We start from the raw sequence: 72,089 nt of genomic DNA on the forward strand, positions 1-72,089 counted from the left end.
CATGCAATTTCTCATGCTAAGCAATGGCGGTTACTACCTTTTAAAAATATGAAATAAAACTTATCATCTGCCACCAGGAATCTTACAATCTAGGAGGAGATTGTGGTTATAGAGATCTGATGGCATCTCTATACGCAGGGGAAGCATGGAGGATTCACAGAAGAGGTGAGTGATATCCGAATAGTTATTGGAGAATGTGTAAAAGGTCAGTGTGGATGAAAAAAAAAAAAAGGCATTTTCATAGAAGGACCAACATGTGCAGAATCAAATAATTGAAAGAAGATGGCAGATGGCGTGTTCATCCAAATGTAGGTCATTATATCTAATGTTTGACCTCAAGTTCTGTTCCGTGTGTGTGTGTGTGTCTATGTCTGTGTGTTTATTAAAATTAACAATTTGAATCTTGAGTTCCTATTCCACACGTTATATAATATATACATATATCTCCACACATTATATTTATAAATATAAAATAATGCGTATTTCTGAGTAACTGATTGGCTAATAAAAAATAAATTAGGTGGCTAATATTTTTTGTCTCACTTGTCTGGATTTAAAATATGGAAAGTGTTTTAAAAGTACATGTTATCCCTTTCCAAATAATTATTGCAGAGTAGTAGAACCATGTAAATATATCTATTACCAAAAAAATGTTTTAAGCAGGCTTTATTTTACAACACTAATTGAGAATTTTTGCAGAATATCTTTACACCTTTCCTTTTTCCTTTGAGTATAGCTACCACATAGATAATCTCTGATTTATGATGGTTTCACTTAACAGGTTTTTTAAATTTTATGATTATGCAAAAGCAATATGTATTCAACACATTCCTTGACTTACAATGGGGTATGGCTAGATAAAACTATCATAGTTCAAAATGTAGTATGTTTAAAAAACACTCTCGATTTATGATATATTTAACTTGGATAGGTTTAATGGAATCTGACCTTATCATAATTTGAAGAGCATCTATATTTAGTTATTTTTTTATTCTCCAAAGGTGGTCATTTATTTAATAAATATAAAATTGTATTTTAAAAGATTAATAAGTTAAAAAGCCTATTACTATTTAAAAATTAGATAGAGCATACTACTTTACTTTTTTTGCCAAGTGTAAAGGAATAAACAAGTCCAAAGAACTTTGGAGTTTTAAACATTTTTGATAATAATTCGTACTTTGAATTATTTCTGTTTAAATCATGTGATCTTTTATTTTACTTCTATAATTTGTCACATTAAATAATTTTATTTTGAGCATACAGTTCTTAAATATGCATGCAATGCAAAATAAAAAGCTAAGGCTGTAATGCATTTATGTTGATATCAAGTAACAGAAAATATTAAGATAGTCTTGAAAAAAAGCTTGACACAGAAAAATCTTACCAATTCTATGTCTTCAAAAACTATTTAATGTTAATGACTTCTTAAACATGAAATTGTCTAGTATAAATTAAATTGGCTCTTTCTGAATTTTAATCTAAAAGTAAATTTCTAAAATTAGCTAACACAGATCTGTTCACTAAAGCATGTTAACCAAGTGTTAATTAAATTTTGTTTTTGTTTTGGTTTAAAGGATGGTTTTCATTTACAATCCCTAATATTTACATCTCATCGTATACCTAATTTTGCATGACTATTGATTCATGTATTAGACTCTGAAAAACCTAACCAGAATTTTAATTGGTCTGTTCTGGTAATGTAAGCAAAGAAAATTCACTAAAAGTTTATTGTTAGTGATTCAGAACTGAAACAACTGCATTTCATTAAAATTGTGAACTGTTCTATCTTTTGTTTAACACTCGTAAAACACTGTGCTTATACTATCCTACTCCATCACATGGAGTTTTAAATAGTATCAATATAATTTGTGTTGTTATCATTTAACATTCTTTATTTTGTAGCTGGTTTGACTCCAGTCACTTTGGAAATAGCTTTGGGGCATATAAAAAAGTTCAAGTACAAGAGTGATGCCAGCTAAAGTTGGAAAGCTCTCAATGCTTTAGAAAGTACATTAAAATATATTCCAACAGATAGTACTTCTGAAAGTCAAAGAGTATTCATTCTTTTTGCATAATATTTAGCCAAACACCCCTGTGACAATGTTTTCTAAAATTTTTCTATTTTTGCATTAATCTTTTTAGTTTGTTTTGATATTTTTTTGTTATCTTACTCTGCTGCTATAAGAGAATACCACATTTCCAGATATTTCTTAGGGCGACAGCCCAACTATCAGTACCCATTGCCTTGCCTACTTTGTTTTGTGCTTCCATGACAGAAAAAGTTAAACTAGGTAGTTAATAATGAACAGAAATGTAATTGGCAAGAGCATGGCACCTGCATCTGATAAGGGTCATTCCATGGCAGGAGGATAGAATGCAGAAGTGAGTACACAAGACAGAGAGAAAACCGGGGCCAAACTTTTCTTTTTCTCAGAAACCCACTTTGGGAGTAACTAGCCAACTCTCATGATAATGACATTAATTCAGCCACAAGGGAAGAACTCTCCTGACTTATTTAGTCACCTCATAAAGGATCCAGCTGTCAATACTGTTACACTGACAATTCAATTTCAACATGAGTTTAGGAGGGGACAAACATTCAAACCATAGGAAGTGTTCCCTTACATTTAAGACAAGGCTTTCTGCATATATTTGAAATGAAAATGAAAATTTATTTTAAGAATACACAAAGTGCCCCCTCCCTGTGTCCATGTGTTCTCATTGTTCAACACCCGCCTATGAGTGAGAACATGCCGTGTTTGATTTTCTGTTCTTGTGCCAGTTTGCTGAGAATGTTGGTTTCCAGTTTCATCCATGTCCCTACAAAGGACACGAACTCATCGTTTTTGATGGCTGCATAATATTCCATGGTGTATATGTGCCACATTTTCCCTGTCCAGTCTATCATCGATGGGCATTTAGGTTGGTTGCAGGTCTTTGCTATTGTAAACTGTGCTGCAATGAACATTCCTGTGCATGTGTCCTTATAGTGGAACGATTTATAATCCTTTGGATATATACCCAGTAATAGGATTGCTGGGTCAAATGGAATTTCTATTTCTAGGTACTTGAGGAATCGCCACACTTCCACAATGGTTGAACTAATTTACACTCCCACCAACAGTGTAAAAGTGTTCCTATTTCTCCACATCCTCTCAAGTATCCGTTGTCTCCAGATTTTTTAATGATCACTATTCTAACTGGCACGAGATGGTATCTCAATGTAGTTTTGATTTGCATTTCTCTAATGACCAGTGATGATGAGCATTTTTTCATATGTTTGTTGGCCTCATGTATGTCTTCTTTTGTAAAGTGTCTGTTCATATCCTTCGCCCACTTTTGAATGGGCTTGTTAGTTTTTTTCTTGTAAATCTGCTTTAGTTCGTGGTAAATTCTGGATATCAGCCCTTTGTCAGACGGGTAGGCTGCAAAAATTTTTTCCCATTCTGTTGGTTGCTGATTCACTCTAGTGACTGTTTCTTTTGCTGTGCAGAAGCTGTGGAGTTTGATCAGGTCCCATTTGTCTATTTTGGCTTTTGTTGTCAATGCTTTTGGTGTTTTGTTCATGAAGTCCTTGCCTACGTCTATGTCCTGAATGGTTTTACCTAGATTTTCTTCTAGGGTTTTTATGGTGTTAGGTCTTATGTTTAAGTCTTTAATCCATCTGGAGTTAATTTTAGTGTAAGGTATCAGGAAGGAATCCAGTTTCTGCTTTCTGCACATGGCTAGCCAGTTTTTCCAACACCATTTATTCAACAGGGAATCCTTTCCCCGTTGCTTGTTTTTGTCAGGTTTGTCAAAGATGGGGGAAATAGGGGAGGGGACGGGGGGATGGGGAGTGGGGGAGAGATAACATGGGGAGAAATGCCAGATATAGGTGAAGGGGAGGAAGGCAGCAAATCACACTACCACGTGTGTAACTATGCAACAATTTTGCATGTTCTTCACATGTACCCCAAAACCTAAAATACAATAAAAAAAAAGAAAATGAAAAAAAAAAAAAGAATACACAAAGTACTTTTAAAAACATCTAGAAATCAGTTACTGTCATTGAAAAGACATTCAAGGTGGCCATTAGGCAACCCTCTAAATAGAAAATTTGGGAGTACTTCAGTTTCTCTAGAAAAATTTATATCTCCTGCCTGAGGAATGACAGATTATTGTTTTTATTTTGTTTCCTTTTAGAGAGGGAAGGTGGTTTTCTTAACAGTCTCAGATTTAATTTTTCCAGAGAATTAGCTTTGATTCTTACTGAGCATTTTGAGCTAGTTTTCTTCTCCATTGCTTTATGCTTTTGGGAAAATCATCTTGTACATATATGATATATATATATGCATTTTTTTGCTATATGAATTTTAAGACTATTTTTTTCATTTTGTCCCTTGTATCTTATTCTGACCTTTTGTTCTTCCACAGATCCCTAATATTTACTAAAATATCACCTCTTAAAACTTGTATCATCTATGTCTTACTACTGATACTCTACTTGGTCTTTTTCTGCAGAGACTACTTTGTGGCAAAGGTTGTAACTCTACAATTAGCTTTGTACCTTCCAAATGTGTTGAAATCATTTATCTGCTAATTTCCTCTCTCTATTTCTGTTTTCCAGTGTTGGCTTTTATCTTTAGCTTTCTTTTAAATTCTTTTCAGTATTTTAGAAGACTGTAGGTGCTACAATACACAAATGTGTATATATAATTATTTATAATATGACATAATGGATTTTTTATAGTATCTTTTGAGTTTCATGTGTAACAAATGTCACATATAAATAAATATATTTAACTTAATTTAATTATACTGATTTTTATATTATTTTACTTTAATTTGTTATCACAATAGCTAAAGCCTCTAAACTAAATTAAAGAGAATTGAGGTAAAAAGCATTCTTTCTTCTTTAATTTAAACAGTTTATCCTCATTTAGTTTGATGTTTTCGGAGTTTTATGATGGTCTGTATTATGCTAAATTATCCCATATAATCATTTGGTTATCAATGTTTATACATTTTTTACATAGTTCTATTATTTTAAAATGATTATTTTTAAAATATGAGCTTAGGAAGGCTGTTTGTGCTTGAAATGAATCTTCTCTACAGATCACACTATCGTTTCTTGTTTAAAAAATTGTAAAATCAGTATTTTCAAGTGTCTCAAAGTGTATCCATTCTGTTTCAACAATGAAATATTCTTTTTATTTTTTACAGCTGTTGAGTGTCCTAAAACAGATTGTAATTTCTTTTGCTTATCTGCAATTGTGTTGCATGTTCCTGTAGCATCTATATTGTAGGACAGCAGCAGTCTCACTGTATAAACAATCTGCTGTGGTTGAAATAGACTAAACTTTTCCATTTAGTTAACCAATTAAGAAACAAAAACGGGATAAAATGACATAGTTCAGCTTATTTGCTGAAGCTCTTAGCTCTAGAGGCCTCTCAGGTCTCCAAACTCTTGGAGTATAAGTGAAAGATAAACTGTTCATCTTTTGTAAACAATGAAAAACTTATTATAGTCCACCAGTATAATCCCTATTATAGTGGAATAAGGGACCCTTTTTAAGTCTTTCAAAGATTTCAGACAACAAGTGAGCAGAAGACACTTACTGAGGTTACACACTTTAATTCACAGTCTTAGTCATCTCAGGGCCTTGAAATCCACCTTCAAATGCCCTAGTCCTCAAGAAATTGCAAAACTTTATTTTTACTGCTTGTCTGTCAGTGTTCACATATATAGTTCTTTCTTTTTTTCTTTTTTTTTTTTTTTTGTTTGAGACAGAGGCTCACTCTTGTCACTCAGGTTGGAGTGCAGTTGGAGTGCAATGGCTCAATCTTGGCTCACTGCATCTCAGTCTCCTGGGTTAAAGTGATTCTCATGCCTCAGCCTCCTGAGTAGCTGGGATTACAGTCATGTGTCACCACGCCAGGCTAATTTTTAATATTTTTAGTAAAGATAGCATTTCATCATGTTGGCCGGGTTGGTCTCGAGCTCCTGACCTCAGGTAATCCACCTGCCTCGGCCTCTCAAAGTGCTGGCAGTACATATGTGAGCCAGTGTGCCGGCCCCCCTTGGATGATTCTTTTTATTTTTTATTTTTATTTTTTTATTTTTTATTTTTTATTTTTTATTGCATTTTAGGTTTTGGGGTACATGTGAATAACATGCAAGGTTGTTGCACAGGTGCACACGTGGCAGTATGATTTGCTGCCTCCCTCCCCTTCACCTATATCTGGCATTACTCCCCATGCTATCCCTCCCCAACTCCCCACCTCCCCACTATCCTCCCTCCCCCCCAACAGACCCCCGTGTATAGTGCTCCCCTCCCTGTGTCCATGTGTTCTCCTTGTTCAACACCCGCCTATGAGTGAGAACATGTGGTGTTTGATTTTGTGTTCTTGTGTCAGTTTGCTGAGAATGATGTTTTCCAAGTTCATCCATGTCCCTACGAAGGATGTGAACTCCTCCTTTTTAATGGCTGCATAATATTCCATGGTGTATATGTGACACATTTTTCCTGTCCAGTCTATCATCGATGGGCATTTGGGCTGGTTCCAGGTCTTTGCTATTGTAAACTGTGCTGCAATGAACATTCATGTGCATGTGTCCTTATAGTAGAACGATTTATAATCCTTTGGATATATGCCCAGTAATGGGATTGCTGGGTCAAATGGAATTTCTATTTCTAGGTCCTTGAGGAATCGCCACACTGTTTTCCACAGTGGTTGAACTAATTTACACTCCCACCAACAGTGTAAAAGTGTTCCTATTTCTCCACATCCTCTCCAGCATCTGTTTTCTCCAGATTTTTTAATGATCGCCATTCTAACTGGCGTGAGATGGTATCTCAATGTAGTTTTGATTTGCATTTCTCTGATGACCAGTGATGATGAGCATTTTTTCATATGTTTGTTGGCCTCATGTATGTCTTCTTTTGTAAAGTATCTGATTCTTATAGATCTTTTGGCTTTCACCTTAGTGCTACATTGCTGGGGCACATTTTCTGTCCCTCAAATCTCAGTTAGGTGACTCTTTCAAGAGCTCTCATAGCTTAGGCTGCAGTGTATGACTTATCAGAGAATGGAATGGATCACCCTACACTTAAATTCTTGGTTATTTCTTGAACATGACACTGAACTGTAGGTTTCATAAAGTGAAGAAACATTTCTAAATGATTTATAGTTGCATCCTCATCCTTTTCTTTAATCTCTGTCATATAATAGGTACTGAAAAATTATTTGGTAAAAGAAGAAAACCGTGGTCAATTATTGGAATAATAAAGTCTAATGACAAAATTTTTCTAATTCACAGTAGTTTCTAGTAAGATTCTCTAGGAACCTTTTTGGTTTGCTATTTTTAACATTAAAACTATTACAAAGTATTATTCTATTTCATGAAACAATGTGGTAAAAATGTATAAAAGCCAAGCTAATCGTGGCTTTCCATCCTCCACGTCCTTACCTCACTGTGTATCTCCTTTGCCAATATTATTGAATTTCATGTGTATCTTTCCATGGAACAAAATTATTTTGTTTGGTCATTTTATTAAAATGACCAAATATTAGCATCAGTTGACAACTTGCTTTTGTCACATCACCATATATAATAGATCTGGCTACAAACCAGTGATTATACATCAAACCTCTCAATGGCCTTTCCTCAACTTTAAAGTTCTTTAGAAATATATTTTAGCAGAGACTGCTACTTGTCCACCGATATTCATGTCCTTGACCTTTCTCTATATAATAGCATCTTTAAGATTTAGCTAGTGGTATGGCCTTTCTTGAATCCTTTTTCACTTCCCTCACAGTTAGCTATGTCTATGTGACTAGGATTTGCACAATCAGATATGTATATAGGGGACATATACAAACTGTAAATTTTTGCTTTATGTTTAAAATATTGCTTGAGTTCCATTTTCTAATTTTGTACATTGTCATGTGATACGGGCAGGTGTAACAGTATAGATGACAGCTAAAGCCTAGAGAATGACAGAGTAACAAGATGGAAGCTACTGAGAAGGGAACCTAAACCCATTTGACTTTGCAGACTAGAGCAAGCTTTCTGCCTTTGACCTTGTACTATTACTGAACTGTTAAGTAAGAGACAAATAAGCTATGTTTTTATTTGAACCACTTGATTTAGGATCTCATTATTAAATAAGTGTAGTATATATCTTAACAAGTATATTAATCGATACCCAGAAGTAGAGTATTGTCATAAACAAAACTAAATAAAATGGGATGATTTTGCATTTAGGCTAAGCTAGCAAAAAACAAACATTCCAGGCTGGGAACCAGGTGCTCCCCTTTTATTCTACAGCAAATCATTTAGTAATACTCTATGACATCTTGAAAGACATATATATCTATTAAGTTTATAATTCCAAGGTAAATGGTAGAAAGATTCATATTATTGGTGTGCATATGTGTGTTCTGGTGTTTTCATTTTTAGCAAGTACCTACTGAAATAGATCGATTAGGGAAGAATAAACAATTGAAAAATAGAGTTCTCCCAACTGCAAACATTTTTGCTAGGTCCGAGATCTAAATTAAAAGAGTGAGGCAGTCAGTGGAGTCAATTTCCAAATTAAGATGAGAAAACATTTTTACTAAGTATCTTCTTTAATAACTTTCTGTTAAATAGTCTTGATTAGACAGTGGGGTCCAGTCAAATAGTAAAATTTTGATTTGAGATTCATGCTTTAACATCCAATCTTACAATTTTGATAGCCTTAAGGTTGCCACAATTTAAATGAAGGATAAATGGATGGGTCAGTCATAGCAGTAAATAAAGAAGAGTCAGCAGACAATTATACTCATGAAGGGGTCTGTGGGTATATTTAGTTCCACTTGGAATTGTATTAAGAAAATAGACTTGAAGCTTACAGTTTTATTGAGACAATGTTATTATCAAATAAAATACAAACCCTTTCTTTGAAAGCCTTTTGTCCAGTCCCTAAAGCAACACTTGTTGTCCACCATGGATCAGCAGAAAGTAGTCTGAGAAAGCTGTTTGGCCAATAAGGAAGCTTATACTCAAACAATTGCAGACTCGGGTGTTGAGGATAATGAGCAAACAAAGAGACCAAAGGCAGGAATCATGGAGAAGAAAATATAAAGGAGTTTCCAGTAGAGAATCAGAGGCGTCCTGATGAGATAAGCAAGGGACTATCTGCATATTTAAGATATATACTATATGATCTAAGTGTGAACTGAATTTATGTTTTAAGAATAGTGAATTACATTGTGAATGCTAAAGAGAATGATTACTGTAACTATTAAATATCACAAACAAGATATTATAATTTTAGTTTTATTTACTGAGCTCTAAATTACACATTAACATTACATCTATTTACTTTTCTTCAAACTCCCAAATCGCAATTATGAGAATGCTCCAATACTGGTGAAATTCATGAAGAAACTTTAATTTTTGTGGAATACAGTTTTAGTTAAATTTTCTAGAATAGGTTTTCTCAATCTTGATACTATTTACCATTACAACTGGAAAATTATTTGTTGTAGGAGGCTATTCTGTGCATTGCACATGCTAAACTCTAGGCTTCTAACGTACTAAAAAGTTTAAGAGCACCTACCTCAGTTGTGATAAACAAACATGCCTGTAGACATTGCCAAATGTCTTCTGGGGGACAAGTTTTTTGTAAAAAGCCACTCTTTTTTTTTTTTTTGAGACAGAGCCTGGCTCTGTCACCCAGGCTGTAGGGCAGTGGCATGATTTTGGCTCACTGCAAACTCCACCTCCTGGGTTCAAGCGATTCTCTTGCCTGAACTTCCTGAGTGCTGGGATTACAGGTGCACACCACTACACCCAGCTAATTTTTGTATTCTTAATACAGACGGGGTTTCACCATGTTGGCCAGGATGGTCTTGAACTCCTGACCTCCAGTAATTCACCCGCCTCTGCCTCCCAAAGTGCTGGGATTACAGGCGTGAGCCACCACACCTGGCCAAAGCCACTCTTTTTTAACATTTATACCTTTTCTCAGGAGTTCTTGCAGATAGCCTTCCAGAAGCAAGAATAGAGCTCATACTATTTTCACTAAAGGGTTTCCTAATGATAATCTAGGCACTTGTTTTTATCTGCATGATTTAAAAAATATTTATCTTTAATTTTATGACATTTTTCTTCTCTTTACATGATTTATATACAGGTCTCTAAAACAAAGTTACCAATTTCTAAACATTTATTTGTATCTGTATCAATTCTTACTTCAGTATCTATTCCAATTAACATGAAATGGTGAAATAAAGGAAGACAGAAGGTAAAAAGAGAGGAAAATAAAAATGCCAGACTTGTAATGTGAGGGCTGCCATTGTGGTTACCTTATTACCTATATAGCAGTGTTCTACATGTATCTCTGTGCTGGCTTTGGTTTTGTTTTCTGCATAAGTAATATAAAAACAGAAAATTGCATTTGGAAAACAAAGTAATTTACACAAAATGGTCCATATTTGCTCTATTAAAGTATTGAATTAAAACTTTCACATTTCACATTTTTTTTAACTTATTGCAAAAGAGCAAATTGCATGACTCATGAGTTGGGACTCATGAATTAAATAAACAGAAGCAATTTGATTTTTATCTCCAAATTCTGATTTTATAAATACATATGTAAAATAATCCTGCAAAGCTTACAGATTTTCAAATATATTGTGGAAGGAAATTTAATCCTAAAGAATGAGACTCAGACACATTTTTATTTAATTATAGTTCAAAAATAAATATTGAAATCAATGGTTATATTTACTTGTTATATGTTATGTAAGAGATGAGAAAATGCAGCTTTTTGTTGCTTCTGTACATGTTTAGACAATAAAAAATATCCCATTGCTTATGTTTACAGCATTAGTTACTAAGAAATTTATGAAGGCTGAAAGAAAACAAATAATGTTCTTCTAAAAATACTCATGCAACTGTGTTGATTAATTCCAATTAGCAATATACAAGTAACTTTATGGGCTGTAGAAAGACAACTTTGACTTAGTCTGGTTCTTTGGGCTGATGTGCGTGGTCTTCAGACATCAGTCAATGACACTTCTGACTTTTAACTCTGTTCTTAGATTGTATCTTACTCAATTTTTTATATCCTCTGTAAAGTCCAAAAGGCTATAAAACAAGTAGTAGCTCTTCCTCGTTTGATTACTTTTATTCTCTCTACTTCTTAACTGCAGTTAATCTTCCAGGCTTTGACAATAAAAATGAAGTCTATGTAAGGATTTATTATCCACAGTTATGTAGTCACTGGAGAATGCTATTCTCCCTGGTTTTAAAAATCCATCAGTGTCATATGCTACCCACAAAACTACTCAGGTGATAGTTTCAAAAGTATTTTGGAGGAAGAGATTTTACAAAAATCAATAGTCCTATTTCAAACGTGTCATAAAAGTCTGGAAGATACTGCTCTGTGTCTTTATTTTATTAAACATATTTACTTAGCATCTACTATGTGACAGGCACTATTCCATTCTGATAAGTTTTATGAACAGAATAGAGAGACATGAAAGAGAGTGACAATCTAGAAAACATAATTTATGAGTCAGACAATTCATAACAAATGAAATCATAGTAGACTGAAACTTGGTTTATTGATAGATATCGGGGATATACCAGTTGATAGTAAGCCATTAAAATGGAATGAAGTTAATGGAAAAAATATCCAAAAGAGGATTGAGATTGGATGTTTAGAAATAAAAGAAGAAACAGGCTTTTGGCATGTAACAGATAGTGAAAGAAACAATTACAAAAAACAAACAAAAAAAAACGAAAAATCACATAATATGTCCAATGCTACACAGAAAGTTACAATTATTACTCACTGACAAAAAACAACATGTAAATAAAAGACAAATCTAAATGTTGCCAAGACAACAGTTAAGTAATTTTTTATTTAGTGTAATTCTTAGTAATATTTAAGATGGCTTTTAAAATATCACAAGTTGGTTCTAGAGATTATGAAAAAGTATCAATAGTGAAAGTTTTAGAGATTCATAGCTATAAAGTTATTCTATATGATTCAGTATTTAAAACTTTTAAATTTATTTTCAATATTTTTGTTGTTTCTTTGTTTGCTGGATACATTTGCTTTCTTTAATCTTTCCCATATCCGATACCTCGTTATCTCTATAAGTGAGAAATGGAGCATAAATTTGAAGAAGTCATACAAACTTGGGAAACAGCTAGATCTTCCTGCATAAGAAAATTCTGAGTTTGAAAAGTCTGCAGAAAGGTCGGTCTGATTATAAATAGAAACTGACAAGAGGGAGCTCAGAGTGAGGTGTGTCAGTTAAAAGGGAACTATATGACAAAAGGGAAGGACAATGTTAAAGATAGGGAATTAATACAAATTCTCTCTATCTCTTATAAAACTTTAACAAAAGATATATTGATAGCTAAACTTTCGATATTTTAATGGAATAAATAAATTGAAATTCTTCTGTTACAAAACCCATTAAAATTATTGTTGAATATATTTAAATAATGAATAAACTCATAGCTAATTTTGCAAGAATTAAAGGAAACCATTAGAGAGCAAAAAAGCAGATTAAAATATATAGGGAGAATGTTGTTTCTAGTCTATATGAAAAGTTTTATCCAAATAACCACACAGGAATCTATAAACAAAGCTTTTGCCAAATGGTGAATTGGTTGAGATGACCATATTCCACATGACAGCCACAGATTGGATGTAATGCCAAGAGAGATTGAACAAGCTGCATAACAAAACTATAATAAAATACTGCCAACAGAGTGGAAAATAAGAATATCTGTTTGGATCATTTGATCTGAATAAAATGGAGAAAAAATATGTCCCTGTGACTTTGTAGCATGAGCTGTATTTCACTTGGATTTGGGATCTGAGTTCATGCTCTTCACATTCTCTGGAAACTCACACAAACACAAAACACACACACACACAAACACAAACAAAAACAAATGTAAATTTTATTACTCTATTTTATTTTTATTTTGTTAGCTTTTCTTTTAAGTTTAGCGGTACATGTGCCAGTTTGTTAAATGGGTAAATTGTATGTTTTAGGGTTTAGTGTACAGAATATTTCATCACCCACGTAATTAGCATAATATCTGATAGGTAGTTTTCATATTCTCATTTTTCTACACCCCTCCACCATTGACTAGGCCCTGGCATCTATTGTTCTTTTCTTTGCGTTCATGCTTACTCAATATTTAGCTTTGACTTATAAGTGAGAACATGCACTATTTGGTTTTCTGCTATGGTGTTAGTTTGCTTAGGATAATGTCCTCCAGCTTTATCCATGTTGCTGTGATGGACATGATCTTTCTTTTTATGACTGCTTAGTAGGCTGTGATGTATATGTACCTCAGTTTTTTATCCAGTCTACTGTTGTTGAGCATTTAGGTTGATTCCATGTGTTTGCTATTCTGAATAGTGCTGTGATTAACACACTCATGCATGTGTCTCTATAGTATAATGATTTATACTCCTTCAGGTATATACCGAATAGTGGGGTTGCTAGGTTGAACGGTAATATGCTTTAAGATTTTTTTTATTTTTTTAAATTGTACTTTAGTTTCTGGGGTACATGCCCAGATTATGCAGGATTGTTGCATAGGCACATACATGGCAATGTGGTTTGCTGCCTCCATCCCCTTGTCACCTATATCTGGCATTTCTCCCCATGTTATCCCTCCCCAGACTCCCCACCCCTTGTTGTCCCTCCCTGAACCCCCCACAACAGACCCCAGTGTGTGATGCTTCCCTCCCTGTGTCCATGTGTTCTCATTGTTCAACACCCACCTATGAGTGAGAACATGCGGTGTTTGATTTTCTGTTCTGGTGTCAGTTTGCTGAGAATGAGTCAGTTTCCAGATTCATCCAAGTCCCCACAAAGGACACAAACTCATCATTTTTATGGCTGCATAGTATTCCATGGGGTTTATGTGTCACATTTTTCTTGTCCAGTCTATCATCGATGGACATTTGGGTTGGTTCCAGGTGTTTGATATTGTAAACAGTGCCACAATGAACATACTTGTGCATGTGTCTTTAAAACAGAACGATTTACAATCCTTTGGGTATATAACCAGTAATGAGATTGTTGGGTCAAATGGAATTTCTATTTCTCGGTCCTTGAGGAATCACCACACTGTCTTCCACAATGGTTGAACTAATTTACATTCCCACCAACAGTATAAAAGCTTTCCTATATCTCCACATCCTCTCCAGCATCTGTTGTCTCCAGATTTTCTTAAAGATCTCCATTCTAACTGGCATGAGGTGGTATCTCAATGTAGTTTTGATTTGTATTTCTCTAATGACCAGTGATGATGAGCATTTTTTCATATGTGTTTTGGCCTCATATATGTCTTTTTTGAAAAGCATCTGTTCGTATTCTTCACCCTCTTTTAAATGGGGTTGATTTTTTCTTGTACATCCATTTCACTTCTTCATAGATTCTGGATAATAGTCGTTCATCACAAGGGTAGACTGTGAAAAACTTTTCCCATTCTGTTGGTTGCCAGTTCACTTTAATGATTGTTTCTCTTGCTGTACAGAAGCTCTGGAGTTTAATTAGATCCCATTTGTCTATTTTAGCTTTTGTTGCCAATGCTTTTGGTGTTTTAGTCATGAAATGCTTGCCTATGCTTCTGTGGAAGCATTGGTGATATTCCCTTTATCATTTTTTATTGCATCTATTTAATTCTTCATTCTTTTTTTTTATTAATCTGGCTAGTGGTCTATTTTGTTGATCTTTTCAAAAAAACAGTTTCTGGATTTATTGATTTTTTGAAGGTTTTTTTGTGTCTCTACCTCCTTCAATTCTACTCTGATCTTCTTTATTTCTTGTCTTCTGCTAGCTTTTGAGGTTTTTTTGTTTTGTTTTTTTTTTTTTTTAATCTTGCTCCTCTAGCTCTTTCAATTTTGATGATACGAAAGATTTTAAATCTTTCCTCACTTTTCATTTGGGCATTTATTGCTATAAATTTCCCTCTAGACACTGCTTTAAATGTGTCCCAGAGATTCTGGTACATTGTGTCTTCATTCTCATTGGTTTCAAAGAACATCTTTATTTCTGCCTTCATTTCATTGTTTATCCAGTCAACATTGAGGAGCCAGTTGTTCAGTTTCCATGAAGTTGTGCAGTTGAGTTCATTTCTTAATCCTGAGTTCTAATTTGATTGCACTGTGGTCTGAGAGACTATTGGTTATGATTTCCTTTTTTTTTTTTTTTTTTTGCACTTGCTGAGGAGTGATTTACTTCCAATTATTTGGTCAATTTTAGAGTAGGTGTAATGTGGTGCTGAGTAGAATGTATAATCTGTGCAATTGGGGTGGAGAGTTCTGTAGATGTCTATAGGTTTGCTTGGTCCAGATCTGAGTTCAAGTCCTGTATATTCTGGTTAATTTTCTGTCTCTTGATCTGTCTAATATTGACAGTGGAGTATTACAGTCTCCCACTATTATTGTGTGGGAGTGTAAGTCTCTTTGTAGGTTGTTAAGAACTTGCTTTATATATCTGGGTGCTCCTGTATTGGGTGTATATATATTTAGGATCAGTAGCTCTTCTTGTTGCATTGATCCTTTTACCAGTATGTAATGCCTTTCTTTGTCTCTTTTGATCTTTGTTGGTTTAAAGTCCATTTTATCAGAGACTAGGATTGCAACTCCTGTTTTGTTTTTTTTTCCTCTCCATTTGCTTGGTAAATCTTCCTCCATCCCTTTATTTTTAGTCTATGTGTGTCCTTGCACATGAGATGGGTTTCCTTAATACAGCATACCAATGGGTCTTGACTTTTTATCCAATTTGCCAGTCTGTGTCTTTTGATTGGGGCGTTTAGCCCATTTACATTTAAGGTTAATATTGTTATGTGTGAACTTTATCCTGCCATTTTGTTGCTAGCTGGATGTTTTAGCTGTTAGTTGATGTAGTTTCTTCATTGTGTCGATAGTCTTTACCATTTGGTACATTTTTGGAGTGGCTGGTACTGGTTGTTTCTTTTCATGCTTAGTGTTTCTTTCAGGAACTTTTGTAAGGCAGGCCTGGTAGTGATGAAATCTCTCAGCACTTGCTTGTCTGTTAAGGATTTTATTTCTCCTTCACTTATGAAGCTAAGTTTGGCTGGATATGAAATTCTGGGTTGAAAGTTCTTTGCTTTAAGGATGTTGAATGTTGGCCCCCACTCTCTTCTGGCTCATAGGGTTTCTACCAAGAGGTCCACTGTGAGTCTGATGGGCTTCCCTTTGTGAGTAACCCGACCTTTCTCTCTAGCTGCCCTTAGCATTTTTTCCATCCTTTCAACCCTGATGAATCTGATGAATATGTCCCTGGGGTTGCTCTTCCTTGAAGAATATCTTTGTGGTGTTCTCTGTTTTTCCTGGACTTGAATGTTGGCCTCTCTTGCTAGGTTGGGGAAGTTCTCCTGGATAATGTACTGAAGAGTGTTTTCCAGCTTGGATTGTTCTCCCTGTCACATTCAGGTACACCTATCAAAGGTAGATTAGGTCTTTTCACATAATCCCATATTTCTTGGAGGCTTTGTTCATTTCTTTCACTCTTTTCTCTCTAATCTTGCCTTCTTGTGTTATTTCATTGAGTTGAACTTCAATCTCTGATAACCTTTCTTTTGCTTGGTCGATTTGGCTACTGAAACTTGTGTATGCTTCATAAAATTCTTGTGTTGTATTTTTGAGCTCCATTAAGGCATTTACATTCTTCTCTAAGTTGTTTATTCTAGTTAGCATTTAGTCTAACCTTTTTTCAAGGTTCTTAGTTTCCTTGCATTGGGTTAGAACATGTTCTAAAATAACAAATCCCCAAACTCTCAAATTCAGTTAATAACTTGTGAATAATGATAATATTTAAAATTAAAGTTAATGGATTTAAGTAGCCAATTTGACACAGTTGAAGAAGAAATGTAGTGCAGAAGAAAATAGACCTGAAGAAATTTAACAAAATATAATGCAGAGAAACAGATATCAAAATTATGAAGAAAGAATAAAGATATTTTGGAGATACTGGCAGAAGGACCAACATTATGTAGAAAAACTCCCAGGAGAGAATAATATTATTACAATTTTCTTTAAAAATAAAATAATTAAGAAATATACTGTTAGATACACAAAGCACAACAAATTCTAAGATAATAAAACAATATACATCTAAATAATATTTTACTGAAAAACTGACCAAGATGACTTTTAACAGTAATACTAGAACCCCTAACCAGTGAAGATTATTTTCAAAGAAGGGAAATATAATAGTCTATCTAGAATTACATTAAAATGTGTGAAATAATATTTTAAAACTATAAAATGATTACATTTTATGATTAAAAGTGACTTTTTTATTGAAGGAACTTAAAGGTAAACAGTTTATAACAAAAGATTTGACTGCTACATTTTACTATTTTATATATATATATATATATATATATATATACATATATATATATATATATATACAATTTTCCATACCTACCTGACATTTGATTTTTCCTGAAGTTAATCATTACCCACATTTTTTCATAAATATCTTTACCATTCTGCATATTTAGTACATTTTCAATTAGTGATTTACTGCTACTTTTTATTGTTACATTCTAATGCATAAAGAATTGTTAGTTTCATCCCTTAAAGTTGACATTTTAAAGATGAATATTTAAACTATAAAGATCGACTTTGAAATCTGCAACGGACTGAAAATGTGTGTTCCTCTGAAATTCATAGGTTGAAATCAAGGTGGAATCCCCATGAATGGGATTAGTGCTCTCATAATAGGGACCACAGAGAACTAACTTTTTCCCTTTCCACCTAGTGAGGATAAAATGAGAATAGAACAATAGCAAAGACCTGGAACCAGCCCAAATGCCCATCGATGATAGACTGGACAGGAAAAATGTGGCACATATACACCATGGAATATTATGCAGCCATTAAAAACGAGGAGTTCACATCCTTCGTAGGGACATGGATGAACCTGGAAAACATCATTCTCAGCAAACTGACACAAGAACACAAAATCAAACACCACATGTTCTCACTCATAGGTGGGTGTTGAACAAGGAGAACACATGGACACAGGGAGGGGAGCACTATACATGGGGGTCTGTTGGGGGGGGACAGCGGGGGGGTGGGGAGTTGGGGAGGGATAGCATGGGGAGAAATGCCAGATATAGGTGAAGGGGAGGGAGGCAGCAAATCATACTGCCACGTATGCACCTATGCAACAACCTTGCATGTTTTTCACATGTACCCCAAAACTTAAAATGCAATAAAAAAAAAAATGAGAATAGAACAATCTGCAACACAGAAGAAAGTCCTCACCAGAATCTCATCACGCGGCACTCTAATATTAGATTTTCAGCTTCCATTTCTCTGAGAAATAAATTTCTGTTTTTTTAATAAACTATTCAATCTATGGTATTTTGTAATAGGAAGTCAAATTTCTATGACAGAGACTTTTAATCTGTTTCAGTCTCACCTTTATTACCTTTGCCACTCTTTTTCCAAAATCTCCGTTGATTCTCCACATACTTAGAGTACAGAAAAACTAGAGTGTTTTCATCTCTCTCTTTAGATCAATTCTCTGATTTCTGTATCTCTTTGTTTGTGTCATTGTTTTTGAAATGGGCATTCTATAGCAGTTTTTAGAGAAAAGTATGTCTTAATTTGATTTTTCTAGAAGCAGTAACAAAAGGAGTTTTATTTTTGTTTTCTATTTATTTGAATGAATGCTTGCCATAAAAATAAATGAGAGAAGAAAGATAGAACATCAGAAAAAGACTAAGCAAGGGTGGCATTCTAGCAAGTATCAGATACCTTGGAGTACTCTGCAATTTATATTCATGAGTTGATCTCACATTTCTTTTTTCTTTCTTTTTTTTTGAGATGGAGTCTCACTCTGTCACTCAGGCTGGAGTATAATGGTGCAGACTCTGCTCACTGCAACCTCTGTCTCTTGGTGTTGAAACAATTCTCCTGCCTCAGCCTCCTGAGTAGGTGGACTATAGGCACCTGCCACCATGTCTGACTGATTTTTGTTTGTTTTTTTCTTTATTATTTCGGTTGTAGGGGACAGGTTTTGCCATGTTGGCCAGGCTGGTCTTGAACTCCTGACCTCAGGTAATTCATCCATCTTGGCCTCCCAAAGTGCTGGGATTACAGGCTTGAGCCACTGTGCCCGGTCTGATCTCACTTTTTAATGCAAGGAAACTAACATTTTGTAACTTCATATCAGTCTGTCAAAGTTTGCCTGTTGCCCCTTTGGAGATGTGGTAGCATAATCTCCCAGGAGAGCTGGCCCTTTAAACCCAGAACAATGCTGAGAGAAGTGTGCAGCAAAAGACAGAGAACCATTAGAAGGTATCACTATTAACACCTGGTGGGTAGGTACAACCAGCGGTAAATAAAATCAAGATAAATAGCTGAGTGCATCCAGTAAGATCTGTTTAGCTGAACTTAACTCTTCCTATTCATAATCCATCTAGTTGTATATTTTCCAAAATTGTTGTTGGTCAGATTGCTGGGAAAGCTTAGAAGAGACAGGAGAGCAGAATTAATTAAATATTTCACTGCTGTCTTGGTCTGCAGGCCACTGCTGCTGTTAATTAGGATAACTGACACTTTTTCTCCACCCCAAATTTTAGACTCTTCTCCATCTGGAATACAGCACTTCTTATCTAGTTGTTGACCTTGTAGGGTGAACCAGACCCGCATTATTGAGGGTTCTGAGACCTAGATCCCATGCCTTTATCAGGCTGTGATTGCTACACTTGTCCATTTTCAGTTGCAACTACACATAAGAGTAAAAAGAGTCATTCCGTTTGGTTACTTGGGTCTCAAGCACATTTCTCCTCTTCGCCATTATGTTCATATCGATGATCCTGAGTTGCCATCTACAAGTTGATACCTCATCTGTACTTTAAAAGGCTATTTGTTCAAGCCTCTTTGGTATGCCCTAAGTGTGCTATAGCTGGCCTAGAGTTAGAACCTAAGCAATGCCATTTTATACAAGATGAAGCTGTTTTTCCAAAAATAAGTTGTAACTGCTGCCCCATTCTCCTTGCAATAACTGCTGACCTTGGCTTCTGTAAATAAAAACAGCTAGCTTGCACTGAAAAATGCTGATTGAAAAAAAAATTCTATTGTAATGTTTAACTTGAAGCCCACTATGTAAAGCTGCTTGCCTTTGCTTATCAGTAACTGCCAGAAATAGCTTCTGTAAAGGTGCTTGCCCTGCATCCCCTCACCCTCTTGGTCCTAAAACCAAGATGTGGTTTTTCAGCTTAAAAACCCTGCTCCCCCTGAGCTCGGGGCCACGGGTTGGAGAGACTTGAGTCCTCCGTGGCTGCCAGCAATAAAGACCCTGCAATTTGGCATACTTTTGTTTTGGTGTTAATTTTTATACTCGATCTGATATTACATAAGAACAGTAGATCTCCGATCATGAGTACACTGCTGAATCACCATTTCTGCAATGCAGCACACTTAATCTCAAGCAAAGTCATGTAGGATTCATGTCAGCAGATCAGACATTCTCTGAACCCTTGAGTAGTGTTACTGGCTGTGATATGACAGTCCCAAAGGCAAACATAAGTCCAACATGTGTGTCAATTTTGAGCAGGATAAAATATTTTTCTTTCAATGTTAGTAAGGGTCTTATCAACTTATCATCAAGTGGCTGGTTGGCCCCTTTGATCTCTGTTGGTTACCAGTTGGACATTCAGCAGCAACAATAGGTAGATCTAGCTTGGTAAAAGAGAACCCATACCTTTGGGCTCCAGGGCATTTATCATTTTTAAAATAACTTTTTTCTATAATAATAATCCTATTACAAAAGCACAGTGTTGACTAAAGATACAGCTAGGCCAACTTCTACTCACTGAGTTATCCTGTCAACATAGTTTGATATTGCCACTGAAGGATTTGGTATTCTTGGTGGGATACGAAGATACTCACACTTTATGTGTATATCTCTGAGTCACTCCACATACCACTCTCTCAGACTTCCCAGTATCTCATCTTCTAATGATACTTCTTTTAGGCCCTTGACAAATCATCTAAACCAGTATCCATTATGGATGTTGCTTGAGAGATGTGATTAGGCTGAAAAAAATCCAGCCCTTTCAGAATTTCTTAATTTTTGCAATTAAGTCCTAATCTGGTAATCAGGTAATTCTGCCCTCTATCTGCAGATATGGATCTCTTTAAGCACTCTGAAGCCCTCTCATGCTCACTATGCTATAAATTTCTGATGAGTAAATTTAAACTTACCGTTTTTATCATAAGAATTATAATTAAATTCTTAGCAGCTTGAACTATCACTGGCATGCCAGAGTTTCAGTAAACAATAGCTGTTATTATTCTTAAATTTGACCACCATCAATTCTCTTTAATCCTAAACCAGGAGGATGAACTCCCTCCTTTCTCAAGTACAAGTGTCACCTCAGGGAGCGATGCCTAGAAGACAGCTTACATTATTGATGTCAAGTCTTTCAAGATTATTTTTAATCATATAATATTTTTTCTTTTATTATTTTACTTTTATACAATGTTTGGATATTTCTATATGTTTTTTAAAAGTATTTTTCATCATATCCCAGCAATACTTTGTAAATATTTTTATTTCTTTCTAAAGTCCCTCTTTCAGACTTCACTTTAGGGCAGAAGACTTTAGTATAAATGTTCTCAATTTTTATCTATAAATGTTAAGATTGAACTTTGTTCTTAAAGGATAGTTTTGTTCATATGTTTTGACAACTATTTCTCTTAAAATTTGTAATTATTCTCTAGTGTTTTTATGTTTCCATTATTTTTGTTGAAAAGTCTGTTATTCTCTTTCTCTTTTTTTCCTTCATATATAACTTCTCCTTTTCCATTGGTTACTTTTAAGACTTTTTCTTTGTTATCAGAGTTCCTTAGATTCACTCAATATGTCTGGTCATGGATATCTTTATATTCATTTTGCTTAGAAAACTCTGTGCTTCCAAGATTAGTGGATTCCTGCTTTATGGATTCTAAAAGTCCACAACAATATCTCTTTAAATAATTTATTCCTTACATTTTTCCCAATTTTCTCCTTCTGATATTCAGCTGGTATCTCATTCTATCCTCCAAGTGTCTTAAAGCCTTTCTTATAGATTTAGTTTTCATATTTCTACTCTGCATTTTGATGACTGTTCAGATACATACCCAACTCTAGTTGATATGTCCTCAATAGTGTGTAATCTGCCTTTTGCCATAATTATTTTATTTCAAAATATGAATTTTTTCTCTCTAAACGTTAAATTTTTAAAACATTTCTTTTAATTTTTGTTTTAAACAATATTTTCGACACCCTGACCAATAATCATTTCAGTTCCTCTCTATGGTTACATCTCATGGAGAAGGCCTAGAGTAACTTTCTCCTTTTTTATAATTACAGGAATCAATATTTCACACATTGTGTTTCAGGACAACCCTACTTGTTTCTTTCTACGGTCCAGGCTAATCTTCTAATTCTCATGCTCACTCCTGCCTCACCATGTAGGGTTCTTGCATCCAGAGGTCCCATATTTGTCTCTCTACTCTGATCCACATTTACCTCTGATTTTAGCAACCTGGAATCCTGTCTATTTCTTAACTGCAGTGGGCTAAGTTCCCATTCTCTGTTTCTTAATCATGATTAAATTTCATGGTTAGTTACTCTGATCATTATTAAATACTATCATTATTGTGTATTAGGTTTCAAAGTATGATATTTAAAGCAGAAGAAATGCAACCATGGACAGCCTCCATTACTCAAGCAGATGAATTCTATTCAATTGGTGATTCATATATTTACAGCATGTATTTTATAGGTGTTAAATAGAACTCCACTAAAAACTAAAGTAAAATATTTTACAATTTAAGTTTTCTTTTTTCTTTTAAGGTTTCAGTCTTCAGCTAAGTCTCAAGTGCCTCTGATAACACAATATGTAGGGCTTTGCATTTCTTATTTATCTCAATTTTTTCCTTTTTTTTTTTATAGTTGTGATGGTGATTCAAGAATCTCAGTTTGAATTTCATTTTTTGTTCTAGATTCACCATGAAATGAAAAAGTGCTCTTTCTGATGCTTTAAAGGGGTACAGAACTATCATTAGATTTGAGGAACTTAGAAAGTGAAATGTGGTGACACAGAACTAAAACTGACTACTTACAAATGTGAATGGGAGAAATACTGCTATTATATGATGCATCAGAATTTCAGGTAGTGTGAGATCCTCAAATAAAAGTTTCTCTGTTAAACTCATTAAAAAAGAGTGTTTAAAAACTTAGATATTAGTATAAATTATTAATAGCATATATTCTTGATGGATTCATATCCTGCAATAGTGAATACATAGTTGATTCAAAAGTGAAATAAAGTTTCTACCTCTGATATATCAACAGGAAAGAGTAATTTTTATTGAGGTTGAAAATTCAAATATCTACACATGCCTGCTGGTTAATATGTAGCAAAGATGCCTGGTAGGGTCATTGGTGAACAGAACAAAGATTCTTTCCTTCTAACTGTTCACATATGCAGTTATTATAAATATTCTATTTATATAACTATAAAAATTAAATATTAATAACATATAATTTACAAAAAATACTAAACAATACCTGGAAATTAAGAACCATACTCACTGTACTCATTTATTTTATATAGTTAGATACATAAATACACAATGGTTAATATTTGAAATATTGAAATTTTAGGCATGTACTGAAGGAGGCAAACATCTCATAACCTATAAGGGGCCCTTCTTAGGGCACAGAGATGTGTTGGAAAGATCCAGGGGAAGAAAATCAGGTTGGGTTAAGAAGCAAGATGATAAGCAAATCTAGGGCTATATTTTCCAGATTATGCAACATTGCTATAATCTTAGTGTGCACAATTACACACACATGTCCATGTGTGCATGAACATACCACCTGCAAAACATTCTCAGTACAAAATTCAAAATTATGGAGCTGTGCTAGTGTTGCTGCTTCTTCACTTTCATAGTCTGGCAAGCAGGAGGGAGTTTTATAACTCTTTCACTCCTGCAGTTCAGCAAGTTCCAAGTTCTTGTCTCACGACCAAGAGGAATAAGGTATGTGGACACCAGAGAGTGAGTAAGGCAGAGTAGAATTCTATTGAGCAACACAAAGAAAGCTCTCAGCAGCAAGAGGGCATGGGAAAGTGGGTTACCAGCTGTAAAGGCGAATCTGAGAATTTTATGAACTTAAAATGTGGAAATGTATGCTGATTGGTTTATGAGTAGGTTTGGAAAAAAGCACCATTCCAAAAGAGGTACAATAGTGTAAGGAACCAATTGGGGACTGAAGTGAAGGCTTGGCCTGGGACTTTGACCCAGGACCAATCAGGGGCTGTTTGCACTGAACTGGAATGGAAGTTCTCACTCCAGTCCATGGACTCTATACAGAACTGGTGGGTTTGATGGTTGGGCTTCAGACTGTCCTTGGCTTGAAGGTTGAGATACACCAGGACCCATCCCTGTCTGCCTAGAAATTTGTCTAGCTCTTATTGCTATCACTAGACTAGATAGAATCTAGTCTAAAACTGCTCCAAAATTTACCCTTGAGAATTCTAAGGGTGGAGGGTGAAGTAGGTGGGATCAATATTCTTAGGTCTAGATGCCTGTGTAAGCTTAGCCCACCACAGAAGTCTGGTTTATGGAGTCAGTGTCCAGGTCCTTTGAGAAGACTAAGGTACAGTTTAGATTCTAATTCAGAATTAGTTCCTTCTGATTGATTGTGACTATGTAGTCTTTTTTAGCTAGCATTCTTGATACATATAAAATTTTATCTATGAGATATACTCAAACAATATTGAGTAGGTGGAAGTGGAGTAGAAGTTGTTTTACAATAACTTCATTTAAAAAAAATACAAAAAGGAGAGACATGACTCTCCGTTGGTACAGGAATCTGCATTGCTGTGTTCAGTCACCAGCTACTTGGTTAAGAAGACAGTTTCAAGACAGCAATAATGGTAGCAGCAGCCCAAGTTTCCCAACGTCTGATCTGTAGCTACAATAGTGTGATATCCTCCTGATTTCAAGGCTTCCTGCCCATCTAACATTTTGTAACTATCAGAGCCATAAATTAAATAGTTTCTGCCTGATATCCTCAGAGTAGCTTCTGTTTTTGTCAATGAACCCTGACAGATATAGATCAGGAATGAACAATGCCTTAGAATACAGATATGACTAAGATCTATGGAATATATGAGAGCTGATTTTAATGGGAATTTCTCTTCTGAGACTGTATGGAAAGAAATACACTGTAGGTTTTCACCCAGGTTATATATGCTGTATCACCTGTTTGACTCTAGATGGCCTTCATGTGCCCACTCTGGTTTAAGAAAAACAGAGCCTAGGACCTGGGTAGAGCATGCCTCTGATTACTGATTCCATTGCTATTGTATCATTCCTCCAGTTCTGATCATTTTATTCTTAGACTCATTCAACGTGTTTGTTAGTTCTTCCCCGATCCCTTTAATATACCTAATTTGAAGGAAAAATGAAATGTTTTCTTTCCAACCGCTCTTCGTAACCTGCACAAACTTAATGTCCTATGTCCTTCTATGTTAGATTAAAAACAAACAAACAAAAAACCCTAAAATAACAAAAAACAAACATATTATTTTCGAAATGCAATAATACCTTATTTGATTTTTAGTGCATTATTTTTCCCCTAGAATCTTGGCTGATTAAAATAAGGGTAACAGGCAGAAAACTCACTTGGTGCTTGTAAATATTGCCTTCTCATATATCAGCATTATTTAGCATAGTTCCTGACACATATGGAGTACTGAACAAATTTTAGTTATTATTATTTTTGTTGTCCCCATAGCTCTAAAAGAAAGCACCTAGGATCCAAAGACCAAGTCTTCAAAGCATTGTTAGTTATCAGAAAAAAAAGACTTAAAACAATTACTAATATCCACAAAATTATTGAAAGTGTTTTTTATAATAGAATAAAATGCTGACCAGTTTTGATAAGATTATATATATATATATTATATGTGTGTGTGTGTGTGTGTGTGTGTGTGTGTGTGTGTGTGTATATTTAATACCTGGTGGCAGTAGTGAGAAAGTGGGGAAATTTAAAAAATAAAATAAATAAATACACATGTAGTTTATCTTAGAAAGCATTTGCAATTATGTAATCCAGCTTTAATCCTCCAGAAGGCTGGATTCTATTAGAAACAGCGTTTCCTATTATGGATCTATAGTCATATGCACTGTGGTTCTTGGTACACCAACAAAGAGGCATTGAAGAGACAGATTCAAATTAAAGTAAATCACTGTTCCTGTAAATTAAGAAACATGGGTTAAGAATGTAACTGTATTTCTCTCAGTAACTGAAGAATTCATATCATTCAATCATACTACTACTTTATATTAAATATTTTTTAATTTAAAATTTATTGTAAACAGCATTATTTGCTTAGTATCTAATTTATTTTCTGTTTTTTATAAAGCAATAAGATTTCCTTCTAGTAAAATTTATGAATCAACAGAAATATGAATAGATAATAGACTATTGTGTCATGGTTATTCAACAATTTACCTTTGTAAAAGTGGCCAATAACAAACAAAAAATAGGCAGTGACAAATAGAAAATTGTAAAATATTATATTTAGTAAAAAGTACAAATACTCACAGGTATTCTTCTTCATCAAATACTGCCATGACTTATACTAATAACAACTGTAAGTAGTTATTCATGCTTGTTTTTGGCAATTCATATAAACTGTAACTGCATATGTTAGAAATAGTTACCCAGTCGTAAGCAGATAACTCTTAATATGTTTATGGATTGCAATGAATCCATGTTTCATATAGGGCTATGAGGTGTTGATTCTTATTCCACAAGAATTAATACAAATTATCATTTTTGGTTTTGCAAAAGGAGTAGACAGCAAAGGGTTCACGGATATCCATGTATAATTGACAAATTACAACAGCTGTTAATACCTGTCTCCTGATGATTCAACAATAAACATGGATTAGTTTTTAGAGATGTTTAGGTTTTTTGTTTGTTTGTTTGTTTTTAGCTTTTTTTAGCTTTTGCCTGATTAGGGACCCAGTCTGCTAATGTGAAAAAGCCTGGCAAATTTAGAGAACTGCCCCACTGAAACTGACTATGGTGATTATCAAGAAATGAAGATTAAACCCCAAGCAGGTACTACAGAATCTATCTTTGTAGTTTGTAGGCTTTAGTGGATAATTAATGGTTTCTGATTGTGATTCAAGATCAACTGATTCAATATCACAGACCTCTTGAGTCACTTAAGATTTCATGAACAAATACACAAATTGGAGAGAATGTAGCAGTTTGATAAGACATTCTTCAGATTTTTTGTATGATGTTAATAGTATCCAAAAATAAAAAAGCAGCAACAACAATATTATTAAGAGTCAGACCCTATTAAGACCACTATGATCTATTCATTGGCTTTCATATCTCCATAACAGTTTAAATTACAAACAAAACCAGAAAACAACTGTTAGCTGCCCTCACAGTTATTTAATTACCATTGGCATTGATGACTAAGATTAATTTATTTTCAATAGGTAGATCTTTAACATTCTTCATCATAGTGGGATTTTGCAGAATTTTATCCCTACTCAGATAATTTTGTTTTTCTAATTTACTACCATTGAGAAAGATGAGAATAAGAAGAATACAAATTGTATGTTCAACTTGATCAAGCACTGATTTTGGGGAATATTTTATTTTAGTTTGGGACTTTTTAAATCTTATTTGGCAGATATGCACATTGATTGAATACACCCATCTGTTGTCCCAGCAATTAGCTGGCTTGCATCTAGATAAATCAGGCACGTATCCAGTGTGAGGGGAATCTTCTGTGGGAGGCCTTGATTATGAAATTAAGATGTGGCTTCCAAGAGAAATGTCAACTGAATGTAAGCCATGATTCTGTGCATTCATTCATGGCATTTTGGGAATTTTTTGAGACACACACCATTTACTCAAGATATTAATTGAAAAAAGTTTATTTGTCAGAATAAAATTGGCTTCAGATTTGCTTTGAGTAATTTCATGGTGTATTAAAACACCCATATTACAACTGATAAAAGTAGGCATCATTTGTTAGATTTACTTAAGACTTCTAAAGCTTGATATATTAATATTTGCATAGTTATACAAATATTTCAGAGGAATATTTTCAGACAGTTAAGGTGTAAAAATATTTTTTTTGAAATGTTAAGTTTAGAATTGAAAACCTATGTAGTTCATGTGGTCACCATCTATCTACTGTTTTATAAAAACCAATGGGAAAAAATTACTTTCTTACAAAAATGTCTCCTCTGTTAATTAATTAGGGTACTGGCCTGTTTTTATTTTCAATGCTTAAAATATAGAAACAGATGTAATATAAATATAAATTCTTATTAGAAAGTATACTAAACTTACATACATTTGGTATTCCTCAACAAAACCATCCATTCATGCATATACTAAATATATATTGAAATCCAATTTTGTGCTGATATTCTAAATTCTGGTGATAAAGTAGTAAAGGAAACATTAAAATTTTAAGTAAAAGATGATGCCCTTCTTGAATGTAGATTCTATAGTGGATTAAGAGATAGCAAATATAATTAATAAATTAAATAATATATACAAGCAAACCAGCATATAATAAAATATTATTTAATTTACTAATTCTATTTGCATTTTAATGTAATAGTCAATTTATTATATATAAGTGAACTAGCATATAATAAAACATTATTTAATGTATTAATTCTGTTTAATTGCTCTGGAGAAAAATAAAGTAGAGAATAAAAATAGAGGTAGAGACTGTGTGTTTCAATTTTAACTTGAGTAGACAGAATTTAACTGAGAGAGTGATATATGAGTAAATACTGGAATGACATGAAAACATGACCCAGCAGATTTAGGGTGTTCAGAGTACTAGAATGAGAAATTAACAATTTAACAAGTCACAAGGCAAGAATGTGTCTGCTGATATTTAGGTGCAGCCAGGAGCCAGTCTTCTGTGGCAGTGTTCAGGGAGAGAGCAACTGGAGATGCGAAAAGGCGTAATGGCCTTTGTGACTACTTTGATTCCTATGCGATGTGGGATACAGATGATTGGAAGATTTTAAGAAGAAAAAGTTGTAAGTTGGATTTTGAAATTATAAGTGTGATTGCTTCTGAAGGAATTATATACTGAGGGACAATGGTAGAATCAGTAGCAGTAGAAGTGACAGGAAATTTTTAGAATCTGGATTTTTCAGTAGGTAGTGCCTAAAGAATTTGAAGATGGGATATATTCCAAAGAAAGAAAGGACTAAACAATTATTTTGGGTTTTTGGCTTCAGCTGCTAAATGGATACAGGTCAACTTAATTGAATGGAATGGAATTTTAATTTGTTTAAAATTAATTTTCATTTCTCTCTCTTAATTATTTTAATATCAGAAGTGTAAGCTGTTTGCATCTGTCTTCTAAAAAACACGTAACCCTCAATTACATGTATTAGACTTTTGTAACCCAATTCCATGGATATATCCTACACTAGCAACTATGTTACATTCAATCCTTTAAACAAGCCTCTCACTATTTAAACTCTACTTCTCTTTCTCTGACTTATTGAAATATATCTCTGAACAAATTCTTCAACCTCATTAAGACTCTAACCTATAGACCTACACACTGTTTTCACTTCTGTTGTTGCTCATCTGAGATCACATGATTACAATGTAAACACTTCTTTATAATCAGCTTTAGTATCATTGTCCTTTTCTCTGTCATCGCATTTTACTTATCTAACAAAATAATAATAACGTTTAAACTCAAATATCAGCTTCATCCCTTCTGTATCTAATCAATTGTAGGTTTCTTGAAAAAAAAAAGTCACACAACGTAAACTATTGAGTTTATTTTAAATTTCGATCAAGTAGATTCAGTATGACTGCTTAGTTATAATGATTACAACAAATGTTTGTTTTCTTTCTATCCAGGGAGAATAAGATTAGACACATTTATGCATCTATGTAATCTTCTCTTACTCTCTGGAATTACTGACTTGTTGTACTCCTATTTCTTTAGATAATCTTTCTCCCTAAATGACTCATTTATTTCCATGGTTTTAAATACATTTACCTGAAGGTAATTTCCAAATATTTATCTCTAATCTAGATCTCTCGCTGAACTTTTAATTAATTCAGCCAATTGCCTACTTGGCCCCATTAATGTTTCATATGCAGGTCAAACTTAATTCCAAAATAGAATACACTTTCCAGCACAAATGAAATCTGTCTTCCTTCATGGAAGCATTATTTATTCATTTAATCAAACTGGTTATTTAGGATCATCATTGATTTCTCTATTTTCCTCATCACCCACTGTCTGGCTTATATTAATATAAATGTCTCTCTCACTCCCTCTTACTCTCAGCATATACACGGCAAGGTTTTTCATACACACATGTATATGTGTCTCTTTGCTTTTGTGCACAAATAGACTTACACAAATTTAGAAGTGTTGCTATAGTCTTTAATCTAGTTTTTAACTATGAATATGTTTGTATTGGTGCATGTGGTTATTTTGGAATATCAATCAAAGGGACAGTAATGTGGAAAAACTTTCTGTCTTAATTCCTAAATGTATTCAATTTTGAATTCTGGATTTAAGAAGGAAAAAGCAGTAAAATGAAAAATAAGGAGGCTTCATATAATATAGATATTTAATTCTCAGTAACATTTTATCAAATCTATTTTTAACTTATTTTATAATTTTGTGTAAAGCACAAGACTGATTAAAGATTTTCTGTACCTTAGTGGTTTGTCATATGTACTTAATTTATTTCTATTAAAGTAAATCATACGGTGTTATTTAGCCACTTTCTTCTGGAGTGGTATGAGTTTATTGATTTATTTGATTAGATATGTCTAGGCCACAACATACATACACACACACACACACACACACACACACATAAAACATATATATTATTTGATTCGATACGTCTAGGCCATAACATACATACATACATACATACATACATATATATATACACACGGCCACATATATATATATATATATATATATATATGTGGCCTAGATGTATCTAATCAAATAAATCAATGTATATATATTACATATATATGTGTATGTATGTATGTATGTTGTGGTCTAGACATATCTAATCAAATATGTACATATACACGTATATACATATGTACACACATACATGTGCATATACATACATACACACGTATATATTCATGTACATACATATGGATATATGTATATACATATGTATATACATACATACACATATGTATATACACATATGTATACACCATGTATGTATGTATACATACATGGTTTATATATACATACATATATCCATATTTATATTTATATATACATACATATATCCATATTTATATATAAATATGGATATATGTATGTATATATACACCAGTGGCCTTACCTTCATATTGTCATATTGGCAACATTATTGATGAGAAACAAAATAATTATAATAAAACATAAAATCAAGGAAGAGTCTTACATTTACAGATGAACATAGTGTATCAGGAACTGAAAAATTCAATGAATGAAATTCTGCATACTTAAAGAATTAAGAAACAAAGAAGAAACAGAATATATTTGGATTAATATTGTAACCTGAACTATTGTAAAATCAAAAGTTCTTAAGAAAGAATAATCCACCTGTTATCATCTTATGAAACACATGCCTAATTTTCCTTTATAAAAACACAATGCAATTTTCATTATAAAAATATCCAAATGCCAACCAGATTTACTACATTTAAGGAGGCATGAAATTTGTTAATATCAAAGCCGATGATCAGCAAATGCCACCTTCAGAGAATTCATTAGATGATAGAAAAATGAAAAGTATACACACACATAGGGCCTGGGAACTAATAGCTTACACAGATTATTTTCCCAAGAGACTAGATGACATGCCTATGCACAAAAACAACTTCTGAAATATGTCTTTTTAATAAAGCCATTAGACCAACCACAGTCATATGGAAATAAGACCTATTATTTTTGTTATATATAAATACATACAGTGATGAAAATTAATTTTCAAATACTATCCCTGAATATAATAGCTAATAGTACATTTTTTCAGGCTATGTTTCTATAATTATGTAACCTGTATTTCTGATATAATTAAAAGGAAATATGCTAAAAAAGAATACCTGAGATAATAGTTTATTCTTTATATAAATTTCATTATTTAAATGTCAGCCTAAATTAAGTAATTTTCTTCTATACACATATAGTTTGTATTGCTCCTGGAACAAATAAAGCTTTTAACATAAACATTAGAATCCAAATTTTAATTCCAAATTTTCTGTGTCTTTGTTTTAACTTTTCACAATAATCATGAATTCATTCACCAAATATATACAGGCTTAGTTTTTAAACACACACACATACACATACACACACACACACCTTGAACAAAATGCCTCAAAATGTTTATAACACATATGTTTAAACTGAGGAGTAATGGGTAATTTTCTTTCTCTTCTATGATTATTTGTATATGTTTGCTATGATAATCATGCATGGGTTCACAGTAAGAAAAATATTGTAATGTAGTTGACATTTCATTTTCATTCCTCTTTTTCAGGGAAAAAATACATTGAATCGATGGTACTTATCAAAACCTTTATTGATTAAAGCAATGGTTCACAAGCTTTTTAAATCATGATACGCTTAAAGTATAATGTTTTAGGGAAACATTAGGTTAAACTAGACTTCTGGAGTCTAAAAGCAGTCAGCCTAGCAGGCCTAGCAGTGTCTCAAACGCTAGGGCTGTCGGTACGTGGGCACACTGGTAACTCATAACTTGTACACCAATTTGCCACACCTTGGAGAGAACCTCCATTAAGACTTACTATTTTACAAATATTTCAATCATTCTTCAGAGCATTGCAAATCAATTTTGTATTGCACAGTTTCTATTACTAGTTTTCTTTCTGTTTGGTGATTAGGATTCCAGAATCAACTAAAAAATGATAACATAATGAGATATATTTATCTCCTAGTATCCTTTACAGAGGTTGAATATATTTTCTTAGTTTTATCTTATTTATCTATCCTTTTAATTTAAATATATTTTTCAATGTATTAAACAATGTTTAACACTGATGATAATTCTAAAATAAATTTTATGTTTTTGTCACCTGTGATGGTTTCAGTCAATCTATTTCAAAGTATTACCTTTCCAATGAATTGATTTATTTATACTGTGCTTTTTATACAAACATTTATAAAATTAAGAACCTATCCCATTAATATAGTATTCTAAGTTATTGTTGTATATTAAGTGGTTAAAAATAAACATTTAAAATTGCTATCATCAATAACATTAACTTACACTAAATAAGTAGGCAATAATGTATGTGTTCTTAGGTAGTGCATAATTCAAATCACATTAAATTAGTCTATTTAATAAAAGAAGTAAATCATATTAGACTAAACTAGGACTAAAATAGTGAATCAGTTTTCTCCATTATAAGAATACTGCTCTGTAAGTTATGTTTCAAATAACCCTTTCCTTTTACCAACCTATTTTTTAAATTTATTTATTTAACTTTAGGTGCATACTATATCTGGCACTTCTCCCCATGTTATGCTAACCTATTTTTAAGTTACCACCAACCTCCCAGTCTCAAGAGTTCCTCAACATCCTCCCCACCCCCAGTAGCTGGGACCAACAGGCATGAGCCAACAGGCCCAGTTGTTTCTTTTCGGCTTGTTATGTAGAGATGGGAAGTCACTACATTGACCAGAATTTATTTTCCTTTATTCTGAAAAAAATATTATTAAACAAAACTTTCTAGCTTTATTCCCCTCCTCCCCCCCTCAATTCATTCTTTATTCCTTGAAATTCTCTCTACCACTTGGAAGAAGCTGTGCTGTCAAGGATATCAGTAACTATCTAGTATTGGAACTTTTAGCATATTTTCACTTCCTTTTCTCTTTGATTTTAAATCATATAACCCAGCTGCCTTCCTGCTGATTCTTGGAAGTCTATTTCCTTGTCTTCCATTAAAACACTTACCTTATTTTTTTTTACTTTGTTTTTTACTGGTTTATCTTTCTGTACATATATTTGGAGTTTTAGTGCTCCCTGTGTTAAAGACTATGAATACTGTGTTTCCAAGCTGTAGACCAATATTTTCAAATTCTTGAATTTTCAATTTATTTCCAAAATGGTGAGTCCAAAACTAAATTAATTGCTGTCTAATAACATCCCAACTATCCAGTTAGCCAAATTAGGCACCTATAAGTTGTCTCTGATTCATTTCTCTTCATTATCCCTCATATTCCCTAAGTTACTAAGCTCTCCACATTCTACTTCCAAAATAAATATTACATCCATTCTTTATTTTTTATTCTCCCCAGCACCAGTACCATTATGCCAATGAAGACACTTATCATCTGTTTCAGGAATATCATGAGTCTCCTGAATTCTATTTCAATAAGCCCTCATAGTTACAATATTTTCATCCAAATTGTTACTAAATTCTAAAATGCAATTCTGATAAGATTAAGTATTCTGCCTAAGATGCAGTCATGACTTCTTATTGACTAATAGCAAAAGTTTAATTTTTGTGTAATAGCTTAAAACTTTCTACCCAATATTCCGTCAGTTTATTATTTGAAACACATCCTTACTCTCTTTCACTTCATAGAGGAGATTTTCTTTGTGTTGGTTACTTATTTCACTTTGGGCACCTGAAAGGGGTCAAAAATTTCTTTCTTGTATCTGCAGGTATTTATGATCAACAGTTTGCTAATCAAGTGTTGCTACCTACTGCCCAAATCTTGAAGAAATTAAGGAAAGTAACAGGAAAGTTAAGAAATGGTGGCAATAACAACAGAAGTCTAGCTGCAATGGGGAACTAAATACCAAATCACAGTAGTGCACCAGGTAATACCATGACTAGCTAATTTTTTTGGTGTTCATACTTCCTTATTTTTGCCTTGCTTTATGAATCTGATTCTCTTGACTTCCCATTGGTTCTGCAAGATATCAGATTAATCAATATCTGTTTCCATTATTTTCAGCTAAAGCACTGCAACAGATAAAAACCCTGCCACATATGAGTATAAAGTACATGAACATGTACTGTGAAATATTATACCAAACTATTATAATGCTATATTTCTGAACATTATTTCCTGTTTTTTAATCCAAAATATTTCTGCTCATTAGTAAAGAAACATTTATTATGCTTTTATTTTTCCTGTAACACCCTTAAAACCATGAAAGTTTGAGTTAATAATGTACTTTTCCTTATCTGTATTCTGTTTTATGTTTATATGTAACATATATTTTATCATATTTATGGCTTTCATTTTTCCTCTCTTCTAAACTATCAGTAAATAATTACATGTCATTCATGTTTGTATGTGTGAAGATTTTCCAAGGTATCTATTTGAATATAAGTATTTGGTTGGATTATATAATAAAACACCTTATACACACATGTAGCCCAATAAATAACATTAGATGACTAAGTGTGTACTTACTAAAATTTCTAAGCTCAGATAATTTGAAAATCTCTGTAACTAGAAAGTTATTCAATATTATCTAAGGCTATATAAAGTAATAATACTGATAATAGGCAATGGAAGAGATAAATGTTATACATTCTAATTATATAAATATTAGTTGAAATAAATACTGGAATGTTTAAATGTAAGCAAATTGCTTTTCCTATAATATTTGAAATATAAAATATTATTCATGGGAGTATTATGTATACACTCAATATAAAATAATATGAAATTCATTACAGTTATTACATTATCCCTTTGCTTCCTATTCCACATCTGGTCTTTTGACCAAATTATATTAAGTCTCTCTCTTAATATTGCTAAACTTAATGTTTTTACAAAAATTTTTCAAAACTTCTCTTTACTTCACTTTTCCATCTTAAAACCAACTCTGTATACATTAATATACTTATATACTAATGCATATTTGGAGTTAATATGGGAAACTCACATGAACTAGTTGACTGACATAGTGGTTTCACAAAGCTAATGAATATTCATCTGTCTTAGCATATTTTTATTTTTACCAATTATCCTGAGTCCAAATCTATATGTCGCTGTGCCTTCCTAATTGCATATGATGCACACTGGTTTATAAAAACAAAGAATGAAATACCTTGGAGCTGACACAATGGCTTGATGTTTGATTCATGTACTGTCTACAGTTGAACTGATCTAGGATATATTCCTGTATGTTCAGGAAGCCAATTATGTCCACTACTAAGAAAAAGCAATCAATGAGTATTGCTAGTCAAAGATAGAGAGGCACTGATTTTTAATAATTTGAATTAATTAAAAGAATTCTCGCCAACTCTTTACCATATTGATTTTACTATTTTTATACTAAAAACCAGATATACAAATGAGAAAAGAAAAGAGAAGGGGTTTGGACTTAATGTGCTCATAATAAAGTATTCATAACCTACTTATGTGTAACATGCTATTGAATTGTAACTTTATAGAGCTTTTAATTTCCAATAATAATAAAAGCCCAACTATGTTATACCTACTTAATTGAATATCATGTAGCTATTAAAAATCCATTGTAAAAGATAATGTAGCAACCTATAAAGTATATATAACCAATTAACTATGAAAAAAATCAGGACTCAGAATTATAAGAACACGTTTTAAACATATAGACACATATGCTTAATAACTCTAGATAATTGATATAGTTTGAATATTTGTGGCTGCCCAAATCTCATGTTGAAATGTAATCTCCAGTGTTTGGCTGGGGCCTGGTGGGAGGTGATTGGGTCATGTTGGTAGATCCTTAACGTTTGGGTGCTGTCCTTGCTATAGTGAGTGAGTTTCCTCAAGATTGGATTGTTGAAAACTGTGGCACCTCCCTTCCCATTCTCTCTCTTGTTCCTGCTTTCACCCTGTAATGTACGTTTGCCTATTTCAACTTTCACTATGAATAAAATCTCCCTGAGGCCTTCCCAGAAGCCGAGCAGATGCCAGTGCCATGCTTGTACAGCCTGCAGACCAGTGAGCTAATTAAACCTCTTTTCTTTATAGATTGCCCAGCCTCTAGTATTTCTCTATAGTAATGCAAGAATGACTTAATACAAAAATAAAGCAGTATGTTACCATAGCTTGCTTGTTAAGATGATGTGGTAACAAGTGTAGTTGTATATTTAAATATCTTTTTCATTTTCTTCCATTTGCTTTGCTTTAATTATCTATCTTATCAGAGAACAATTTTCTTTTTTCTTACATTGTTTTATTATTAGAAACTGAAGATAAATGACCCTGCAATCCCATTACTGGGTATATACCCAAAGAACTATAAATTGTTCTACTATAAAGACACATGCACATGTATGTTCATTGCAGCCCTGTGTACAATAGCAAAGACCTGGAACCAACCCAAATGCCCATCAATGACATACTGGACAAAGAAAATGTGGTACATATACACCATGGAATACTACGCAGCCATAAATAAACAGTGAGTTCTTGTCCTTTGTAGGTACTTGGATGAATCTGGAAACCATCATTCTCAGCAAACTGACACAAGAACAGAAAGCCAAACACCTTATGTTCTCACTCACAGGTGGGTGTTGAATAATGAGAACACACGGATTCAGGGCGAGGAACATCACACACTGGAGGCAGTTGCGGGGGTAGGGGAGAGACAGTGGGAGGTGGGGAGGGATAACATGGGGAGAAATGCCAGATATAGTATGCACCTAAAGTAAAATAAAGAAACTAAAAAAAAAAAGAAATTGAAGCTAAAATACAAAAAAGAGATAAACCACAAAATATTTGTTTCTCTAAACCCATTCTCATCTTATTATGCCATTGTATATGAGAGAACACAGACTTGTTATACTTGCAGCAGGAGGTACAGGATTAAATGCCCCAAGTCATCTACTCATCTAGGACCTTCTTTCTATGAAGCAAGTTTATTTGCCTTGGTAGATAAGAGCTTGGTAGATAAGATCTCTTCATCAATTGGGTCTTTTCATGAATAGCTAGCTGCTTTTGACTCCCACTGTGTAGCTGGAACCAGACACATCTTATCAGAAGAAAACACTGAATCTTTTTATAGTAATGAGACACTTTAGCAATAAGTTATTTCTTGTGGCAAGTGTATCCCTAGTGTCATTGTTAGCAAGTTATTACCTGTAAAGAGATGGGCTTTTCGGAAGAATGTCAGTGGACTTAGGCACTGCCTTTTGATGACAGCAGGAGCTGCTCTTGGAAACTTCTGAAACTCAACTCATTTAAACAGGTATGGGTGGTATAACACTATTTTCTTGAACCTAAAATAAATGAATGCCACCATATTCCAAGTCACCCGTAAGCCTGTTAATAATCTATTCTCAATACATCAGCTAAAGAAACATTTTAAAACACAATCAGGTCAAATGTCTCCTAATTTCAAAATCTTGAAAGGCTCTTTATTTCACTCAGAGTAAAAGCAATGTGCTTTCCTGCTTTATAAAGTTCTGGTGACCTGGCAACATTATCTCACCGATTTTTTTTTAATCTGCAATTATTTCTTGACCACTCTGTTCTAGTGATAACTACCAGATCATTTACTGTTTATTGAAAAAAATGCATATATTCAAATTCAGGGCTTTTTCATTGGCTGTCTTCTCTAAATGAAATGAGTTTTTTTTCCCAGACATTCACATGGCTATCTTTCCTACCTTCTTCCATTAGTAGGAGTCTCTTTTCAATAAAGGATATGCTGAGCACCCTACTTAAAATTGTACTGTGCCACTTGGCACTGGACATGCAGTCTACACACTTTGTAAACTGTCATTTTTTTTCCTATAGCAATCATACCCTTATAAACTACTGCAAAATTTACTTATTAATTATGTCATTTGTCATTTTTTTAACCTCACACTAAAATTTAGTTTCCACATGACCAGAAAATATTTATCTGTCACATTCATTAACTCATTCCATGCAGTTTCTGGAGCATAATAGGTGAGCAGTAAAAAATTAATGAATAAATCAAATCCTAATCTTTTATTTATTTATTTTGAGACAATCACACTCTGGCACCCAGCCTGGAGTGCAGTGGCACTGTCTCTCCGCTCACTGCAACCTCCTCCTCCCAGGTTCAAGTGATTCACCTTCCTCAGCCTCCTGAGTAGCTGGGATTACTAGTATGCACCACGATGCCTGGCTGGATTTTATATTTTTAGTAGAGACAGGGTTTCGCCAGGTTGGCCAGGCTGGTTTCAATCTCCTGGCCTCCAGTGATCCACCTGCCTCGGCCTCACAAAATGGTGGGATTATAGCTGTGAGTCACCACTCCCAGCCTCAAATCCTAATCTTATTTAATGTATTCCAAAAAGTTATCACCCCCTGCTTATTTTCAACTTCTGATTTCACATTACCTTTGTGTTCAATGCTATACTCAAGGACAGAGTCTATGCTGTGTCCCTGAGAGTGTATAGGTAAAATCAATTTAAAACATGGCTTATGATATCTAAAGACCATCCAGCTTTCATTTTTCTCTCATCTGATAATATAACCTCTGGTTTTCCTGTGAGAAAATATCTTCCTTTTTGTGGTGGGGTCACCACACATCCTCAATTAAGCAAGAGTGGCCCTGAGTCTAGAGTAAATAATCAGTCACTATAGCTGGATCATTGTAAAGCAAGTGACCCAATTCATGCCAAAGTAACTGAGGCTTAAGGGAAACTATTAAAAAAGTGAAATCTCTTTTACTCTGAGACATTTGACATCTTAATTTCAAATTTTTATACTCTGACTTCATGTTTATGTATCTCTAGACCTATTATTATTCTAACAATACTTTAACATCTAGATCCTGGATGAATTAAATACTCCTCACTCATTACAACTAGACAACTGTTTGTTCATTTGAATGTGTGGAATGGTGTTTCTAGAGATATTTTGTTTCTGCTCTGAAATGGCTGTTTAAAATTTTCCTAGATCTTTCATTTCCCTGATCAATTTTCTTTTTTAAGAATTTAGCTGTTTCCAATATGTATCCGCCTATTTGAATCACTTTCCAATTACAACTCCAATCATGCCAACAGACTTCTTAGCCTTCAACTTCATGGAGAAAATATGAGTGTTGTAATTTCTGACATACTGTCAATCAATTTAAAAAGTTTGTATTTACCTTTCCTTTTCATGTTCTATTTTAATGGGACAGGGGCTTTAACATAAAATGCAAACTCAAAGTATGGATCTCATTTCTAGCCTCTTCTTCATAAATCTCATTTCATTAATTGTGATTTCTCTGTTATCTGACTCTCTCATCAACAGTGAGACTTCATCAGTAACTATTGAACTTGTAAACTTGACTAGGCAGTGTACTAGGGACTAGGACTGTGAGAGTAGATAGAGTTACTCTTAGCTGTGAAACATACTACTTTTTTTTTTATTGTACTTTAGGTTCTGGGGTACATGTGCAGATCATGTAGGATTGTTGCATAGGTACATACATGGCAATGTGGTTTGCTGCCTTAATTCCCCCATCACCTATATCTGGTATTTCTCCCCATGATATCCCTTCCCACCCTCCCCACCCCCTGCTGTCCCTCTCCTAGTCCCCCACAAATGACCACAGTGTGTGATGCTCCTCTCCCTGTGTCCACGTGTTCTAACTCTTCAACACCTGCTTATGAGTGAGATCATGCGGTGTTTGGTTTTCTGTTCTTGTGTCAGTTTGCTGAGAATGATGGTTTCGAGATTCATCCATGTCCCTATGAAAGACAGCAACTCATTGTTTTTTATGGCTGCGTAGTATTCCATGGTGTATATGTGCCACATTTTCTTTATCTAGCCTATCGTTGATGGACATTTGGATTGGTTCCAAGTCTTTGCTATTGTAAACAATGCCACAATAAATATACACGTGCATGTGTCTTTATAATAGAACAATTTATAATTCTTTGGGTATATACCCAGTAATGGGATTGCTGGGTCAAATGGTATTTCTATTTCTAGGTCCTTAAGGAATCGCCATACTGTCTTCCACAGTGGTTGAACTAATTTGCACTCCCATCGACAGTGTGAAAGTGTTCCCATTTCTCCACATCCTCTCTAGCATCTGTTTTCTTCACATTTTTTATTGATCGCCATTCTAACTGGTGTGAGATGGTATCTCAATGTGGTTTTGATTTGCATTTCTCTAATGACCAATGATGATGAGCATTTTCTCATATGTTTGTTGGCCTCATATATGTCTTCTTTTGAAAAGTGTCTATTCATATCCTTCACCCACTTTTGAATGTTTTTTTTTTTTTTCTTGTAAATCTGTTTTAGTTCTTTGTAGACTCTGGATATTAGCCCTTTGTCAGATGGGTAGATTGCACAAATTTTTTCCCAATCTGTTGGTTGCCAGTTCATTCTAATGATTGTTTCTTTTGCTCTACAGAAGCTCTGGAGATTAATTAGTTCTCATTTGTCTATTTTGGCTTTTGTTGCCAATGCTTTTGATATTTTAGTCATGAAGTGCTTGCCTATGCCTATGTCCTGAATGGTTTTGCCTAGGTTTTCTTCTAGGGTTTTTATGGTGTTAGGTCTTGTGTTTAGATCTTTAATCTATCTGGAATTAATTTTAGTGTAAGATGTCAGGAAGGCATCCAGTTTCTGCTTTCTGCACTTTGCTAGCCAGTTTTCCCATCACCATTTATTAAACAGGGAATCCTTTCCCCATTGCTTGTTTTTCTCAGGTTTCTCAAAGATCAGATGATTGCAGATGTGTGGTGTTGCTTCTGAGGCCTCTGTTCTGTTCCATTGGTCTATGTCTCCATTTTGGTAACAGTACCATGCTGTTTTGATTGCTGTAGCCTTATAGTACAGTTTGAAGTCAGACAGCATAATGCCTCCAGCGTTGTTCTTTTTGCTTAGGCTTCTTTTGGCTATGCAGGCTCTCTTTTGGTTCCATATGAATTTGAAGTGGTTTTTCCAGTTCTGTGAAGAAGGTCCTTGGTAGCTTGATGGGGATAGCATTGAATCTATAAATTACTTTGGGCAGTATGGCCATTTTAATGATGTTGATTCTTCCCAACCCTGAGCATGAAATGTTTTCCATTTGTTTGTGTCCTCTCTTATTTCATTGAGTAGTGGTTTGTAGTTCTCCTTGAAGAGGTCCTTTACATTCTTCGTTAGTTGTATTCCTAGGTGTTTTATTCTCTTTATAGCAATTGTGAAAAATTGTGAATGGGAGTTCACTTTTGATTTGGCTCTCTGTTAGTCCGTTATTTGTGTATAGAAATGCTTGTGATTTCTGCACATTGATTTTGTGTCCTGAGAGTTTGCTGAAGTTGCTTATCAGTATCAGGAGATTTTGGACTGAGACAATGGGGTCTTCTAAATATAAAATCAGGTTGTGTGCAAATAGAGACAATTTAACTTCCTCATTTCCTAATTGAATACCCTTTATTTCTTTATCTTGCCTGATTGCTCTAGCTAGAACTTCCAATACTATATTGAATAGGAGTGGTGATAGAGGGCATCCTTAAGTTGAGGCAGCAATTAATAGCCTACCAACCAAAAAAAGCCCAGGTCCAGATGGGTTTACAGCTGAGTTCTACTAGATGTACAAAGAGGAGCTGGCACCTATCATTCTGAAACTATTCCAAACAATACAAAAAGAGAGAATCCTCCCCAACTCGTTTTATGAGACCAACATCATCCTAATACCAAAACTGGGCAGAGACGCAACTGAAAAAGAAAATTTCAGGCAAATATCCGTGATGGACATCTGTGCAAAAATCTTCAATAAAATACTGGCAAACAGAATGTAACAGCAAATAAAAAAGCTTATTCATCATGATCAAATAGGCTTCATCCCTGGGATGCATGTCTGGTTCAACATACGTGAATCTATAAATGTAATCCATCACATAAACAGAACCAAACACAAAAACCACTTGATCATCTCAATAGATGCAGAGAAGGCCTTCGACAAAATTCAACAGCCCTTTATGCTAAAAACCCTCAATAAACTAGGTATCGATGGAACGTATCACAAAATAGTAAAAGCTATTTATGACAAACCCACAGCCAATATCATACTGAATGGGCAAAAACTGGAAGCATTCTCTTTGAAATCTGGCACACGACAAGGAGGACCTCTACTTGGTTTTACAAGTAATATACTATTCAAAGAATCACACTGAAAATAAGCGTTATCAAAATATGTTTCTCTAAAGAAAACTTTGTTTTATGAGATAATTGAGTAAATGATTTAATGAAGTAGGACTACAGAGAGGCTTCCCTGAATAATTGATTTTTCTCTGGCAGCAAAGGAGAATAGGCATTTTAAAAATGGTTTCAGGACAAAGTGGATGTCCAAGAAATAAATAACACTATATCTAGGGAAAGCATGAAAGGTAAGACAAACAATAGTAAGTTCAGGATAACCAGAATCCAGAAAAAAAAAAGAAAAGATATTTGTTGATATTGGAGTTGAAAAACTATATACAAACCAACTGAATGCCAGCTTATTTTATTATCAGATTTCAGCGTTTTAGACAAAAACCATCCTAGATATTTCAAACAGGAAGATGGTTAACACACTAAATTAGGAGTTTTTAGTGTTCTTGGTATCACAACAGGAGTATAGGTTAGATATACTGCTTCATGACTGTGAAGATCACCTTGACAACAGCTTTCCAGTGATCAGAAGTTTGCTATTTGCCCCGATGCTGGTATTATCACCTCAACTAAAACATATGTGCAAACATAAAATGTTAAGTCCAGCCACCACAAACACTGTCTTCCATACTTGTGTGACAACATTATACGTTAGTCTGTATTAAGACATTTTACCTTAAAATCTCCTTTGAGATTTATGAAAGCACATCTCATTGGCAGAATATAATTTATATATTATGCCCAATTGCTAATGAATCTTGAAAATGTAGTGTTTAGATTCACTCATTGCAATTCAGAGAGGTGCATGAATATAGGTGAAAATAGCTGCAAAATGACAATATACAAAAATGCTATGCAAAATATGTTGGCCATGTAATTTATTAAATAGTTTTAATATATAATAAGAATTGCATTTTGGAAATCTCAGTCTTTACAGTAAAAAAAGATGCTTAAAGAGATACAAAATGAAGGATGAAAAAAATAGTTTGGAAGCTATTGCAGTGTTGATCAAGCTGAGTAATGGTGGTAAACTGGGCTTATGGTATGGCCATGCAGTTAAAATGGAACTACAAAATTTTAAGCATTGAGGGAATAAAATTTTTAAGACTTGTGAGCGTATTAGTTTGGTTTCCTCTAAAGTAGACTCTTAGTCACAGATGTAAGTTCAAGTACTTTTATGGGTGCAACCCAAGGAAGCACTGGTCAGTGAGGTAGAAAGTGAGATATGAAAGAAATGGGAACTAGTTGTTCCCAACATGGGCATCAGGATCTCATTTTTGTCTGAGGGCTTCAGAAGACCATGAAAAGAATTTTTCAAGAATGTCCCATGCAACAGTCAAGGATGCTTAGGACTAAATCTTCCACATTCCATCCACTATTAACTGATGTTGCTTTTAAATTATTCATTTCCTACTATTTCCAACATACCTCATATGTCAGCTGCGTGTGCTAGGGAAATATCTCAAAGAAACGTCACAAGCACTTTCAATAGGTAGTTGAGAGCAGGAACAAGAATGATAAGAACCATGGTTAAATGGTCAGGAATGCAACAATATCTAATACAACTGTGGCTTGTATATAGATGTGGCAGAGGGAGGTATCAAACCTGGCTTCAAGATTTGTAATTCGAATGACTGGATAGATACAGATGTCTTTCACTAACAGCAAAGAACAACAGAAAACCATCTATCAAGAGAAATTGAGAGCACAATATTGAACACGGTGGGTTTGAGATGTCATTGATGTAAACAGATATACAGTAGGCACTTGGATGTATATATTGTGAATTCAGAGAAGAGTAATGATCTAGTCATTAACATTTTATAAATATTAAAAGCATCGTGTGCAGGGGTCATTATGGCCAATGCACTTAACGAAATAAACACGATGATTTGGCCAGATGATACCAGTCGCCTATGTTGTTGAATACACCAATGTTCTCAAAAAGGCACACGGTCATCGTGGCAAAGACAAATACTACATCTTAAAGATTGTAAAAATGAGGTACTGAACATTCTACATTCTGATGCTGCTCTACCAGAAATGGCAGATTGCTCAGATTTCCTTAGCTAGGCTTCTGCATCTATTTCCAATTGCTATGATTACTGGTGGCTAAGAGCTCACAGCTGTGCCCTTTTATAAAATTGGCCTCAATTGAATTCAGTCTGGTAATCAGGGAATTTATGCAGCATCTCAAAGATGACCTACAACATTTTCATGTCCATGACATCCTCTTTTTCTACCTATGCCTGGATTTTTGGAACACCAATCTTGCCTGTGTTTTTTTTCTTTCATTTTTTCTACATTATTGTTTGATCCCTTAAAAATTTTCCCTTAAAAATGCTCTCTCAATAAATCACGTGTACCTTAATCCCTGTGTTACATGAGCATGGGTCACAGAAGCCAGTGTCACCTACCAATGTGGCACTCATTCTTTAAAGTTGACTTGCAAATAGGGTCTCATGAAGGGTTTCTTTTGAATTGCTTACAGAAGAGAAAATGTTCCAGAAATGAAATTCTTCTTGTTATCAGAGTCATGGGCATGCATATGGACATTAACATGCTGTGGAAAAGGGAACTATCTGAATTAAAGCTATCCATGACCAGTAGCAATCGACTAATCTGGCTGGCTAGAGATCTGAACAAGTACAGATTGAAAGACTGAGGATAATGAGGCCAGGGCAAGAGATAAATGAGTCATCCTACTATTGGCAACAAAAAGTGTGAAGATTTTTTTTATGACACCTTGTCCGACACCATAGAGAAGACACCATGGAAGACATTTAACAATTAAATAGGCAAGATGACATAGCCAGATTATCCCAGCCATCTGTGTTGTTAACTATACAAGTCCTCTCAAAAAGGCACACAGTTGTGGCAGAGATGGATGCTACAACTGGGAGATTGTACAAAATGAGTTCTAAACAGTCTGCATTCTGTTGCTGCTCTACTAGAAATGGTAACAAAAGTCAATAATAATTTACTTCCTCTAATGGTGCTTCTATTTAATTTACTATGAGATTTTAATAGATTTGAGAATATTTAACACTCACTCTTGTTCAGCTCTTTATTTTTGGCATTTAATGAATTGTACAGATTTTCTTTCTTTTTCTTTCAAACTTCTTCATCTTTCTGAATATGGATGTTTTCAGAGTCTTTTGTAGGCTTTTTTGTACACTTCCTCCTTGGAGTTTATATTAATGGCCAAGGTCTTAACCACAGCTGTATTAGAGATAGATAGATAGATGTTATAGATAATAGATAGATAAACAGATATTCAATATTGAGAGGATATAGTGTATAAAGAAATAGGTACTCACAATTTGTGGTACAATGATTGATATATTTTTTTGAAGAACAATATGTTAAAGTTAAAAATACGTGCCATGCACTCTTGACCTTGAAATTTTACTTCTCTCTGTTTATTTAGAAAAATGCACGTACTAGTCTACAGACTAGGTTTAAGCAAATTTTTCTTTTCTTTTCTTTTTGAGACAGATTCTCACTCTGTCGCCCAGCCTGGAGTGCAGCAGTGCAATCTCGGCTCACTACAACTTCTGCCTCCCAGCTTCAAGTAATTCTCCTGCCTCAGCCTCAGGAGTAACTGGGACTACAGGTGTGCACCACCATGCCCAGCTAATTTTTGTATTTTTAGTAGAGATAAGGTTTCACCATGTTGACCAGGAAGGTCTCGAACTCTTGACCTCATTATCCACCCATCTTGGCCTCCCAAAATCCTGGGATTACAGGTGTGAGCCACCATGTCCAGCAAAATTTTTTCTTGCATAATTTGTAAAAATGGCTTTAGAAATTAAAATAAAAATTAATAGGCCAATAGTAGCAAATAACTGCATTATATTTATATTACTATAATTCAGTTTAAAAATAATTGTTTGTGTTTTTCAATAAGCAGATACCAAGAGAGCATTAGACATGCAAAAGTTTTATTGAATAAGAGACCACAAGGATAAATGGGAGGGAACAGAAGTAGGCAGAAAATGACTGCAAATTTTGATGCAGATATGACAATTGTGGAAGGAATAAGGGAAGGTTTAGGTAGTAAGAACCTCAAGTAATAGTGTAGTTTTGGAAAAATCTCGGCTAGGCTGAAGGAAGACCTAGATCAAATGTGGCCTCTAAGATTTAACTCATATTGGGAAGATATGGTCCAGCTCTTGTAACCCTGCTATGATTGTCATTGGTTGAGAGTATTCCAGAAAGAATATGGCTTCCTCATGATAGCTGAAGGGGATACTAAAGGGGCAGCAGCTAAGGGCTGCCTGTCAACTAGACTCCCCACAGCGTGTAGACATAAACGAGTTTCTAGAAGCACATTTCCAATGCCACTACATCTAATTCACTTCATTTTTAAAAAGCAACATTCAGGCCAGGCATGGTGGCTCAAGCCTGTACTACCAGCACTTTGGGAGGCCGAGGCAGGTGGATCACAAGGTCAAGAGATTGAGACCACCCTGGCCAACATGGTGAAACCCCGTCTCTAACTAAAAATACAAAAATTAGCTGGGCGTGGTGGCATGTGCCTGTAGTCCCAGCTACTAGGGAGGCTGAGACAGGAGAATTGCTTGAACCCCGGGAGGCGGAGGTTGCAGTGAGCAGAGATTGTGCCACTGCACTCCAGCCTGGCGCCTAGCGACAGACTGAGACTCTGTCTTAAAAAAAAAAAAAAGCAACATTCAAAACAATGTGTATAGTATTATATTATTTATACAAAAACATATACAAGACAAAAATATCATTATAAATGCAGAATATTTACCAAGATATTAACAGTAATTGCTGTTGGGAGAAGAAGGAGAGGTATCTCTTGTGATTTTCGGAGTCATAGGGGGATGGCATGGGAACAGAGGTGTTCCCACAAGATACTTCTGCTTTATTTATATGGTCATTATGTTGCTTTACTATTAACACTTAAAAATTTCAAATTTTAGGTGAATTAAATTTAATGAGAAAGCTTATGTGGGCAAAAGCATTTTTTAAGAATAGCTGGTTATTGTTAACTTAAAATTTTAGTAATTTTTGTTGTGAAATATGGCACACATACAGAAAACATTGCAAAACAAAAGGGCAAAGAACAATTAATTTTCACAAAACGTCCATGCAAGCCTCATCCAAACAAGTAAAGAACCATGGCAACTATGTAAGATGGCATCCACACAGCCCCTCCCTAATCACTGCCTTCTTCTTCTTTTACAAATAACTTATGCCAGACTTCATAGTTAACTCTTTTTGTTTAGTTATATATTTAGATACAGGATGTGCGTGTGTGTGTGTGTGTGTGTGTGTGTGTGTGTATCCAATTATATATATATATCCTATAAATTGTACATATATATTTGATATAGGATATATATACATATGTATTGCATATATATGTTCTATTTAATTTTATATCCTGTAGAAAAATGTTATAGAACATGCACATAAGTACAAATTGCCGTCTTTAAAATGTGTTATACCTTTGTCTATGCAGTGCTACTTAATTGAATTAGACATTTAATTTTTACTTGATTACTTGATTTGAAATTCTGGTATGCAGCATGACAGTTTATTTCTCTTAGTATATTTCTTATTATATTTAATTTATATTACATATGATTAATGCACGTGTGTGTGTATATATGTGTTTGTGTGTGTGTGTATATATATATATAGATGTGTGTTTATATATATATATCTCCAATCCCTTTGTCAGTTATGATTATTAAAACACCTCCTGAAATTTTGTGGCATGTGTGCTCACTTTCATAAGGATATCTTGAGACAAACATGAGTTCCTCATTTTTATGTTATAAAATATATTCTATTATGGTTATTATATTTGTGTTTTAAGATTGTTCATTCCACTTCATATAATCTTAAAAATATTCTATAATTATACTAGAAATCATACAGTTTTGCTTTTTTAATTTAGGTGTCCAACCCAAATGAAGGTCTTTGATTTACAATGCAACATAGAGATGAAGTAAATTTATTTTTTCATATTTCTATTAAGTTATTTTACCATAATGCATTGTAAAGACTCTCCTTTTCACATTGTTCTGTATTGCAACTTGTATTAATTTACAACTGCTGAACATATACATATAGTATATATAAATAAATAGATGTATATAATATCTAGCATATTACTTGCAAGTCGTATGGAGAAAATATTCTAATTCATTCACATAACACAAATTTTCATTTCTAAACTTAATTGAACTTTAAAAAATATGATGCCTAAAAACTGCTTTTTTTCTTAATATGAATTTAATTTTAACTTTTGAGCTGAAGCACATCTCTATTTGAGCAGGCAGTTGGATGAATTATTTTAGATGACTGTGTAGCCTGCAGTGACTATGCTCAAGGGTTTTAAAGGATTTGCAGAACTTATCTTTCACTTTCTTATTTATTGCTGGATTTATTGTCCACCCTGGAGACTCTACTAAATTACTAAAAGCATGTCTTATAGCTCCTTAAGGTTTGTAATCATTTATTTGCTTTATATATATAGTTAGAATAGTAAATGATATTCCTCTAAATGGTTCTCAGTTAAACTTTTAATGAAGAGTAAACACTAAGCAAGTACATACATTTTGATAAAAGTAAATTTTGAGAAAGTAAATTTTGATAGCCTATAAGAATGATAATTTCACCACTGCTTTTCAAGTAGAACAACATATCAGTTATTTTCTGTTTTTGGCATAGAGGTAGGTGGCTAAGGCAATAACCTAAATTACTTACTTGCTCCAAATGTATTGATTCCTAAAATGTTAAGTTGAATTTCACATAAATTGAATTGTCTTTATCTACAGGTAGAAAAAAAAATGAAGATAAAAGATTAAACAAAACCTTGACAATATAATGTCACAGAAAAAAAAAGGAAAAAGTAACACCTTCCTACAATATTAGTTTCCCCTGCCAAATCCAAATTCCTGAATAGGTATGCACACACACACACCACTCAGGAGGTACACACACGTACACACACACACATATATATGTGTGTGTGTGTATGTATGTATGTATGTATGTGTGTGTGTGTATATATGTATATAAATAAAATCCTCCCAGGTGAAAGTAGGATTAAAAATCCCAAACTTCAAGGCAGCATTTATACCCTTGGGGAAATTTACTGCAAATAAAAAAAACGTTCACAGTAATTTTTAAGCTTTCAGTTGGCTCTTGAGCTATCTTGAAGGATTTCTAATGTATAAATATATGTAGAGAATGCTGCAAAATATCAAATTTCTAACTATTAGGCTTAGTTAACAGCAAGTTAATTATTCAATGAATCCATGTTCCATTTAATTTTATTTCCTGTAGAATAGCAATATATAACATGCACATAAGAAGTACAGATTATTTAGCCTCTTCAAAATTTGTTGCACCTTTTTCTATGCAGTGCTACTTAAGTGAATTAGACATTTAAATTTTACTTGATGTGAAATTATGATATGGAGCATGTTAGTTTATTTTTCTTAGTATGAGTTTTCATTGGTGTATTCTTTTTTTTTTTCTTTTTGCATTTTAGGTTTTGGGGTACATGTGAATAACATGCAAGGTTGTTGCACAGGTGCACACGTGGCAGTATGATTTGCTGCCTCCCTCCCCTTCACCTATATCTGGCATTTCTCCCCATGCTATCCCTCCCCAACTCCCCACCCCCCACTGTCCCCCCCTCCCCCCCAACAGACCCCCGTGTATAGTGCTTCCCTCCCTGTGTCCATGTGTTCTCCTTGTTCAACACCCACCTATGAGTGAGAACATGTGGTGTTTGATTTTGTGTTCTTGTATCAGTTTGCTGAGAATGATGTTTTCCAGTGTATTCTTTATAATACAAAGCTATATGCAGCAAAGATTTAATTTACTAAGTGATGCACAGTGAATGTTTAGGAAATTGAATTTGAGAATGTTAGTGGTTGTTTATACAAGTTTTAAAATTATTAGTTTGCAGAAGAATTGGTTACTTAATTTGTCCAGAAGCCAATGAGTTTAGAGACTTTTTACCACACATATTTCTTTTTTATTCATTTACTGATTTTCAATTTAGTAAATATTTGCATATAACCTACATCATGTTATTTATAAATCTATTCAACTATTTATAATTTGCAATAAATACTACAACTAACTACAAATTTTCATGAGCAGAAATACTATGGTAACAACAAATGAAGTTCTTCATTTACCTTATCTTCAAGCAAATATAGTACTGTCCTGAGTTTAAAGAAAATAAAATAGAAGTAATATAAATTTAGGTTAACAAATGTTTATTGTGCATATATTATGTTCCAAGAACCACCATGTTAATGTATACATAAACATATGTGTACAAAATGTGTATATGTATGTGTGTGTCTACATGTATACACATAAAATTATGCAACTATATACTCATCTCTGTTTCTTAAAATGAATACAATTTTCATGAAATTGGGCTCTGTATTAAAATAGGCATGGAGTAGAATTTGAAAATGTTCATAGTGGAGATAAACATTTAGAACTATTATTAACCATAACTGAGTTATAATTTTCAAAATCACGTGGTCAGAGTGATAAAGATATTGTAATACAAATTGATAATAATACGGATCATCAGTAACAGAGATAATTTGAATAAGTAGAACTCCAGATTAACCAAAAAATAAAAATAAAAATTAAGTTTGGTTAAAGCTAAATAAATATGCATCCAAGAAGGTCTTAGGGTGCAAAATTAGTGTTAAGTGGCCACTTAAAGCATTTGTGTTTTTCTGTTAGGCATAAAAGTCATTGATTCTGGTTTGGAGGTTTGGTAATCAGGAGAATACCATGATCAAGTTATACTTCAGGACTACTTAGCTAACTAAAGTGTATGTCACTACTAATACCACAATAATAATGAAACAATTATAATATTGTTTAATAGATAACATTATTAAGTAATAATGTAGAGGGTAAGATTTTTGGAATCTAAAATATTGGTATGTAAGAAATTTTCTGTAACAAATTATTTTACATACATAAGTCTACAATTCTATTGACGAAAACAAGTCATTTTTTAGTAAAAAATATGCATCCAAATATTTTAGTGTGTTTTTTTTTTTGTTTTCAATTTAGCAAATTCAGATTTTAACTAAGTTTAATATTCTTAGCCTCTTTTTTTCATTAGAGCATGGAATGTGGTGTCAACATCAGGGTTTTGTGGGTTTCTGATTATCTGTATTTGTACATATCAACATGTTCTGATCACATGCATATCTATAAGATCTCTACCCATAAATTGTCCTTATCCATGCCTTTAAAATTCATTTGGTTCTAATAATATGTTTTGTAAATCTTCTAGGTGACTCTAGGGCCATGCAATGCAGTTGTTGCAATATTGTGTAAATGGTGCCCTATGGGTTTTTCTTCCCTTGACTTTTCTCTCCATCTTCCATGCCACTAAAACACTTTCTTTCAAAGAATATGGACAAAAATAGAGGTCAGGGATCCTCTAATATTAGATTACCAAAATAAAAACAGTAATATTGTAAATAATACAAATGGCTGTTTGTTGCTGTTTGTTGTTCATTCTTTGCTGTTAAAGCAAGAGATTTAGGATACAACATCGCCTTTAGGGAAATTAAAAAAAAAAATCAAAATAAAAATGACCAAGTAAGTTTTTAGGTAGATATTATTTTGCTGTTTCCTCCTCATGGCGTTGGAAACAATTTTACAGAAATTTGTTTCTTACTAACAAATAAGTAGTAAGATCTTCGGAAAGGAAATACAGCAAAAATAGGCCAAGGACACTTTTCAGCCCTTTCTTAGTGAGCATGTTAGACTAAAGAGCAAAAGAAAATGTCTATGTTTATTTTATATTTTATCACAATTCTCAAAATTAAAGATTACATTTTTGTTTGAGGACAAGATCTTATTAATAATATGAAATAATGAAATTTTAGCACATATCCTCTAAAAATATCACGTGAAAAACTGCAACTGCTAGGTAACTGGTTGGAATTTCTCTGGTTTTGAATTTGACTATCTTCTTTTTCAGTTAGTAAAATCAAAGTTTGTTATTGACATTTCCATCAGGAATATAAATGTTATTAGCTGAAGTGGCTACTGTGAAATAGTGGGAATGCAGCTTTTGTAATGTTCATTCTTTGAAACGTTGTTTCTATTTAAAATGTACTATGTTGAAATATTGAGCCGTAATTTGGAATAAAAAATAACATGGACTATTTTAATTCTATTTCCAGATAAACTTAATGATAAAAATTCACTTGTATAAATACCTATACATTTATGATATAGATAATTTGTATCATCCCAAAAAGTTTCTTCATGTCAATCCTACACTCCACGATGGAATCTAGGGAACCATCGATTTGCCTTTTGTCACTAAGGAACAGATATTTCTTTATATGTTTGCATGTTATATGTGTACATTGCTTGTGTCTGGTTTCCTTTGTGAAGCATGATGTTTTCGATATTTATCTAATTTATTACACGTAGGGTTTTCTAGATAGAGAATCATGTTTTCTGCAAAAAGGAATCGTTCGACTTCCTCTCTTCCTAACTGGATGCCCTTTATTTCTTTCTCTTTCCCAATAGCCTTGATCAGGACTTCCAATACTGTGTTGAATAGGGGCAGTGAGAGAGGGCATTTTGTCTTTTGCAATTTTGAAGGGGAAAGTTTCTATCTTTGGCTCTCATTCAGTATCATGTAGACTGTGGGTTTGTCATATACAGATCTTATTATTCTGAGGTATTTTCCTTAGTTGCCAAATTCATTGAGAGTTTTTAACATGAAGGACTGTTGAATTTTATCAAAAGCCTTTTGTGCATGTATTGAGATTATCATGTGGTTTTTGTCTTTACTTCTCTTTATGTGATGAATCACATGTATTGATTTGCATATGTTGAACAAATCTTGCATCCTAGGGATGAAGCCCACTTGATCATGGTGGATAAACTGTTTGATGTGCTGCTGGATTTGATTTGTCAACATTTCTTTCTTGTATTACTGTAAGGTTCTGGTATTAGGATGATGCCGACCTCATAGAATGAGTTAGGGAGAAGTTCCTCCTTCTCAATTTTTTGGATTAGTTTCAGTAGGAATGCTACCAGCTCTTCCTTATACATCTGGTAGAATTCAGCTGTACATCTAGCTAGTCCCGGGCTTTTTAGAGTTGGTAGGCCATGTAATACTGTCTGAATTTCAGAGCTTGTTATTAGTTTGTTTAGCAATTAAATTTATTCCTGATTTAATCTTGGTAGGGAGTATATGTCTAGGAATGTGTCCATTTATTCTATGTTTTCTGGTTTATGTAATAGAGGTGTTTATGCTATTCTCTGATGGTTTGTATTTTTGTGGGGTCAGTAGAAACACCTTCTTTTTCATATCTGATTATGTTTATTTGAATCTTCTTTATTAGTCTAGCTAGTGATCTATTTTATCAATATTTTTGAAAAGCGATTTTGAGTTCTTAGATTTTGCAATTGTCTTCCATGTCTTCACCTCCCTCAGTTCAGCTCTCATTATTATTATTTCATTTTTTCTGCTAGATTTGGCATTTGTTTGCTCGTGGTTCTCCAGTTTTTAGTTGTGATCTTACACTGTAAACTTGATATCTCTTTAACGTTTTCATGTGAGCATTTAGTGCAATAATTTTTCCTCTTAATACTGCCTTAGTAACACTGCCTTAACTTAGCTGTGTCTGAGAGAACCTGGTATGTCCTACTTTCGCTCTCATTACAAAAATCTTTATTTCTACCATAACTTCATTATTAACCCAAAAGTCACTCAAAACCATATTTATCCTTTTTTTTTTTTTTTTTTTTTTTTGTGATTGTATGGTTTTGAGTGAATTTCTAAGTCTTGCCTTCTAATTTAATTGTACTTGGTACAAGAGATTGATATGATTTCAGGGTTTTTTTTTTTTCTTTTTTTGAATTTGCCGTGTAGTCTTTTACTTTCGATTACAAGTTTACAGTAAATACCATGAGATAATGCGAAGAATGTTGATTTGGAGTGGAGAATTCTGTAGATATGCATCAGGTCCATTTGATCAGTGCTGAGTTCAGGTCCTAATTATCTTTATTGATTTCTGTGTCAATGATCTCTAATATTATCAGTGGAGTGGTAAAGTTTTCCACTGTCTTTGTGTGGGAGTCTAAGTCTCTCTGAAGGTTTCTAAGAACTTGCTTTATGAATCTGGGTGGTCCTGTGTTGAATGCATATATATTTAGGATAGTTAGATTTTCTGGGTGAATCAAACCCTTTACTATTATGTAATGCCCTGCTTTTCTTTTTTGATATTTGCTGATGTAGAGGCTGTTTTGTCAGACACTAGAATTGCAACCCCTGATTTTTTCTGCTTTCCATATCTTGGTGGATTTTTCTCCATCCCTTTATTTTGAGCTCATGTGTGTCATCACACATAGAAGTTGTATTCATTCATTTTTATTCTTTTCTTCTCTAGTCTTGTAGGCCTATTTTATTTCAGAAAGCCAGTTTTCAAGCTCTGAGATTCTTTCCTCTGCATTTTCTATTCTGCTGTTAATACCGGTGATTGCATTATGACATTATTTTATTGTGTATTTCAACTATATCACGTTGGTTAGGTTCTTCGCTATACTGGCTGTTTTGTCTGTCAGCTCCGACATTGTTTCATCATGATTTTTAGCTTCCTTGCATTGGGTTTCCATGTACTCTGTGGCTCAATGATCCTTATTTCTACCCATATTTTGAATTATATTTCTGTCATTTCAGTTTTCTCAGCTTCAGTCTTGTTCTGAACCCTTGCTGGAGTTTTTGAGACAGAGTCTCACTCTGTCGCCAGGCGCCAGGCTGGAGGTCAGTGGCGCTGGTTCGGCTGACTGCAACCTCCACCTCCCGGGTTGTGACTACTGGTTATGAACCCTGCAAAGCTGAAAAATTTGTTAATGGGCTTTGAACCTTACAAAGCTGCTAAATTCAGTTATTGGTTATAGTAGCTATTCTGGAGTCCTTAGGATTTTCTATGTATGTAAACATGTCCTCTATCAAAATGAAGAGTTCTGATTTCCTGTTTTAATGAGCATGCTTTTAATTTCATATTCCCATGTACCCATCTCCCCAATCCAGCAACTGTTGTTTCCACTACAAGTTAAATAGACATGATAAAAATGATTGTCTTTATGATTTTCTATGATGAAAATTTATACAGTTCAACATCTAAATACTAGGTATTCTATTAACTTGGAATTAATAAAATTATTTTTGTTTTTGGAAAAGGACTTAATAAGATTAAAAGTACTACCTACAATCAGTGGTGTGTAAAATTGTTTTATCTTTTAAGGGCTTTGATTTATTTAAATGCTTCTTTGCATCCGTTATGATAATGACATGGTTTTCTTGTTGATACTGTTAATAAAATGAATCATACTGATTTATTTTTAAATTAAATTTATTCATTATTTATTTATTTTAGAGATGGACTCTTACTCTGTTGCTCAAGATGGAGTGTAGTGGTATGATCATAGCTCACTGTAAACTCAAATTCCTGTGCTCAAGCAATCCTCCTGCATAGCCTTCTGAGTAGCTGGGACCACAGGTATGCACCATCATGTGCAGCTATGTTCTCTAGTTTTTTGTAGAGATGGGGGTCTCACTATGTTGCCTGGGCTGGTCTTGAACTCCTGGGCTCATGTCATCCTCTTCCTTTTGTCTTCCCAAAATGCCGGGATTACAAGAGTGAATCACTATGCTTGGCTGACTTTATTAGACAGTTTTACATAAAATTAAGCAGAAGGTGCAGGGATTTTTGGCATACCTTCTGTCCCTACACACATATAGTCCTGCCCACTATTAACATCCATCCCACATTGTATATTTATTACAATTGATAAACCTACATTAATACATTATTGTTATGTGAAGTCCAAGGTTCACAGTAGAGTTCATTCTACTGTGAACTTTATATATTTTATATATATATAATATTTATATATAATATATATATATATAATATGTAATTGCACTCTAAGTTCTGGGGTACATGTGCAGAACATGCAGGATTGTTGCATAGGTGCATGGCGATGTGGTTTGAATGTGGTTTACTGCCTCCATCCCCCCTGGGGTTTTGACAAATTTATAATGACATGTATCTACCATTCTGTGATACATTAGAGTACCATACAGAATAGTTTCACTGCTCTGTAATTATTTGTGGTCTTTCTATTTATTCCTCCCTCTCCACTAACCCCTGATTTTTTCTGTCTCCATGGTTTTCCTTTTTCAAGAATGTCATACAGTTGAAATTTATAGTATGTAGCCTTTTCCGATGAACTTATTTCACTTGAAAATACACATATTAGGTTGCTCCTCATCGTTTTATGGCTTGATAGTTCATTTCCTTTTAGTGTGAAATATTATTCCATTGTCTAGATGTACCACATTTTATTTATCATTTATTTTCTGAAGGATATCTTGTTTGCTTTATGTTTGGGTATTTATGAATAAAGCTTCTATATATACTCATGTGCAGGGTTTTATGTGAACATAAGTTTTCAACTCATTTGATGAAATACTAAGAAGCATGATTGCTAGATCATATAGTAAGAGAATTTTTAATTTTGCAAGAAATTGACAAACTGTCTTTCAAAATAGCTTAATATTTTGAATTATTTTCAGCCATGAATGGGAGTTCCTGTTGCTGTACCTCCTCAGCAGCATTTGGCGTTTTCTGTACTTTGGATCCTGACCATCCCATTAGGTGCATAGTGGTATCTCATTGGTATTTTAATTTGCACTTCCCTAAAGACATATTTTTACATGTGCATTTTCTATCTATATGTCTTCTTTGGTAAGATGTCTGTGAATAAGTTTTCCCTTTTATTAATCAAGTCATTCATTTTCTTACTTTTGAGTTTTAAGTACTCTTTGTATATTTTGGATAAAAGTCTTTTATTAAATGCCTTTGATAAATTTTCCCTGTCTGTGACATTAATTTTAATTCACTTGACAGTATGTTTTGGAGAGCAAAGTTTTTAATTTTAGGCCAGGTGCAGTGGATCACTCCTGTAATCCCAGCATTTTGGGAGGTCGAGGCAGGGTGGATCACATGAGATCAAGAGTTCAAGACCAGCTTGACTAACATGGTGAAACCCTGTCTCTACTAAATACATAAAAAAAATTAGCCAGGCCTGGTGGCGCATGCCTGTAATCCCAGCTACTCAGGAGGCTGAGGCAGAAGAATTGCCTGAACCCAGGAGGTGGAGGTTGCAGTGAGCTGAGATCGCGCCATTGCACTCCAGCCTGGGTAACAAGAGCGAAACTCCGTCTCAAAAAAATAAATAAATAAATAATGATAATAATAATTTTAATGAATTTCAGCATATCAGTTTTTGCTTTTATGAATTGTGCCATTGATGTTTTGTCTAAACAGTCATTGTCATAACCAAAGTTACCTATATTTACTCCTATGTTTTGTGGTATGAGTTTTACAGTTTTGCATTTAACATTTAGGTTTATGGGAACGTTTGAGTTAATTTTTGTGAAGGGTTTAAAGTCCATGTCTAGATTTGTTTTGATTTATTTTTAAACATTAAGTGACTTTACACTCTTGAGATAAGCTCCCTTTGACCGGAATGCATATTTGTTTTATATGCTTCTTGATTCAATACATTCAAATATTTTTATAATGATGTTTTATGTCTATGCTCATGCATAATATTGGTTTTCACCTTTTTAAAATTTTAATATATTTTCTTGGTTAAGCGTGATGTCATAAAATGCTTTTTAAGAGATTATTCATAGAAATGCTATTTTTTATCAATGTTTGTTAGAATTGACCAGTAAAGTTATCTAACTTTTATATAGTGTAAGTAAGCTTTCTTTGTGTGAATAATTTTGTTTGTTTTATCACATATTTCCTGTTTTAAAAGATATAGGATTATCAAGTGTTTCATTCCTTTATTAGACAACTTTGGTAATCTTTATTTTCAAATGAATTTTTTTTTTGTCTAGTTGCCAAATTTATTAGTGTGAAATTTTATACATATTTAGTTTTTATTTTGCTCTATGTAGAAACTATATTGTTGTCATCCCTTTGATTTCTTAATTAAGAATCTGTGTCTTTTATATATACTTTCTTTCAATTTTATTTGTTTCTTTATCTTTTGTATTTCAGAGATTTGAAATAACAACACATTTCTAAGATGTATTCATTTTAACTCTACTCATTATAGTTGACTGGTAGTTTCTGGATATTTCCTGGTAACTATGTTTTCTATAACTATAAATTATTTCTTTCTTTGTCACAGCCTACTTAATTAAATAAGAGCTAATGAGGGCTTTAACTGCCTCATTCTTTTCCTGGTTGAATAAAAATTTAGATAAGCAAAGCATCATGTTCCTTTCCAACATTAAGCCACTGCTACTCAGGACAAAGATCCCCATATCCTACAAGCTTGATACCTGTATCTGCTTTTGTATCAATTGCATCTACCTTTGAATTTACCCACTTCCTTAAGTATTAATGTTCAAATAAATTCTGGCTTATTTTTTTTCTTAATTTAAAATGATTTGTTTCATTTTTGTCCACATGGATGTATAATTTCCTGGAATTGCTATCATAAGATGTTGCATTCTCATTTTTTTTTTTTTTTGTGACAGAGTTTTGCTCTGTCACCCAGGCTGGAGTGCACTGGTGTGATCTCTGCTCACTGCAACCTCCATCTACTAGCTCCAAGTGATTCTCCTGCCTCAGCCTCCCAAGTAACTGGATTACAGGCACCTACCTCTATGCCTGGCTAATTTTTATATTTTTTATAGAGATGGGGTTTCACCATGTTAATCAGGTTGCTCTCAACATCCTCGCGTAACGTGATCCACCCACCTTGGCCTCCCAAAGTTCTGGGATTACAGGTGTGAGCCACAGCATCTGGCTAAAATGTACTCTTAATATGATTGTATGTTAAGTCTATCTGGATATTTATTAATTTCTTGATCTATTTTATCAAATAGTGGGCGGTTTATTTGGTTTTTCCTGTTATGTATCTGGTATGAATTTCAATGATTTCTGCACTCGCCTTTATCATCATCTTTCTTCTTTTACTTAGGATTTAATAAGCTCTTTTTTCTTCCTAGATGTTTAAGATAGAATAGTTGTTTTACAGCTTTGATTTCAACTTTTCAATTGTATGCATTTAAAGTATAAATTTTGCTCTAAGCACAGCTGTGATTATATCTTCCACATTTTGCTATGCTGAGTTCTCATTTTCATATTATTTAAAATGTTTTTTTCTTATTAATTTTTTTCCTTGCACATATATTATTGATAGTGGTTTGTTAAGATTCAGTTCTGGGGACTTTACATATATGTTTCTCTCATAGGTTTCTAATTTAATTACATTTTCTTGTCAGATAAGTTAGAATGATTAAGTCATTTAAAATTAACTTGGATTTATCTTATGGCCTAATATGTGACATATTTTGACCAAAATTTCTTATGCATTTCAAACACAAACACTGATTTTCATACAATATTTCTAAATGTTAATTATTTTAACTTCATTGCTAATATTGTGTAAGACTTCTGTGTCCTCATTTCTTTCTACTTGTTCTCTCAGTAACTGAGGGAAGTGTTGAAATCTCTAATCATACTTTGGAATTTACTTAATGTTTTTTTCAGATTTTGTTCCATGTAACTTGAACTTTTTTATTAGGATATTTAAGAATTTATGATTCCTAAGTTAATTAACCACTTTGCAATTTTCAAATGTCTCTCCTTAATCAAAGGAAATATTATAGCCCCTCAAGCAGTCATAATGCCTTCCATGTGCTGATTTTATCTTATTTATTTCTTTTTCTTTTCACTCATCTAATTTAAGTTGAATGTAGTCAGGTATATTTAAGCAAAATTTGAGTCTTCACAAGTGAGTATGACTAAAAGATAAGTGTTACAGGAATTGAGGTTATTTCAGGGAAATAACTACAATGCTGGAAACCTGAATCATTGAAATAATTCAAGGTACAATGTTAAAGATAAGCATTAAACAGAAGAATCAATGAGGAGTTTGTCTTGTTATGGCTGCAAATATTTAGGGCTAAGAAGTTAAAATAGATAAACCTTAGAATCAGGACGTGGTCCTCACCCTGGGGTGCTTGCCATCACTATTTTGAAAATCATGTAATTACTAGCAATGTCCAGAACTAGGATAGGACTTTGAGAAGAACTGGTATCTAGCCAGTACCAGTAATAAAGCTTATCAAATAATATACAGTCTGATTGCTCTTTGCTACCAATATAAATTTAAAGAGTAAATATGCCAAAAATTATAGGAAGCGAGATAATCTCTATGTTGTATGAATTAACAATGCGGACATGGACACGATAAATTTATGACCTGGATGTAAATCCAGGAAAAAATCGGTGATCTAGACACTAAAATCTTTAATGAATCCGGAAGCAGGGTGAGTGTTTAGAATATAATTAAACTAGAATAGAGTTTGTTATATAATGTGATGGTTTGTATTTCAGTGGAGCCATATGTGTATGGGGGCATGATGAACAATGTTATATAAGTACCAACTAGTTAATTAAATATTAAAATACGTATTTTACTTTTGGAACTATAGAAAGCACCTGTTAATCATAGAAATAACAAAACTAACATTTAATTGAGCTCCATAGGGAGTATCATCATTAGAAAATTAAGTTTAAGTAAGTACACCCAGGCAATAGGAGCATTTAGATAAAAGTAGATAGAGTAGGGAACTTTGTGGATGGCAGATTCTTAATGCTATGGCAAGAATAAGCAATGATATCAAATTAGATATATAGACAGGAAAGGAAAATGGTAGGGGTGATAAAGGTACAAAAATTGTGTTTACAGAGATTATAAAGGTTATGAAATCTTTAGAATTAGAATTAGTCTCAGGTAGAGATAAGCTGAAGAGTACTATGGCAGCATCCAAGACCACATGGAGCTCTGTATGAAATCTTAGCACAAAAAAAGGAGAGCTAAAGAGGTCCTGTTTAAATCCAACAGTATTTGAAGATCAATTTGTAAAATAATGTACTCATCTTATTGCAGAGTATTATTTTGTAATATTTACCATGATGCCAATTGTGTGTAGTTGCAAATGCAGATAGAATGTTTTGAATGTTAGCAATTAAGACAGAATAACTAGAAAAAAAAATAAAAGAAGAAATATGATTAAATAAATTTTGCATTTCAGAGAAAAATGAAGCTTTGTGTTAGGATATTGATTAGAATTATACTCTATTCTCACTTTTGAAAACATATACATTTTTAAAGATTTGTTACAGTCTTTTAAATATTATCTTATGGTATGAATTAAGCATATTAACCTCTATTTATTTTTCCCTTTTAACATAGTGCTTTATGACATTATTTAGAATTTGAACATATGTGTGTGTATGTCTCTGTGTGTGTATATATTTATATACATATATGTGTGTTTGTTTATATCAATTTTGCCTCCAATTTTATAAACCACTTTTTCTTATATAATATCTTATAAGATGTGTATCCTCAAGATAATTTACACGTTACTTTATATTTTATTTTTGCCCTATTACATTGAGTTTTTCGTATATTTAGTGTATTTTAAAAGAAAATAAAATTGATTGATCAGCAGATAGGCAGAAAATCTGAACCATGTGGTTGTCAAACCTAACCTGCAAATAATTAGAAAGAAACTATTATTGTGCAAAGCAAAAGTATTACAAAGTAGAACTCAAGGAATTTGAATTTTATTTATTTATTCCAAAGATATTTGATTAATTGATAGTATAGGCCAGATACTGTTATAAGTTAGGGGATATATTATTCTCTCATAACACTTATATTCTGGAGCAGGAAGAATTATTCATTAAAAAAACAAGCAAACACACATGTCATATATCAATATGTAATATTTTAATTATCAATTTTTTTCTCTCTGAAAAAAATACTTCTTATTATTGAGAAATCTAAATGCTATGATGATGATGTATATATATATATATATACACACACACATATATATACACACACACATATATATGTATATATAAATGAATATTTAAAGCATTTATATGATGTATTTCTATATATGATTTTGTGGCCCATATTTTGTATGGTCTATACATAATTTTACTTAAAAGAAACATTATTACAGAAAAAATGAACAAATAGAAAAAAATAAATTTTGAGTAGGTGTCATGAATACTATTTGAATATTTTGCTATAATACTTGTGCATATTATGAGATTTAGTACTTAATTTTGAGCTTGTTTTTTTCAGAATTCAGTAATTGATGCTGATAAGAACAACTTCAGTGTATTTGGAAGCCAACGTTTTGGAGAGGGTCTCAGACACAATAGAAAGAGTGAAAACAGTGTGAGTGAAAAGAAAATGCTCTTTAGTTGTGTTTCGCTTAAAATGATTCAAAACAGAGACAATGATGAGAAAGTAGCGTGGAGAGAATCATTAGCCATATTAACTTCCTAGAAATTTTACAGTGAGTGATTGTAGGGAAGGTACATGAAAGAGAAAAATGTTGATTCAAAGAGTTAGGGAATTATAGGAGTTATTTTATTTATGATTTATAAATAACAAATAATAATTGTGTATGTTTATGGGATACACTGTGACACTTTATATATGTATGCACCATAGAAAGACTAAATCAAGATAATTAATATATTTGACACCTCACCGTTTAAAATGGCCTCTTTTAGCAATTTTTAGCAATTTTGAAATATACAATGGAAAGCATTAACTATGGTAAGCATATTATGCAGTAAATCACTAAAATGTATTCTTTCTGTCTAACTAAAACTTTGTAGCCTTTGGCCAACAACTCCTCTTTCCCCTTGCCCACCCACACAGCCTCTAGTAACCACCATTTTACTCTCTCGTATGAGTTCAACTTTTTTAGATTGCTCATATAAATGAAATTGTGTAATATTTGTCTTTTTGTGCCCAGCTTATTTCACTTAGCACAATGCCTTCCAGGTTCATCCATGTTGTCACAAATGACTGAATTTTCTTCCTTTTAAAGGATGTACTATACACACACACACACACACACACACACACACACACACACACACACTTTTTTCTTTTTCTTTTTAAAGGCTGTACTCTCTATATATATATGTACACACATATACATATACATATACATATACATACACACACACATACATATACCTAGCCAACGATTTATCCAGTCATCTGTTGATGGACACTTAGAATGCTTCTACATCTAAGTTATTACACATAATGCTGAAATAATACAAATGCAGATATCTTTTGGATATATATCCAGAAGTGGAAACATATGCTTGATCATATGGTAATTCTATTTTTAATTTTTTGACAAGCCTCCATACTGTTTTCCAAAATGTCTGCATTAATTTACATTTTTCACCACAGAGTTCCAGTGTTCCTTTTTCTCCACATTCTCATTTATACTTGTCTGTCTTATTTGATAATTGCCATTCTAACAGATGTGATGTGATATATCATTGAGGTTTTAATCAGCATTTCCCTAAAGTTAAAAGATGTTGATTTTTTTCATATATCTCTTCTCCATTTGTATGCCTTCTTTTGAGAAACGTCTGTTTAGATCCTGACCCATTTTTTAACCAGGTTATTGGTTTCCTTGCCATTGAGTTGTTTGTGTTCCTTCTGTAGTTTGGATATTAGCCTCTTATCAGACACACAGTAGAGAAATACTTTCTCCCAATCGATGAGTGTTTTTTTTCACTCTGTTAAACATTTCCTTACTTTGCAAAAGTTAGTTGGATGCAATCCAGTTTGTCTAATTTTTGTTTTGTTACCTGTGCTTTTGGAGTCCTATCCAAGAAATCACTGCCCAGACAAATGTGGCTTTTTTCCCACATTTTCTTCTTGTAGTTTTACAGTTTGAGGTCTTAAGTTTATCTCTCGTGGATTTTGAATTGATTTTTGTACATAGTGTAAGTTAAGGATCCAATTTTGTTCTTTGGCCTGTGTATATCCAGTTTTCCCAAGACCATTTATGGGAAACACTATCCTTTCCTCATTGCATGTTCAAAAATCAATTTATAGTAAATGCATGGGTTTATTTCATGACTTTCTAGCCTGTTTCCTTGGTTTTAATGTCTGCTTTTTTGCTAGTACCAAGTCATTTTTATTACAACAGCTTTGTAATAATATATTTTTTAATTAGGGAGGTTGATGCCTTCAGTTTTGTTGTTTCTGGTCAAAATTCCTCGAATATTTGGAAATAATTGTGATTTTATACACATTTTTAATTGCTTTATCCTATTACTGTGGAAAATAATACTGAATTTTTTAATAGAAATTGAATTGCATCTGCAGAATGGTTTGGACAATGTAGACATTTTAACAATATTAATTCTTCCAATCCATGAACACAGGATATCTTTGTGTTTATTTGTAACATTCAATTTCTTTCATCATTGTTGGATAGTTTCAGTTGATAAATCTTTCACCTCTTTGGTTGAATTTACTCCTAACTACTTTATTTTATTTTTATATGCTATTGTAAATGAGATTTTTTTCAAATTGTTTATTGTTAATGTATCTCTCCTGATTTTAATATATTGATTTTGTATCCTGAAACTTTACTTAATTCATTTGTCAGTTGTAGTAATTTATTCTTGGTGGAATAGTTTAGGATTTTCTATGTATAAGATTATATCACCAAATAGAGACAATTTTACTTCTTTCTTCCCTTTTTGGGTACCTTTCTTTTTTCTTTTTCTTGCCTTATTTCTTTGTCTGAAACTTCCAGTACTACATTTAATGGAAGTGGCCAGATTGGGCATAATTGTCTTGTTAGTGATCTTAAGAGAAAAACTTTCCGCTTTTTACCACTCAGTATGAAGTTAACTGTGAGCTTGTTAGAGATGACCTTTATTGTGTAAGTGAAATTTTTATACCTAATTTACTGGGAGGTTGCATTATGAGAGAATGATAAATTTTATCAAATGCTTCTTTCTGCATCTATTGAGATGATCAAAAATAATTTGTTAACTATTACAGAGGTATCCAGTACACATGCTAAATTTAATGATCACACCTCAATCTTTAACCAAAGTGGTAATCACCCCACAATCAATGGCTTTTTGTTAGCAAACAGGATGATTCTTTCTTTGATAAATATTTGTTTGGATTTTAGGACTTTAATATATTTTTCTTTCTTTTTCAGTAACTATATTATTCTCTATAATCTCTTTAGTTAAATGTTCCTTCTTTCCCAGGTGTGTGAGAGTCTGGATGACCCAAGATTTTGTAATTGGATTAGTCCGTTTACAAGTGCTACCTAGGAGGTCTCACTCAGCTTTACAAGTTTAAACACAACTTTAGTTCTTGCCTCCCAAGTTCATATCTCCTTCTCAGATATCACCCCCATCTTCATTATTATGTATTCAATTACTTAAACAAGAACTCCGTCTGATATTTTAATAAGCAAATAACATAATATATCCACAGATTAACTTCTCATATTTCCTCCCAAACTTTCTCTGGTTGTTGCCTTTTGATTTTCGGTAAATTAAAAGTCCATTTTAAAATTGTCTCAGGATAACAACAAAAAGCCAATGAATGAAAAAGGAAAGCAGCAAGAATAACAGAAAGAAAAATGTTGGATTCATCTTCGACCTACCTAATTTTGATTTTTCTATATACAATTCAATTTTGTTAACTTTACCTTAAAATATGATCAGTCTCTGAAAACTTATACCTACCATCACCATCTGTCACAGAGATTGTTGGAATTGCTTTCAAAAATCTATATGTGGCTTCTCATCTTTTCTCCAACAAAGTTATCAATTTCAACAAAGAGATATTTTAATACAAAGTTTTACTTAAGCTGGATGAGTAATTCCTGAAAACATCATGTAGAACATGGTGGTTATAGTTAAGAACAGTGAATTATATACTTGGAATTTGCTAAGAGTAGACCTTAAATGTTCTCACCATACACACAGAAAGAGGTAACTGTGTGAGGTGGTGGACATGTCAATTAGTTTGATTGTAGTCACCAGTTCAAAATACATACATTTATAAAAACATGATGTTGTACACCTTAAATATATGTATTATTGTCTGTCATTTTTTGGTTAAATATATCTGAATAAGACCAAGGAAAAATAAAAAAGAGTAAGTTAGTTCGGGGAACCCTTTGTTCAAAACTCCTATTAATTGCTGATTTTATTCCAAATAAAATTCAAACTTTTTATAATCACTGACAAAGCCCTGTACAATTTGGCCCCTATTTTCATTTGACTCACCTCTGACTACTTTTTTCTTGATCACACCTCTTAATTGAACTGGCCTCTTTCTAATTCTTGAACACTTGCCCGCATCAATGCCCTTGAATTGGCTATTCATATTGACTGAATTATTCCTTTACATATTGCTTCAAATAGTGAGACCCTTTCTGAACAATGACTCTTTTTAAATAATAAAGTATCCACTTCCCAAATCAGTAAGTCATATCTCCTTTCTTTAATATCTTTCTAATTGATAATATCAAGGTGCCAACAAATACGTAAAGGATTAAATGCAAGATAATGACAAAGAAGGAAAATGCAGCTAATGAAAGCAAATGATAACAAGTAAACAAAAATTTGCTAAGACTTTAAGGAAGTTCCATTGCCACTACAGCCACCTGTCTGAATTAAAATCATTTATGACTCTTTGAGACAGATGAGTTTGGGCTCGCTGGATTTTAACATAGAAACTGTGATAAGCAACATACATGTATTGCAAGTTGGAAATATCCCTAAATCCCTACTTGAGATATTACCAAATGGAAAATAACAACCACTCTGAAGATAGAACTAGGAGTGATGCTGTGCAATAAGCAAGAAGCAGTATCAGTGCCAGTCGAAGAATATTCCCCACTCTCAGGATAGGAGACCTCAAAATATATGTTAAGCAGAATTTTACCATTGCTATAAATTCATGTTTGTTTTGTGTCTTCAATTCTTTGTTCTGAAATTTGTTTTTATTGCAGTTATTTTGCCCATGCTTATTTACTAACACTGGCTATCTCAGTATTGGCAACCCATATTTTAAGTCCTTATATCTATAACCAAGGGAACCACAATTTGAAATAATTTTGTGTGTATTCTCACCAGTTAAAGACAATTAGAAAAGGAAACAAACAAACAAATATTATTCATGTACAGATCATAACCGACAGATACAAGGCTCAATGTTCAAAATGGACGGGACTTCGAGTTGTCTCTCTGAAAAGAGTGTATGTGTATTTTGCATTAGAAAATAGGAATTAATTAAATATTTGATGACTAGAGTGATAGATTACAATAGTCATTGTAACTATTAAAAATGTGATTCTATTTTTTTCTCAGAAAAAGTAAGATTTTACATTTTGATCAAATTTAAACATAAACATACTAGCATAAATCAATGAAATATGAATTGAATTAATATACGTCACTCCTAGGTGGAAGCTTTAATATTAAATACCTAAGCAGAAATATCAACATTGTCTTCCCCTTGATGCGGTGATTGCTGAAACAAATATTAAATGATTTCCTAATGATTACCTAAGTGGCTAGGATGACTAGCACTCCTCAGAAGAGCCAAACTGAATATCTAGCTATGACTAGAAATAAACTGGAATTGCATTAAGCCACTGGCATTTTCAATTGCAGTGTCCATATACCCTCTACTATTTTGACTGTTACACTAATATGTTATGATATATACTCATTTATTTTATTTGCTATCTAAGCCTAAGAAGATATATTTCATGAAGTAGTTGATATTTATTTATACATTTGGGAGAAGGTATATTAAATTGCTTCTGTTTGAACAGTAAAAATAAACAGATATTTACTAAAGGAGTCCGATCAAGCTTGGTAGTTGCATGAATAAATGAATAAAACAAATAAATAAATATGTACTCGCATTCCTAATATTGCAAAATAGCTATGCTAGTCATATGAAGGTGAGGATATAAAAATATTTGAAAATGATAAAACTGTATGTTGAAAAACAATATAAATATAGATTTTGTACTTAAATTGCCCACGTTTATTTTAAGCATATGATTTAACATAGGCTATCAAAGTTTTGTGTTTGCTAGTGTTATTTTTCAAAATAAAATAAATTTGGATATTTTTTGGCAAACAATGATCAAGTAACATAAGTACATTCACCTGATTCATTTCTTAAGGTTTATAACATCATTCATTTTCTCTGAGGGACAGAATGGTTTTTATTAATGGAACAACATCTGTTCTTTCAGAAGTAAATGAGTTCCCTGAAGGACAATTAATAAAAAATATTGCCAATAAACACAGCTGGTAAATTGTTAATAAAAACACAACAAATTAAGGGGAAAAAACTGTGGATTCAATAAGTATGAAGAGAGTAAAATACATAATTAAATAATTTCATTATGAAGTCAATTAAACCGGAGTTTTAAATTCTTAACATACATGTAATTTATTTTTCACTAATAGCACTTTGATTATTGAAACCAGAAATATTCAGTATCATTATGTAATTGCACAATGTAAATTGTTGGATTCTATAAACTAAATATAGATGGAGTGTAAAATTGCTATAGATATTTCATGGTGTATGAGGTAGCATAGAGAATGATTAGCCAACCAAACAAAAACCACTTACCAAACTTATCTATCTCTCTGTTTACTTATTTGCTCTCTGTCCATTCATATGAACAATTGTAAACATTGGAAGGAAAATGAATTTTACTACATTATGTTTTAAAGCTTTTAACTATTTGACTAAAATATTAGAACTAATTTGTTGGTTAACTAAAGAAACTAAAACAATATGAAAGTGCTGGAGGAAAATTACTTGCAACATTATGTAGAAAGAACTTGATACACTTTTTCAAGAGTAGAAAGAACTGAGGCCAGCTGTTTTACTAAACTTGAAATTTTACTTTGAACATCATTAAAGGAACTTTACAGCGGTGTTTCTTAACCTCAGCACTTTTAACATTTAGATCAGATAATTATTTGTGGGCCAAAGAGGGCATCATCTGCACATTGTGAAATGTTCCCTGAAAGCATTGGGTGAGGGAGGTCAGTGCAAAATCATCCGTAGTTTGAATCACTGTTTTAAAGTGGAAAATTCTTTGATATATGTACTCATACAATTTTGAGATTCCAATTTTCAAGGACATACATATAAGGAGGAAACGCTACTTTTCAACCTGTGCTTTCACTCATAATATATCTTTAACGCTATTGCTTCTTACAAATCTTCTAAAAATTTCACACTAGAGTAAATTTCTTCTCTTTTGCTCCCATGTTAAATTGTTTCGTTTTGTGCAGCAATTCATTCTAAGTCTTACATTTAGTTATTTACATAGTAAACTTTTAAAGCATATTTTATTATGTTCATCTGCTTTTAAAGTTTTTTTATGATTATCTGCTTTTTGTTATGTTCATCTGCTTAACAGAACTTATCACAGTGTCTGGATATAATGAGTGATATACACATTTGTGGCACTGAAAAATCATAGAAATTTATAAAAATAGAAGATCATATTTTCTCTTTTATCCCATTGATAAGTTCACTGATGGTCAGATAAGTTGAGTAATTTTTCTGACTATGCATACCTGGTGGCCAAAACAACAATATAGAGGGCAATGTCTCTACTTGCCTTTCAAAACAAATTTCTTACTTGATTCCTTTGTCATTTTCCGTCTTCCACATTCAAAGAATCTTCTGTTTGTTTCCTAAGCATATATGAAATCCATCTATCCATTTCTCCTAATTATCAAAGACAGTGCTCTAATCCAGAGTATTACCCTCTCCCACCCAGATTACTGAAGGTACATCTTGGTGGGAGTTCTTGCCTCCAAATTTTCTTTGCTCCTTGTTACATCTAATTGGGCATTGACTTGCTTGAAATCCTCTATGGGCTTTCATCGACTCTAGGATAAAGTGAAAATTCTTTCATGTAACTTATAATGAACCAATTTATTTGTCTGTCTGTACAGTTCACATTTGCCATTTCCCATCTTACATCCTATGTTTGATTTTTTAAATCCTATTTTTGTGTCTTCAGGATTACATATAACCAATACCTTTCGCCTGAACTACCTACACCATTTCTGACCACTTCTTTTTCTAGACAACTTCTGTCCTCATGTCTTCAACTTAGACATCAGTTTCTGAAGAAAGCTTTCCCTGACAGACTACTACCAGGACAGCTGGCATTGCTCTCTATTTCATGTTTTATAATACTTGACACACTGTAAAATGTATTGTCTGTCAATCTCCTTGCACTATAAACTCAGAGGGCAGAGCCTATGTCTTTTTTTATATAGTCTCCTGGCACAGCTCAATTTTATTTGACTTCTAAATAAATAACATTTACTGATCGCACTAAACAATCACTTGCCATTTGTCACACACTAGGCTAAGTGCTTTTCATTCATTTTCTCACAAAGAAATTAATGTTTAAAAGCATGAGTAACTTTCCCAAGGCCAACAAGTAGCAAGTGGGAAAGACTAAATATAAACAAAACCTGGTCCAACCTTCATGCATCTTACCACTATAACAGTTCTGATATAAGGATAGACCCAGGAAGGAATTTATTTTCACTCATATAAAATGCTTTTGAAGTTATTTTTCCCTAAGAAGAGCTTTAATTTCCTCTAAATAATACTTTTATAAACCTTCCAATTTTATCATTTTACCACTCTATTCAATAAATACAATCAAGTGATACTGATTATTTTGTCTTCCATTTTTTGACATGTAATTTTTACCAAATAGTGAACTATATTTCCTTCCACTTCTGTGAATATAGCACTAAAAAAATAATTTTGTATGTTTATTATATCCCCTGAATATATTCTTGAAATGTTTTTCTAGTACCACTCG

The sequence above is a fragment of the Aotus nancymaae genome, unplaced genomic scaffold (assembly GCF_030222135.1).
Source record: "Aotus nancymaae isolate 86718 unplaced genomic scaffold, 86718_ANA_hifiasm-v0.15.2.pri h1tg000006l, whole genome shotgun sequence".
In the NCBI taxonomy this organism is placed as follows: domain Eukaryota; kingdom Metazoa; phylum Chordata; class Mammalia; order Primates; family Aotidae; genus Aotus; species Aotus nancymaae.